Here is a 72,089-nt window from a genome sequence, read left to right as displayed (position 1 = left end):
GGAAATATATGGGCAAGTTTTTATTACCTTGAATTTTGCAATAGTTTTATAAATATGACACCAAAAGCACAGACAAAAAATAAAAAAAATACTTCATTAAGATGAAGAACTCTTGTACATCAAATAATCAAGAGAGTGAGAAAAGATATTTGCATATCATAATCTGGTAGGACTTAACATCCAAACTATATGAAGGTCTTCTATAACTCAGCAACCATCTAAAAACCCATTTTAAAAATAGGCAAATTACAAGAGTATACTTTTTTGGTAAGAAGATATATATATCATCATCATTAGTTATTAGGAAAATTCAAATCAAAGACAACTCATTGGAGACACAACTTCATGTTTACTATAATAGCTATAATAAAAAATGTAAAGGAAAACAGCAAGTTTTGTTGAGGATATGGAGAAATTAGAATCCTTGCACATTGCTGGCGGGAATGCAAAATGGTGCAGCCACTATGGAAAACAGTTTGGAGGTTTCTCAAAAAGTTAAACATAGGATTATTGTATGACCCAACAATTTTACTCCTAGGTATATACCCAAAAGAACTGAAAACAGGGATTCAAACAGATACTTGTATACCAATGTTTATAGCAGCATCATTCACAATACCCAAAAGGTGGAAACAATCCATGTGTCCAGCAACAGTAGAATGAGTAAGCAGAATGCAGAACAGTCTATGCTCATTATTCATGGCATTTATGTTCTTTCTTTTTTTTTTTTTGAGATGGAGTCTCGCTCTGTCACCCAGGCTGGAGTGCAGTGGCGCGATCTTGGCTCACTGCAAGCCTCGCCTCCCGGGTTCACACCATTCTCCTGCCTCAGCCTCCTGAGTAGCTGGGATTACAGGCACCTGCCACCACGCCCGGCTCATTTTTTGTATTTTTAGTAGAGATGGGGTTTCACCATGTTAGCCAGGATGGTCTTGATCTTCTGACCTCGTGATCCACCTGCCTCGGCCTCCCAAAGTGCTGAGATTACAGGCGTGAGCCACCGTGCCTGGCCTATTCGTGGTATTTATGTTCTATAGCATTGTCATTAGCACCAAATTAGCAAATACTGAACTACTGTTCCTAGGGAAAATTCAGGTTTAGGTATGTGTGAGCCTCTTAGGCCATAATATTTCCATCATCTCATCAATACATAACCTTGTTTTATGTGTATTTCTTATTTAATATATAGTTGATTTATTTTTACTAAACTCGCAGCCAACAGCACTATAATTCATACCTGAACAAAGCTTATATTATACATTATTTTTTCTATAAGGCACATCACAGCCTTCTTGTGCTTAGAAACACTAGAAAGCACTTCGACACTATGCTTCTGGGCCATTCTAAACAGCAAAATCACCCAAAAAAAAAGCAGAAAAATGCAAAAACCATGGCACTAAATAGATAGCAAAGAGGACACTTGTTTAAAATATGAGAGCTGAAACAAAAAGGCAGACTATCACTTTGTTCAACCTCAACTAGGAATATGTGCATAAAGAGACTCAAATTTTTTTCTGTTCTGAAAAACTGCTTCTCTGAAAAAAATAAAATTGCTGTGTGAATGACTGCATAAGTGTTGATTCTGATTTTAGGGTTACAAATCTAGAGGTGATTTAAAGTGCATGGGAGAATGTGCCTAGATTATATGCAAATACTATGCCATTTTATGTAAGGGACTTAGGCATCTGTGGATTTTGATATCCACAGGTGTCCTGAAATCCCCTGTAGATACCAAGGGAAAACTGTATTCAGGTGGTGGCTTGGCTGGTATAGAGGATCCAAGACACATCACTCATATTCCTGGTTCCTTGACAAGAGCAGCTCAATGATACTCCTCCTCCTCCCTATGGAGTCTCAGAGCTTCTCCACATGGTCCTTTTAGCAGGATTTTGAGACATGGTGGCTCAGGGCTCCATGAAACCAAGCAAGAAGCTTCCAGTACTTTTACCAGCTAGGCCCAGCAATGGCACAGCATCAATTCCACCATACTCCATTAGCCAGAGCAGGGACTAGCCAGCCCAGATTCAAATATAGGGGAAGTAAACACCAACACTTGATGGAATAAATGTCACAGAATTTGAAGCCATCCTTAATCTACCACAAATACTTAACCAAAATAGCTAAGAAGTTATCTATTCCAGTTCTGAACATCTCCTGCCCCACATTGTTTATTCCCACACAATTTTGTCCCTGCAACAGTAGCTTTATACTCTAAGATATTTTTACTAATAGAAATGAAGTATATGACATGAAACTCAGGCTTTAAGATCTTTTTTGAAATCTTTGATGAATAGGTGGGATGGACAGAAGTTTGTCACTTCAAGGTCTGCAAGAAGTTCCATCTCTTTAGAGATGAAGATTTTCGGTCAGTTTGGGGTACAGTATTCCTTCATCTTATTTTGGGGAAAATTGTTAAGCTATATGCAGAGACTATAGACTTAAGTTTCAACTGTACTGTTTAATAAATTACGTATATCTTTAGCTGAACTATGAGGAGTTAGGAATATTTTAATATGGATTTTTATTTGATTGTCTCAGAAAATTATCTTTAAAAATTCTAAGTAGGTCTTTTTGTCCAAATACTTGCTCCCAAGAAATTGGAAGAACAAAACCATGCCATGGAGAATATATAGATCTCATAATTTCTTCACTTCATACTAGAGTAAAGACTGTAAAAACCAAATGAATGTGTAGGTTAAGTGTTCTGGTTTTTAAGTATAAATGATGTTTATGGTTGAGCAAGGACTCTATTTCTGAAGCTTTGTGTAACATAAGGGTGAGTAAAAAATTTTGCTATACTATGTATGAACTGAGATAATATTATGACTGAAACATTACTTGTGATTGTAGAAATGAGCATGGACCTTTTTGTTTAGCTTTAGTTTGTTTTTGTTTTGTTAAGAGATATCAAGATATATTACATTCAGGTAACATAGCTTTGGTGCCTAGGGGACAGACATTCTCCCTATCTCCACAAAGAGCCCAGCACCCTCTAATGCCCCAAAGACATGTGACTTAGAAAAATAACACCCTAAGCATAGATACTGACAATTTTCTGAAGGATAATCCCAATGCAAGCTACAGTGAGGCTCCACTAAACTGCTTCAAGAGCGGTGGATATTAGCTGAAGGAATAGGAGAAAAATATCATGGCAGTTGTAATGTGGTAATTATAGTGGGCAACAGGCTTGGGAACACATTTACTGTACACTTTTGAAAAATTCCAGATACATGTGTATACATTCCAGAAGGGGAGGGTTGCTAAGTTCAAGATATGAGGCCAATGAAAGTTCAAGCTATGGTAATTTGAGCATCAAATGTTAGGGTGTCTGGGAAGTATTTCTTAAACAAGACTCAAAAAGTACAAACCATAAAAGAAGATTAATAAATATGAACACACTAAATAAAAAAATTCTGATGATCAAAGTCACCATGAGAAAAGCAAAAAGATAAGCCACAAATTAAAGGAAGGTATCCTCAACACATATGACACATGTATTAGTACCAAGATGACATTAGCAATTAATAAAAATAAATTTAAAACACTGTTCAGTAGAAAAATGGACAAAAGACACAAAAATGCATTTCACAAATAAGAAAATAAGAACAACCAATAAAGATAATTTAAAATGTTCAAACTCATTAGTAACTAAAGAGATTAAAAATAATATCACAATAAGCTCTCACAATAAACTCACCAAGGTAAAATTGTAGATATGCATACTCTATTATACAGCAATTCTACTCATAAGTATTTGCCCCAGAGAACTTCTCACACTTCTAACAACATACACAGTGTATTAGTCCGTTTTCATGCTGCTGATAAAGACATAACCCAGATGGGACAATTTACAAAAGAAAGAGGTTTAATGAACTCACAGTTCCACGTGGCTGCAGGGGTCACTTCCCACAGTCCAGGGCCCAGGTGGGGAGCAGTCCTGCAGCCAGACAGGCTCCCAACAGTGACCACCACAGGCCAAGCCACAGTCTTCCTTCAAACCCCCTAGGCAGGTCAGTCTCTCCTCCAGCTCTGGGAAGGGCATCATCTCCAGAACACCTGCGCCTGCGGACAATCCGCCGCTGTGTGGCTGGGGAGGCCTCACAATCATGGCAGAAGGTAAAAGGCAAATGTCACATGGCAGCAGACAAAGAAGAGAATGAGAGCCAAGTGAAAAGGGTTTCCCCTTATAAAACCATCAGATCTCATGAGACTTATTCACTACCACGAGAACGGTATGGGGGAAACTGCCCCACGATTCAGTTAACTCCAACTGGGTCCCTCCCATAATACAAGGGAATTATGGGAGCTACAATTCGAGATGAGATTTGGGTGGGGACACAGCCAAACTATATCACAGAGCAACATTTTAAATATTTATTGACAGAAAAATGAACAAATTATAATATAGTCATATAAAAAAGTATTATAGAACAATGAAAATGAATGAAGAGGAAGACAAATTTTGAGGGGTTAGCAAAATGGCAGATAGGAGACAGGACTACATTATAGCCCCCACTCAGACAGACAGAGCAGCATGTGGAGACTCACGTTGTAAACTTTTGCTCCAAGAACTACCACAGGAACATACCAGGAAAGCCAAGAGAATCCATAGACCCTTTGAAAGAAGTGAATTGCTCCTGCAGGCCCTGGGAGACAGCCCAAACACTGTGAGTGCCCAAAGTGTGAAAGTGTGAAAGGGGGATCATCTGCCCCCAAACACACATCATCACTGGGGAACATGAAGTTCCAGATCATGGGAGAAGGATTTGACCTTACCTGGAACAGAAACAATTTTAGAGAGCTGAGCCAAACACAGCGGTAGAAGAAGCATGGGGAAGAGCCCTGTGGGCTCTCTTGGTCCCCAGGAAAGCCATTTCTGACTTTGTCTCACAGAGGTCCTTGGGAAGGGCTGCCAGAGGAACTGGGAAAAGACCACAGGGAGAAGTAAACTTCAAGTTGAACTTTATAACAATTTCAACTGAACGCATAGTTTCCTGGACAGAATTTGAGGGACGGGGTGAATGCAGAGTGCAGACACAGCACAGAAGCTGCGGCAGGTTGGGGGTACGAAACCTGAAAGCTCTGCTTACTTTCACATCAGGGAGGCTGGTAGAGTGGGGCAAGTTCTCAGCCCTGCTCACCCACTGCCTGGAAACAAACTTGGTGCTGTTGCAGGGAACATGGTGGGAGTGAGACTGGCCTTTTGGGCTGCGTGGGAGCTGAGCAACGCCTGTAACTGTGGGAGTATTTTAGTTTAATTAAGTCTCATCTATTTATCTTTGTTTTTGTTTCATTTGCTTTTGGGTTCTTGGTCATGAAGTCTTCGCCTAAGCCAACGTCTAGAAGGGTATATATATATACATATATATATGTATACATATATGTACACATATATATACACATATATACATATATACACATATATATACATATATATGTGTATATATATATATATATAATCTTTGCTTTGTTGAAGATCAGTTGGCTGTAAGTATTTGGCTTTATTTCTGGGTTCTCTATTCTTTTCCATTGGTCTATGTGCCTTTTTTTTTTTTTTTTTTTTGAGATGGAGTCTCGCTCTGTCGCCCAGGCTGGAGTGCAGTGGCTCACTGCAAGCTCTGCCTCCTGGGTTCACGCCATTCTCCCGCCTCAGCCTCCCGAGTAGCTGGGACTACAGGTGCCCACCACCATGCCCAGCTAACTTTTTGAATGTTTTAGTAGAAACAGGGTTTCACCGTGTTGGCCAGGATGGTCTCGATCTCCTGACTTCATGATCCGCCCGCCTCAGCCTCCCAAAGTGCTGGGATTACAGGCGTGAGCCACTGTGCCTGGCCCTATGTGCCTATTTTTATACCAGTACCATGCTGTTTTGGAGACTATGGCCTTATAGTATAGTTTGAAAAAAATCATAGATGACACAAACAAAAGGAAATACATCCCATGCTCATGGATGGGTAGAATCAATATTGTGAAAATGACATAGTACAACCACTATAGAAAACAGTGTGGGGATTGCTTAAAGAACTAAAAGTAGATCTACCATTTGATCCAACAATCTCACTACTAGGTAGCTACCCAGAGGAAAAGAAGTAATTATGCAAAAAAGATTCTTGCACACACATGTTTATAGCAGCACAATTTGCAAATACAAAAATATGGAACCCGCCCAAATGGCCATCAATCAACTAGTGGATACAAAAAATGTGGTATGTATATACACCATGGAATATTACTCAGCCATTAAAAGGAACAAAATAATGGCTTTCACAGAAACCTGGATGGAATTGGAGATTATTATTCTAAGTGAAGTAACTCAGGAATGGAAAACCATACATTTTATGTTCTCACTCATAATTGGGAGCTAAGTTATGAGGACGTAAAGGCATAAAAATGATACAACAGACTTTTGGGACTCGGTGGAAAGGATGGGAGGGTGAGGGATAAAAGACTACATGTTGGGTACAGTGTACGCTGCTTGGGTGATGGGTGCACCAAAATGTCAGAAATCACCACTAAAGAACTTATTCATGTAACCAAACACTTGTTCCCCAAAAACCTATTGAAATAAAAAAAATTTAAGTTAGAAAGATCTCAAATTGACAAGCTAACATTGCATCTTAAGAAACCTAGAGAAACAGGCTGGGTGTGGTGGCTCACTCCTGTAATCCCAGCACTTTGGGAGGCCGGGGCGGGCGGATCACCCGAGGTCAGGAGTTCAAGACTAGCCTGGTCAACATGGTGAAGCCCCGTCTCTACTAAAAATAAAAAAATTAGCTGGGCATGGTGGCGTGCACCTGTAGTCCCAGCTACTCGGGAGGCTGAGGCAGGAGAATCGCTTGAACCCGGGAGGCAGAGGTTGCAGTGAGCCAAGATCACGCCACTGCACTCCAGCCTGTGTGACAGAGTGAGACTCCATCTCAAAAAAAAAAAAAAAAAAGAAATCCTAGAGAAACAAGAGCAAACTAACCCCCAAAGCTAGCAGTACAAGATATAGCCAAAATCAGAGATGAACTGAATGAAATTGACATGTAAAAAAAAATTCAAGAGATAAAGGAAACCAGGAGTTTTTTATTCAAAAGGATAAGATTGGTAGACTGCTAACTAGAATAATAAAGAAAAATGAGAAAATATTGAAATAAACACATTCAGATATGAGAAAGAGGACATTACCACCAACCCCAAAGAAATAAAAGAAACCCTTCGAGACTGTTACGAACAGCTCTATGCACATAAATTAGAAAATCTAGGAAAAAAATCGGTGAATTTCTAGACACATACAATGTCCAAAGATTGAACCAGGAAAACACAGAATCCCTGAAGAAACTAATAATGAGTTCTGACACTGAATCAGTAATAAAAAGCCTACTAAGCAAAAAAAAAAAGCCCAGAACCAGATAGATTCACAGCCAACCTCTACCAGATGTATAAAGAAGAACTGATACAATTTCAACAGAAACCATTCAAAACAACTTGAGGAGGAAGGCTCTCCCTAACTCATGCTATGAGGCCAACATCATCCTGACATCCTGACTTGTCTCAGGTTCACAGATTAAGACTTCTATTACATGAAACTCTTATCTTTGAATATTTTAGCCCTAGCTAAAGCAATCAGACAAGAGAAAAATATAAAGGGCATCCAAATTAGAAAGAAAGAAGTCAAATTATCCTTATTATAAGATCGTATCAATCTTATAATTGGAAAAACCTAGACTCCAACAAAAAACCGTTAGAACTCATAAATTCAGTAATATTGCAAATACAATATCAACACACAAAAATCAGTAGCATTTCTGTATACCAACAGATTAATTGCAAAAAGGATATCGCTAAGGTATATAGTAATCAGGATATCTAAAATCAATATGAAGGAAAGAATTCTAAGACCAGTGAGACAAAAGTATCAAATAACATATAAAGGAAAACCTATCAGATTAAGAGCATACTTCTCAGCAGAAACTTTACAAGTCATAAGGGATTAGGGTCCTAAGTCTCCTAGAGGAGAATAACTGCCAGCCAAGAATTTTGTATTCTGCTAAACTAAGTTTCATAAATGAAGAAGAAATAAACTTTTTCTCAGGCAATCAAACATTTAGGAAATTTGCTGCCACTAGAACAGCATTACAAGAAATACTCAAAGGAATTTCAAATATCAAAATGAAAGGTCTATATGCATCAATATAAAAACACTTGAAAGTATAACTCACAAGACTTGTAGAACAGTAACAGAATGGAAAAACAAACAACTAGGTAACAATCAGCTTGGTGATGGGAATAGTATTTCAAATACCAATATTAACTTTGAATGTAAATGGTCTAAGTGTCCCACTGAAAGGATGTATATTGGCAGAATGTCTTACAGAAACACAGTCCAAATATCTGCTACCTTCAAGAGACCCACTTAACTCATAAAGATCCTTATAGACTCATGGCAAAAAGATGGGAAAAATATTTCACACAAATGGAAACCAAAAATGAGCAGAAGTAGCTTTTCTTCTATCAGATAAAATAGATTTTAAATCAATAACAGTAAAAAAAAAGAAAAAGAATGTCATCATATAATAATAAAGGGTTCAATTATATATATATAATTGAAGATATAACAATCCTTAATATATGTGCACCCAACACAAGAGCTTCCAGATTAATAAAAGATCTACTACTAGACCCAAGAAAAGAGATTGACAGCAATACAATAATAGTTTGGGACCTCAACACTCCACTGACAGCACTAGACAGATCATGGAGGCAGAAAGTCAACAAATAAACACTGGACTGAAACTGGACTCTAACAGATATTTACAGAATATTCTACAAAAAAATTCAAAATATACATTCTTCTCATCAGCACATGGAATCTTTCCAAGATAGACCATATGAGAGGCCACAAAATAAGCCTAAATAAATACAAAAAATTCCAAATCATACAAGTACCTTCTCAGACCACAGGACAATAAAACTAGAAATCAACGGCAAGGGAAACTCTCAAACCTATAAAAATACATGGAAATTAATCTGATCCCAAATAATCTTTGGATAAATGATAGAATCAAGAAGAAAATTTAAAAATTTTTCAAACAAATGATAACAGTAACCCAAGTTATTAAAATCTCTGGGATACAGGAAAAGCAGTGCTAAGACAATAGTTTATATTGCCAAATGTCTACATCAGAAAGAAAAATCACAAACCAACAACCTAACATAATACCTTAGGCAACTGGAAAACCAAGAACAAACCAAACCCAAAGGCGGCAGCAGAAAACAAATAAAGATCAGAGCGGATCTAAATGAAATTGAACCCCTGCCAAATACAAATGATCAATAAAAAGAAAAATTTGTTTTCGAAAAGATAAACAAAATTGATAGTTAGCTAAATTAACCAAGAAAAGAGAGAAGATTCAAATAAGCTCAATCATAAATGAAAAGGGAAACATTACTACTGATACCATGGAAATACAAAAGATCATCTGAGACTACTATGAACACCTCTATGTGCACAAACCAGAAAATCTAGAGGAAATGGATAAACTCTTGGAAACATACAACACTCCAAGCTTGAATCAGGAAGAAATAGAAACTCTGAACAGACTAATTATAAGTAGTGAGATTGAATCAGTGATAAAAATATCCAAACAAAAAAATACGCCCAGGACCAGACAGATTCACAGCCAACTTCTACTAAACATTTGAAGAACTGGTAGCAATTCTACTGAAACTATTACTAGAGCTTGAGAAGTAGGGAATCCTCCCTAACTCATTCTGTGAAGCTAATATCACCCTGATACCAAAGCCAGAGAAGGACATAACAATAGCAAAAATAACTACAGACCAATATCCCTCATGAACACAAAAATCTAGCCAACCAAATCTAACAGTACATCAATAATTCACCAAGATCAAGGGGGTTTTATCCCAGGGATCCAAGGATGGTTCAACGTAGAGAAATCAATAAATGTGATTAACCACATAAGTAATTTTTTAAAAAATATGATCATTTCAATAGATGCAGAAAAAGCACCTTATCACATTCAGCATCCTTTCATGATAAATATCCTTAACAAACTAGGCATCAAAGGAACATACCTAAAAATAATAAAAGCCATATATGTCAAGCCCACAGTAAACATCACACTGAATGGGGAAAAGTTGAAAACACTGCCCCTGAGAACTGGAACAAGACAAGGATGCCCACTTTCACTACTTTTATTCAATGTAGTACTGGAAGTCCTAGCCAGAACAGTCAGGCAAAAGAAAGAAATGAAGGGCATCCAAATTGGAAAAAATAATGTCAAAGTATCTGTTTGCTGATATCATCTTCTATCTTAAAAACCCTGAACACCCCTCGAAAAGCCTCCTAGATTTGATAAATGAATTCACTAAAGTCTCAGATTACAAAATTAACATACACAAATCAGTAGCTCTGCTATACACAAATAATGACCAAGGTGAAAATCAGATCAAATCAATTCCATTTACAATAGCTGCAAAAAAACCCCTAGGAATATACTTAACCAAGGAGCTGAAAAATCTCTACAAGGAGAACTACAAGACACTGATGAAAGAAATCATAGGTGACACAAACAAATGGAAAAACATTCCATGCTCATGGATTGGAAAAATCAATACTGTGAAAATGACCATACTGCCCAAAGCAATCTACATATTCAATGCAATTCCTATCAAATCACCAATATCATCATGCACAGAATTAGAAAAAAATCTTAAAATTCATATGGAACCAAAAAAGAGCCTAAATAGCCAAAGCAATCCTAAGCAAAAAGAACCAAGCCAGAGACATCACATTACCTAACTTCAAATTATACTACAAGGCTATAGTAGCCAAAACAGCATGGTACTGGTATAAAAGTAGATACATAGACCAATATAACAGAATAGAGAACCCAGAAATAAAGCCAAATACTTACAAAACAGCTGATCTTTGACAAAGCAGACAAAAGCATGCACTGGGGAAAGCACACTCTTTTCAATAAATGATGCTGAGAATATTGGACAGCCACATGCAGAAGAATGAAACTGGACCCTTAACTCTTACCATATACAAAAATTAACTCAGGATGGATTAAATACTTACATATAAGACCTGAAACTATAAAAATTCTAGAAGAAAACCTAGGGAAAGCTTTTCTGGACATTGGCCTAGAAAAGTAATTTATCAGTAAGGCCTCAAAAGCAAATGCAGCAAAAACAAAAATAAATAAATGGGACTTCATTAAACTAAAGAAGCTTCTGCACAGCTAAAGAAATAACAGAGTAAACAGAAAACCTGCAGAATAGGAAAAAATATTTGCAAGCTATACATCCAACAAAAGGCTAACATCCAGAATATGCAAGGAAATCAAATCAGAAAGAAAAAGACAAATAATCCCATTAAAAAGTAGGGAAACAACATAAATAAACACTTCGCAAAAGAAAATATACAAATGGCCAACAAACATATAAAAAATGCTCAACATTATTAATCATCAAGGGAATGCAAATTAAAACACAAAATGAGATACCACCTTACCCCAATCAGAATGGCCATTTTTAAAACATAATAAACAGTAGATATTGGTGTATATGCAGTAAAAAGGGAATGCTTGTACACTGTTGGTGAGAATGTAAATCAGTACAACCTCTATGGAAAACAGTATGGAGATTTCTCAAAGAACTAAAGTAAGTCTACCATTTGATCTAGGAATCCCACTACTAGGTATCCACCCAAAGGAAAAGAAGTCATTATATTAAAAAGATACCTGCACTCATGTTTATCATAGCACAATTCACAATTATAAAGACATGGAATCAACCTAATTGCCAATCAACAGATGAGTGGATAATGAAAATGTGGCATATCTACACTATGGAATACTACCCAGTCATGATAAAGAATGAAATAATATCTTGTGCAGCAACTGGGATGAAACTGGAGGCCATTATACTAAGTGACACAACTCGGGAATGGAAAACCAAATACCACATGTCCTCACTTATAAGTAGGAGCTAAGCTATGGGTATGCAAAGGCACAACTACAGCTGTCTTTCTCATTAATGATATCTAATTCTCTTTGGTCTTTGTTGAACTATTTTGTGGATATTTATATTTTACTGAAGGTACTTTAAATTCTTTTGGTCATAGGAAGTGTTTAAAGTCAATGGGAATGGATAAACAACTATGTGTTTCCTGAAGTATGCTTATTTCTACCATTACTTAAAATTTTCAGGTTTTTTAGGGCCTTACCAATTGTGGTTTCTCTCATAGTAAGACTCTTGTAAGTACTTTGGGGAGCTTTTATTGGGTGCCCCCAAGAACATGGAGAAATGAGGGGGACAAATTGACCTCTGAAATCAACATGTAGGTCAAGTAGATCTATAAATTCACCTGAAATGAGATGGTTCTAAGACCATAATTACTGTTGTACTGTATTATTATATGTAGATAAAGACCATATCAATAAGAAAAAGGTGCAGCCAATTGAATAAGCAAAGAAAAAAGAGATTAAAGAAGACATATGTTAGCTGTATCCACCCAATCATGCTCAAGAGAGAGCTGAGCCAATGCATTTCTAATACTTTGACCTATTATGGAGAGCATCCCAATGTGTTGGATATATTGGGCTACCCTGACACCTTAGGCATCAGGGTTTGATTGATTTTATTTCCTTTGTTATAATTTTAAGCTTATTAGGTAAATCTTCTGTATTAGGCCATTCTTGCATTGCTATAAAGAAATATCTGAGACTGGGTAATATATAAATAAAAAATATTTAGTTGGCTCACAGTTCTGCAGACTTTACAGGAAACAGTGGCATCTGCTTCTGGGGAAGCCTCAGGAAGCTTTCAATAATGGCAGAAGGTAAAAGGGGAGCAGGTGCATCATATGGCAAAAGCAGGAGCAAGAGAGAGAAGAGGTGGAGGTGCCACACACATTTAAACAACCATATATTGTGAGAATTTAAAGTACCTTCAGTAAAATATAAATATCCACAAAATAGTTCAACAAAGACCAAAGAGAATTAGATATCATTAATGAGAAAGACAGCTGTAGTTGTGCCGGAAACTAAAGATGAGATTATTACTGTAATCAAGTTTTAAATTCAGCAATATGCATCTTGATAGCCAAGATAGAAAGGTAAAGTGGCATCAAGTTGTACCTCCCAAAAGAGAATATAAATATTCTTTGGGAATAATTCCCAAAGTCTGGTTATGTTATTTGAGTTGCTCCTTTGTTCTTTTGTAAACAATATCACTGCTCTTCCTAGTCAAAAAGGACACTACTGACCCAAGATTGGTAGACTGAGGCATTTTATTGCTTGATCTGAGCCAGTCATGTTGTCATGACTGGCCCTCAAGAATATTCATTCATGACCAAGGTTGCAAGTACTATCTGTGGGACTTTTGAAGACAAAATTACCTAACTGGTCCCCAAAAAGATAAAAACATTAGTCATGGCTTTGTTAGACCCGAGGTGAGCAAACCACTGAGTTCGCTGGCCATTAACTCACCTAAGCTCTACAGCAGTGAATCTCAGTTGTATATACTACCCAAGCAGACTCCACAGTTCTTAGGAGCCCACAGACAGTGAGTTTAGGAAAGCCCAGAGTTAAATGTAATGATCACTATTCAGGTGATGCGTACAGTAAAAGCCATGACTTCACACAATATATGCATGTAAGAAACCTGTACTTATGCCACCTAATAAAATATATATAAATTGATATATATATACATATATATAAATTTAAACCAAAATAAATAAATAAAGTAAATGGATAGTTGAATACCAATGTGGAAGTTTCATTCACTTAACAAATGTTCCTGAAGAAACAACATACTAATACCTTTTTTAGGAATTATTTTCCAAATATTCAAACACATTCCAATAATGGAGTACCTTTTTTTTCATAATGAATTAGTCAGAATCCCACCCCGGGAAACAGATGGCACATTCAAAAGGAAAATTTAATATTAAAAAGGGACTCTGTATAATGCTTTAGGGAAAAGTAAGGAAAGCCAATAAGGGAAGGTGAAACATGGAGACCGGGAGCCTTTACCACCTCCCTTACCTGAAGGGACAAGGGAGAGAGGAATAACCAGAACCTGTAGAGAACATTAGAGGAGAGCTACCAAAGAGGAGCTGAGGCCTTCAGTGGAGGAACAAAGGCAATTCCAAACCACATCAGAAAGGGAGTCTAGCATAAATGCCTCAATCTCTCTTTTCTCCCAACTTCCTGTCAGTACCTACCATTGACTAAACCAATCAAAAGTCTGAAGAAAAGAGAGTCCATTGATGTAGCCAATAAAGCTCAGCCTCCCAGGGAACAAAACAGGGTCCCAAAGGGATCTAGACAACAAAAGAATGATATTGAGAATTCACATCTAAAACATTTCATTTCTTCACTGTATATATTAAAGGCAGAAAACAATATTCTGTGACATACATTTTACATAATTAACAACATAAATCTATAACCTTCAGCAGAGTACCTGCAATCATTCATCAACATCAATTATATATCTTAGACATCCACTATGTATTCACCACTAGTTACCATATACAGCCTTACTATCATCTAAAGTATTTCTCAAGTCTGGGAAAAGCATAGTCAGTGTAGCAACTGCAGAAAAACAGAAATCAAGGCGCAGGTCCTACCCTAAGGCTTAAGGTCTCACAAAGAAATATTTATTCTTTTCTTGGAACATATGGAACAAATGAACTGTCTGGAGAAAAAAAATGTTTTCCAGTCTTCGTTTCTTAAAAGGAATACTGAGGTAGGGGAACAAGCCTTGTCTGGTGTTATCACAAGGCCAGGACAGAAAAAAAATACATATTTCTTCCTATACAGTTATGAAACCAGAAGTGAATAGAACATATCTTTTCCAAAAAAATGGAGCTAAGGTAACCATGAAATAACTTATCCAAAATAAGTAAATGTCAGGAACAAGACACTGAGCTACCAAGGGGGTAGAAAACCAGGAAAGTTAAGAGTAAGTTTAAGGTGAAAAAGCAAGAAGTAGTCTGGACTAATTTCAGAGAAAGGGTCATCACTAGTAGCTATTTTTTTTTAATAGCTGGGATAGAATTACATAGATAGGACAGAGTCATGAAAGGGCTTGGGACAAGATAGACAAAAATAAGTGCTACACAAATGTCTGTATCAAAGCTTTTGAGCCTTCTGGTGTCACCTTTTGCCTTAAATACAAATCCTCTGGGATGGTAAACACTCTTCAGTATTTCCAGGCTATCCTAGGGTGAAGATTTGTGTGCAGATTCGCATTACTCTACTCAACTATTATTATTCCTCCTCCTAGCATCTCATATCCCTATGCCTTAGGGCTGGGGCTTCAGTTGGTCTCTGAGCACAGTGTAACACTACTGGGATACACAGACTCTCTTCTTTCTTGCACAGAGTACCTCTGGCACAAAGTTGTTATATATAAAAGGGTGGTTTTGCCCTTTTCTGTCAAATCTCTCATTCCAGATCTTGTCCTGAGAACCTAACCCTTTTCATGAGCAACAACAAAAAAGACCCATCAAGGTATTTATATAAACAAAATTACTTTCTTTATACAATGAGCAACACAAAGAACTAGTACAAGTTTTGCAACTGCAGCCTTTCTTTAATTTGCTAATTAACAATTTGAGCAGGGCTCCCTGTCCCGCCAAAAGCTCTGCAAGCAGAAAGTGGGCAACTCAAAAAATGTACTGTCTCCCCTAGACAGAATATATGAGAATAGCCTTGGGGACTTTTCATCTTCCTGTTACGTGGGGGACAAGAATTCTCTGCCCTTCACATCCTCTCCAAACCTAGGACTGTCTTTACACATGTGACCACAGCCTTCTTTCCTCCTGTTGCTTTGCAGAGACGACTGTGTCAGACACAAAGTTGGAGGTGAGGGCTAATGTGGCCATTGAGATTCCTTAAGTTGCAAGTGACAAAAAACTTCCTCAAAATGCAACTTTATTGGTTCACGTAAAAGGTGAAGTCTAAATTTTATTTTAGGAATGATTAGAGCTATGGGTTCAAATTATGTCATGAGGGCTTGATCTCAGTCTGTATCTCTGATCATTGCTTAGCTTCACATTGTCTCTATTCTCAGGCAGATCTCCCCTGGGATTGCCAAGATGGCTACAAGCAGCTGCAAGTTACTACCTGTCATCAGCATTCCTACCAGAAACAGCACACTTTTATGCCCAGTAGATCAAGAAAAGTCCAAAAATTGAGATTCTAGCTATTTTGGCCTGGCTTGGGTCATATATCTATCACTAAACCAATTAGTCACTGAGGCCATGAGAATGTGATGCTATGACTGATTGTAACTGGTTCACAAATTCTCCCCGGGGGCTGTTCTGCTGTTATCAGAAGAAGAAGGGATAGATACTGAGCAGTCAAAAAATTGTAAGATATATAATAAAAGGAGAAGGAAAAGAGGATTAATAATCTCAGGCTTTTGAAGTCACTACATCTTGTTCAATGCAGAAATGCTTTATTCTGCAACCCAAATAGGTAGACTCCCAGCAATCTCTCTAAAATTACAACGACAAGGTTTTCTATAACTCGTGGTGCTCCCTTTTATTTGAAATTATAAAATCCTTTCTTATGTTGAGCCAATATGCTCCCTCATGACACATCCACACATTGGTCACAGTGCCATCAGGAACAAACAAAGCAAACTTAATTTTTCCACATATCAGACCTTAAAATTTTCAAAGATAATTATCACATGTGTCCAGAAATCTTTATTCCTTAAAATATATCTGGTTCCTTCACTTTTTGGCTCATCTCACATGTTTTCCAGACTCATCAGTAAATTAAAAATTATACAGCACTTTACATTTGATAAAGTTAATTATTTATTTTCAATCCTCAAAATCCTGTTAGATATTGATATTATTACCCCCATTGTACAGATAAGGAAGCTGCGTCTCACAGAGACTAATTGTCTAAGGTCACATAAGTGCTAAACAGCAGGGGCAAAACTTGAATTAAAGTCTTCTGACTTCAAATTTCACTTGCTCTACGAAACACTGAAACCTGGAAATCCTACTCTGGATGAGTCTCAGGTTTTCTATGTCCTGCTTAAAGTACAGTTCCCAGAAGCTAATACAGTATTTTAACATGTGACTTACTTAATTTTCCCAAAAGTGTTCTTAGTATGTTCTACTTCCCAGGTAGTATGCATTTCAAAGGAGTCATCAATGCCTTAGCTGAATGTTTTCCAAATTGTGATTTGTGGAGATGCTTCAGCCAGAGAAGCTCTGTTTTCATCTGTTTTCTACATTGGGTTTCCATACAAGATTTCATTTGACAAATCAAACCATTTATCTGGTTAAAAATAAGTTTTAAAAGTACTGCCTAGACCAAAGGAATGATTAACAATTGATGTTTCTTATGCTAGGAAAGACCAATAGAAAAAATATTTCAGGATCTTTCCATGCCCCTTAAATCCCAGATTTCTTCCCTTTTCTCATTGGTCTGTTGCTGCTTCAGCATGCCTGTTGACTCACTCTTTATGGGGTATGACTGTGACACAGAGCAAGCAACTCGGAGATGAGTCCATTTACAGAGCAAACACGGTCCTTACTGAAATCTCTCATTGAAATCTCCCAATTTCTCAGAGAAGTTGATTGTGCTAAAACCTGAGTGAATAAACCAGTGTTTAACTAATGATGTCTTTATGCTTGTACACTACTTTTTCAGGACATATACTTCTGTTTACTGATTTTTTTTTTTTTGAGATGGAGTTCCGCCTCCTGGGTTTAAGCAATTCTCTGCCTCAGCCTCCTGAGTAGCTGGGATTACAGGCGCCCACCACCATGCCCAGCTAGTTTTTTTTTGTTTTTTTTTTGTATTTTTAGTACAGACGGGGTTTCACCATCTTGACCAGATTGATCTTGAACTCCTGACCTAGGGATCCACCCACCTCAGCCTCCCAAAGTGCTGGGATTACAGGCATGAGCCACCGCGCCCAGCCTGTTTACTGATTATTTCTATATGAAAAAAGTCCCTACCTAGCCAGCTTTGAGAATTGCTGTGTTACTTCCTCACTTTGGGCTTCAAACTGCTTTTTCCTGGTTTCCCTTTTTAAAAAAAAAAAAAAAATACCATTTACTTTTCTATTACACTGAAGAATAGTTTATATGATTTGCTCTTAAAACTCTGGCCAGCCAGGCATGGTGGCTCACGCCTGTAATCCCAGCACTTTGGGAGGCCGAGGCAGGTGGATCATGAGGTCAGGAGTTCGAGACCAGCCTGCCCAACATGGTGAAACCCTGTCTCTACTAAAAATACAAAAATTAGCCGGCATGGTGGCGTGCGCCTGTAATCCCAGCTACTCAGGAGGCTGAGGCAGGAGAATCGCTTGAACCCGGGAGGCAGAGGTTGCAGTGAGCTGAGATGGCGCCATTGCACTCCAGCCTAGGTGACAGGGCAAGACTACGTCTCAAAAAAAAAAACAAAAACAAACAAACAAACAAACAAAAAACCTCTGTCCAAGGTGGAGACCATAAGGTAGTTGTTACCAAGCTAGGAGGGAGGTCCAGTTTCAGGAGAAGAACTAGAACAAACTTCTTGAAAGCTCTATCCATGATCTGCACCCTTCACTGCTTGTACACTAAAAAAAAGAAGAAAAGAGTGGGAGAAATAAAGCAAAGAAAGCCCGAGAAGAAGAGCAAAAGAAAGTGGGGTTCTAAGGGATAATAAACATGAAATCCAGCACTCAGACCAATTTATAATGTAAAACATATTTATATTGACAAAGCACTATAACCAAAGGTTTACACACATGAATGAGCATATGTAACAAATTGGGACATTTTTCTCAAATATGCCAAGATTTATGAAGTCTGGCAACAATCCCTTTGCTTTTTCTTATAACAACAGCTGCTAATTCCCTCTGTGACTTCTAACTGCCCAATTTTGTGAAAGTTGGATCAGTTTAAATTTAGAAGATACTCTATTCCAAGAAATAAAGTTCAAAAATGGAGTCATCTTTAAGTTAAATATGTCCAGGCCAAAATGTTGTCTTTCTGCTTCTGTTTCTTCTGCATTTCCTTCAGAAATGGAGAAGTACCAGTTCACTCTAGGTTTTAGCACCAGCTTTGAAATAAGTTGCTGTCTGAACTACAGCAAGCTACTCCTCCCTTCTCTCAGTCTTCTCCTGTGTAAAATAGGTAAATAAAACTAGATAATTTGCAAAGGTCAACCCAATGCTCCCATTATTTGTTCTATTCTTTTTTTAAAAAAAAATGTAGACTTTTAATAACTGCTTTTATCACCAGGTTAAGCCATGCAGTTACAAAGTAGTTAGAAATTTCTGAAGGATATTATAGTTAAAAAAAAAAAAGCTGATTCTTACACATATATTATCTAGCACTTCATGGGGACACTATTGTTCAAAAGGCCCTGGCCAAATAACTCCCAAATGAAACACTCAACCCAAGGTTGGTTTCAGCCCACTGTTAGTGAAGCTGGGTGCAGAATGCAAAGCCTCTAAAAGAAGAGGATACAAAGTCAGGTGAGTAGGGGCCATTGGCAATGCTCAGAGCCAGCCAGACTCCAAACAGGGAGCCCAAGTGGTTTTTTTCTGGGACACTCTACTTGAATTATTGTTTAATTAGTCAACCATAGATCTTCAAAAGAGAACAATTAGTTAACATGATAAAAAGGTTACTGCATTCTTTGGACTATGTGTCATAATTATAACAGCGAATTCTGACAGTTTTAACGAAAATAGCCTCCACCGTTTTGCAGGTATGAAGATAACGTAATTATCCACAGGGCTTTTAATGTTTGCTGGACAACAATACGTGAATGATAAGCTACAAATGAAACTTTTATGATATAAAAATACTGTTTTTTTTCATTTATTATTTTTATAGGCATTCACTGAGTCAAGGTTAGGCTTGTTAAGTGATTAAAGGCAATTTTATTACAGCAGCATGTACTTATTCTATTCTAAAAGAATAAAATTCATAAACAGAAACAGCTTTTATATTTGTTTGCAATCTGCAAAATTGAGTTATTTTGCTGATATAAAATACTAAGAACTCACTTGAGGACCATGCCACCTTCTGAAAAGGCCACACACCTTCTTCTTAAATGTGTTAAAGTTACAGCGTGTCCCAGACTCATCCAGAGCAAAATAAGTAAGCAACTGACTGCTCTTGACTGTCCCTTCCCCAGCACTAGCACTGATTGTGCTGGGAAAAGCCACAGAGCAAGGCTGCACAGCCATATGGAGGAGGCTTTTTATTTAAAGGCAAAATACCAAAATAGCTCTCTGGTGTAGGTGATTTCTACTTTCACACTCAGCTTGTATATTAATTTCTTTCTCCTTAACGGGCTGATTTGGATTGACTTGTTGAGAATGGTATCCATTAGTAATGAGTCAGGAGAGAAAGGGATTTCTGTGGTTACATGTAAACTTGTGGTAGGTCTGCAGAAGTTACACGTGAAGAGGTTAGTGAGGAAGTCAGCCATGATCCATCTATGTGAAGGTCACACCAGCTTCACTGTACACTTTGAAGACTTTTTCAATGGCATTGACATAGGCAGCTGTTCTCAGGTCCAATCCCAGGTTATACTTCATGGCTGTGTGCATAATTTGCCTGGCAGAACGCTCCATTGTGTATGCCAAGGCAGAGTGCACAATGTCTTTCTCAGATGCACCCGATATACTGTCTTGGAACTCTGCCGTGGGTACAATGGGAATAGTTCCACCATGCTTTCCAAATTTTCTTTCTAAACTCTCTTGAACAGACAGGAGCAAGTGGTAGTTAGAATCCCTTTCATATTTGAAGGTCAAACGGCCATAGCTGACATGATTTAGATTCTTCAGCCACTCAAAGTAAGATACTGTCACTCCTCCAGCATTCAAGTAGAGATCTGGAATAACCAAAATGTTTCTCTCCAGGAAGATCTTATCAGCTTCTGGAGTTGTTGGCCCATTGGCACCTTCAGCAATGATCTTGGCTTTGACTCTGGGTGCGTTGGATTTGGTCAACTGCTTCTCAGTGGCAGCTGGGATCAGTATGTCACAGTCGACCTCCAAGATGCTTCCTTCATAGGGCTTTGCCTTGGGGAAGCCCAGAATGGACCCATGTTGCAATTTGAAGTCTTCCAGTTCCTTTGGGTCAATACCATCTGGATTCCATATACTCCCATCAGACTCACCAACAGCAATACATTTAGCACCAAAACGATGTAAATATCTCATAGAGTGTAGGCCCACATTACCAAATCCCTGAACAACAAATGTTTTATCTCTAAACCCTGGTGTCATTCCTAAAATGCTCATGTAAGAAGCTTCATTGATGAAGTTTTCAATCCCATGGAAGACACCACGGCCAGTAGCAGAGATGCGTCCATGGATTCCCCCTTGGCTGATGGGTTTACCAGTAACACAGGCGTGTGCATTAATATCATAGTGCCCTATGGTGCTGGCATAGGTATCAGCAATCCAGGACATCTCCCGCTCACCTGTGTTCATGTCTGGAGCAGGCACATCAACGCCAGGACCAATAAAGCCCTTCTTTGCTAGCTCCATGGTGAACCTCCTTGTGATCTTTTCCAATTCATTTTCGGTATAGTTCTTGGGATTGATCTTAACACCAGCTTTAGCACCCCCAAACGGCACATCAACCACTGCACACTTGTATGTCATCAGAGAAGCCAAAGCTTTTACTTCATCTACACTCACATCAGTGCTGTAACGGATACCTCCCTTGCAGGGCGTGCGGTGCTGGCTGTGCTGGGCCCGGTAGCCTTCGATGACCTCCCAGGAGCCGTCGTCGCGCCGGATGGGGAAGGAGAGACTCAGCACATGGTTGCAGGGCTTGATGATCCGCAGGATGCCGCGCACCCGGTTCCGCTTCTGCTCCTCGCTTTCCTGGGTCCTCAGGTCCTTCACCAACTTGTCCTCCACGATGCTGGCGCCGCGATCGAAGAAGCCCTCCACCATCTTGAAGAAGTTGGGGTCGTCCTCGCGGTCGGCCACCAACTCGCTGTAGTGGCGCCGGGCGGCCAATGCGAGCCCCGGCTGCGAGGCGGCGGCGGGCTGTCCGCGGCCCCGGCCCAGCAACGCGGCCGAGTGGTTGGCCGCGGAGCCCAGGGCAGCGGGCCCGGCCCGGGACGGCAGCAGCGCTTTGGCCAGGTAGCGGTACATCGCGGCAGGCGGAGGAGGGGTGCGTGACGGTCGCGGAACAGGTGCGCTTTCTCAGACTCCCCGCGACTAGGAAGGAAGGGTCCGGCGCGGGTTGCCCTTTTAAGCCGCAGCTTCCTGCCTGCCCGGCTGTCCCCTCCCCTTGGGCGCCACCTAACGGGGAGGACGGACTTTGGGGGCAGGGCGCCAACCAGGGCGCCGGACCTCCGGGTCCGGAGGTCCGGGGCGCCGGACCCGCCGCGGCCTCGCCGGGCCTGGCTGGCCTGTTTGTTCTATACTTCTAATGTTTAATAATTACCCAGAGCTTTGGATATATGCAATTCTGCAAAATAAATCAAAAGGAGTCAGAAGGCAATTTTATTTCCTAATAGACCCTTAGTTAGAATTTAACTTAAAAGCCATTTTTAACAAATGTAAACAATATCTCCCCTCCTCTCCATCAAAGTCTGACGGAGACAAATGAAAAGATTTTTTAGAAGAATAGGACTATATCAAGACCAAAAAAAAAAAAAAAAGCTAAGAAAGGGTACCATCAACAATCTTTACAGAACTTCTGGAAAGTAAAAAGCAAATGGTACTGGCCTGGGGAATAACCAAAGAAAATGAAACCTCAGCCCCGGATGGCAAAGGTAAGTGCAATTCTTCCAAAGAGAGCCCTGAGTGAAATTTTAAACAGGAGTGAACAAAACAAAAAGCAGAGATTGGGCCCTAGAGTACTCATGGCCTTATTTCATTTAATAAGTTGCATCCACAAGCAGTGGACCAGGAGGATCCTGCCCCCTCTCAGATAAAAAAGAGCAATTGGCAATGGCAGCTTTTGCCCCTTGGACAATGGTTCTCAAACTTGAGTATGCAACAGAATCACCTGAAGCACTTATTAAAACACAAATTTCTGAGATTCACTTGGAAAATTCCTTATTCGGCAGTCATGGAATGATTCACCTAACAACATGAAAGCATCCTAGAAGCTTTGAGTTAAACTATTAAATTATTTGCAAGAAAAACAACAATGCTGCCAAAACATACAACATAATGCATGTTAAAAATCACAGGATGTCTTATTATGAAGAACAAGGCAAAGATGCCTACATTTGCCATTTTTATTCAACATAGTATTAGAAGTTCTAATCAGAGGAATTAGGCAAGAAAGAAAAAAAAACAGAAAAAAAGTAAAATTACCTCTGTTCACGTATGGCATGACCTTATGTGTAGCAAACGCCAAATATTATACAGAGGGAGAGAGAGGGAGACAAACACATACACAGAGGTAATATACAAATTCAACAAAGTTGCTGAATACAAAATAAACACAAAAATATCAGCTACATTCCTATATGCTATGAAGTAAATATCTAAAAAGGGAACTAATAAAACAATTCAATTTACAATACTATCAAGAAGAGTAAAGTACTTAGGAATAAATTTAACCAGTGAGGCAAAAGACTTGTACATTGCAAAATACAAAACATTGCTGAAAGAAATTGAAGGAGGCATAAGTAATGAGAAGACATTCTATGTTCATGAATTAGAAAACTTACAATTATTAAAATGGATAATACTTCACAAAAGTGATCTATAGATTTAAAGCAATCCCGATCAGGATCCCAATGATGTTTTTGGTATAAATAAAAAAGTCTATTCTAAAATATATATGGAATTTCAAGGGGCTCAGAGTACTCAAAATAATTTTGAAAAAGAACAATGTTGGATGATTCAAATTTCCTGATTTCAAAACTTACAACAAACCTGAAGTAATCAAAATAGCGTGGTACCAGCATAAGGACAGACATAAACAAATGAAATAGAATAGCCCAAAAATAAACATTAAACATATAATCAGTTAAATTTTTAAAATCTTTTATTTATGTTCAGGGGTACACATGTAGGTTTGTTATATAGGTAAACTCATGACACAGAAATTTGTTGTACAGATTTTTTAGTCACCCAGGTACTAAGCCTAGTCCAATTGTTATGTTTTCTGATCTTCTTCCTCCCACCCTCCTCCCTCTGGTAGGTCCCAGTGTTTGTTGCTCCCCTCTTTGTGTCCATGAGTTCTCATCATTTAGCACCCATTTATAAGTGAGAACATGCAATATTTGGTTTTCTGTTCCTGGGTAAATATGCTAAGAATAGTGGCCTGCAGCTCCATCCATGTTCCTGCAAATAACAGAGTCTCATTCTTTTTTATGGCTGCATAGTATTCCGTGGTGTATATGTATCACATTTTCTTTGGACAATCTGTCATTGATGAGCATTTAGGTTGACTCCATGTCTTTGCTATTCTGAATAGTACTGCAATGAACATTCGTGTGCATGTGTTTTGTTTTTTTTTTAATTTCAATAGGTTTTGGGGGAACGAGTGGTGTTTGGTTACATGAATAAGTTACTTAGTCATGATTTCTGAGATTTTGGTGCACCCATCACCTGAGCAGTGCACCCTGTTCCCAACATGTAGTCTTTTATTCCTTGCCACCACCCACCCATTCCCCCAAGTCCCCAAAGTCCAGTGTATCATTCTTATGCCTTTGCATCCTCATAGCTTAGATCCCAATTATGAGTGAGAACGTACAATGTTTGGCTTTCCATTCCCGAGTTACGTCACTTAGAATAATAGTTTCCAATTCCACCCAGGTTGCTGTGAATGCCACTATTTCATTCCTTTGTATGGCTAAGTAATATTCTATGGGATATATATATATCACATTTTCTTTATCCACTCATTGATTGATGGGCATTTGGGCTGGTTCTATATTTTTGCAATTCTTTGAACTGTACAATACGATAATTGTGACACAACCTATCAAAACCTCTGGGATACAGCAAAAGCTGTGCTAAGAGGAAAGTTCATAGCACTAAATACCTACATCAAAAAGTCTGAAAGAGCACAAATAGACAATCCAAGGTCACACCTCACGGAACTGGAGAAAGAACAATCCAAACCCAAACTTAGCAGAAGAAAGGATATAAGAAAAATCGGAGAAGAACTAAATGAAATTGAAACAAACAAAAATTACAAAAGATAAATGAAACAAAAGGCTTGTTCTTTGTAAAGATAAATAAAATTGACAGATCATTAGTGAGATAACCAAGAAAAGAAGAGAGAAGATCCAAATAAGCTCAATTAGAAATAAAACAGGAGATTACAACTGATACCACAGAAATAAAAAAGATCATTTAAGGCTACTATGAACACCTTTATGAGCATAAACTAGAAAACCTAGAAAAGATGGATGAATTCCTGGAAATATACAACCCTCCTAGATTAAACTAGCAAGATACAGAATCTCTGAACAGAATCTCTGAACAAGCAGCAAAATTGAAATGGTAATCAAAAAATTGCCAACAAAAAAAAGGGACCCGAGGACAGGCCTACTCAGCCTGATTCCACCTACTAGTGCTGAACATGCCATCAGGTGGTCTGGGAATTGCCCTGCCCCATAAACCACCATTAACACCAGAGCACTCTTCCCAGGGTCCTGGGAATGAGCCCACCCAACCTGATGCTACTACCACAGCAGGCATCCACTCACACATGCCACATGCAGGCCTGGGTACTAGCCCACCCAGCCCATTGTAGTCACTGCCAACACTAGTGAGGACCAATTGCAAGGCAGAGGATTATCCTGCCACTGCTACTGCCATCACCATGCCACGCCCACTGCCAAGAGGCCTGAGGATATGGCCACTCACCCAGCCCACTTCTGCCACTGCCAACATGTGAGCAAGCTACCTGGAGCCCCAGGAATCAGCCCACCTGGACCAACTAATGCCAATGCCAGCTTATGCCACCCAGAGGCCCAGTGACAGGCATGCTCAGCCTGATGTTTTCACCAATAAAGCCTGAGCACTGGCCAACCTGATATACCTGTGACCACGAAAATGTCACAGCCTGTACTAGCAGCTGCACCCTATGCCACTGAGAAAATCACAGGCACCACTGACACTGCTTACAGCCAAAAAAATCATATGGAGACTGCAATACTGCACATACACAGAATCAAAGCACTACCCAACCAATATCATAAATACATCTTCAGGAAAAAGTTCTTCCCTACAAAAGCAAATTCAAAAATTGGAAGAAGCAACTGTTACACCAGATGCACAGACATCAGTGAATTAGCACAAGAAACATGGAAAAGCAAGGGAAAATGACACTTCCAAAGGAATATAATAATTCACCAGCAACAGATCCAATCAGAAAGAAATTAACAAAATGCTGAATAAATAATGGAAAATACAGATTTTTAAGAAGCTCAGTAAGACACACGAGAACTCCGAGGAACTATACAAAAAAATCAGAAAAACAACTTAGGATATAAATGAGAAATTTACCAGACAGATATCACTTTAAAAAGCAGCAAATAAATTCTAGAAGAATTTATGGAATGAAATACAAAATACATTTGAAAGCATAAATAATAGGCTAAATCAAGCAAAAGAAAGAATTTCAGAACTTGAAGACTGCGCTTTTGAAATAAACCAGTCAGACAAAAATGAAGAAAAAAGAATAAAAAGAATGAGAAAAGCCCATGTGAAATATGGGACACCATACAGCAACCAAATATTTTGGATTTTTAGTGTCCCAGAAAACAGAAAGAAAATAAAAGGGATAGAAAACCTATTTAATAAAATAATAGCTGAAAACATCCGAAGTCTAAAAAGAGATTTAGACATGCAGATACAGGAAGCTCAGAGATCCTCAAATAGATGTAATTCAACAGGTCTTGTCTTTTTTCCCAAAATGAATGACTAGGGACATTGGATGCCAGTTCTCCTCAGAAAGATCAAAGTTACTGGTGAGTGCATGTTCCAAATAGAAAACTGTGGGAAGAGAGCCAGGACCTGTCAAAAACTCCTAGAGGAAGAAGCTGGAGTGCAGAAACAGAAAGCAGCAAGAATCAGACAAAGTTTGACCCCCAAGGAACTCAGATCCCTGCAGAAAGTGTAGGTAGGAGTGTTTCTCTGCTTCCCCCACCCCTGTAACAGTCTGCTGACTGCCAAACCATTGGAGAGCCCCTCTGCCCTTATGGCCCTGGGCAATACTGTTGGTTGTGATTTGAGAGCTTCCTAGGGGCAGAGAACTGAAAGGTCATCTCATGCAGGCATGATTGCATGCCGCTCAGACACAAACTGAGACAGTGGGTGTCATACCAGTTGTAGCTGTGGTGCGCCACTGCCCTGCCCAAGGAATCTCTGCCTTGAGTCCCCACACCACCAGTTTCCCTGCAAACATACCCCACAACCCACTCTGATTTTGGCAAACACGGGAGACTGGTGGGTCACCAGGGAGTTATATAGGACTCCTAGAGATCTCACCCTCAGCGTGGGCCACCTCTAACGGAGGGGGGAGTGCAACCTGCCACAGAATTCTTTCTTGGGATAAAGAATACACAGGCACGGCACCAATTTCTGAAGGGAGTAGCACCAGTAGCCAGGAATGGATGCAAAGAGTCGGTCATCTCTTAACCTACTCCATCCACTCTTGCGGACACAGCAGTTTCTCCCCTGCTGGGGGCCAGCACACATTCAATTGGAGAAAGCACTCTTTTTTAAAATATTTTGATCTTTTTTAAAAAACGTTCTGGGATACATGTGCAGAATGTGCAGGTTTGTTACATAGGTATACATGTGCCATGGTGGTTTGCTGCATGTATCAACCCATCATCTAAGTTTCAAGACCCACATGCATTAGGTACTTGTACTTATGCTCTCCCTCACTTGGCCCTCCACCCCTCAACAGGCCCCAGTGTGTGATGTTTCCCTCCCTGTGTCCATGTGTTAACATTGTTCAACTCTCACTTATGAGTGAGAACATGCGGTGTTTGGTTTTCTGTTCCTGTGTTAGTTTGCTGAGAATGATGGTTTCCAGCTTCATCCATATCCCTGCAAAGGACATGAACTCATTCTTTTTTATGGCTCCATAGTATTCCATGGTGTATATATGCCACATTTTCTTTATCCAGTCTATCGTTGATGGGCATTTGGGTTGGTTCCAATTCTTTGCTATTGTAAATAGTGGTCCAATAAACATACATGTGCATGTGTCTTTATAGCAGAATGATTTATAATCCTTTGCGTATATACCCAGTAATGGGATTGCTGGGTCAAATGATATTTCTGGTTCTAGATCCTTGAGGAATCGCCACACTGTCTTCCACAATGGTTGAACTAATTTACACTCCCACCAACAGTGTAGAAGCATTCCTATTTCTCCACAGACTTGCCAGTATCTGTTGTTTCCTGACTTTTTAATGATCGCCATTCTAACTGGCGTTAGATAGCATCTCATTGTGGTTTTGATTTGTATTTCTCTAATGACCAGTGATTAGCTTTTTTTCATATGTTTCTTGGCCAAATACATGTCTTCTTTTGAGAAATGTCTGCTCATATCCTTCACCCACTTTTTGATGGGGTTGGTTTTTTTCCTTGTAAATTTGTTTAACTTCCTTGTAGATTCTGGATATTAGACATTTGTCAGATGGATAAAATTTCAGATGCAAAAAAATTTCTTCCATTCTGTAGGTTGCCTATTCACTCTGATGATAGTTTCTTTTGCTGTGCAGAAGCTCTTTAATTAGATCCCATTTGTCAATTTTGGCTTTTGTTGCCATTACTTTTGGTGTTTTGGTCATGAAGTCTTTGCCCATGCCTATGTCCTGAATGGTACTGCCTAGGTTTTCTTCTAGGGTTTTCATGGTTTTAGGTTTTAGGTTTAAGTCTTTAACCTATCTCGAGTTAATTTTTTTATAAGGTGTAAGGAAGGGGTCCAGTTTCAGTTTTCTGCATAATGCTAGCCAGTTTTCCCAACACCATTTATTAAATAGGGAATCCTTTCCCCATTGCTTGTTTTTCTCAGGTTTGTCAAAGATCAGATGGTTGTAGATGTATGGCGTTATTTCTGAGGCCTCTGTTCTGTTTCATTGGTCTATATATCTGTTTTGGTACCAGTACCATGCTGTTTTGGTTACTGTAGCCTTGTAGTATAGTGTAGCATAGTTTGAAGTCAGGTAGCGTGGTGCCCCCCACCTTTGTTCTTTTCGCTTAGGATTGTCTTTGCTATACAAGCTCTTTTTTGGTTCCATATGAAATTTAAAGTTTTTTTTTCTAATTTTGCGAATAAAGTCAATGGTAGCTTGATCGGAATAGCACTGAATCTATAAATTACTTTGAGCAGTATGGCCATTTTCACGATATTGATTCTTCCTATCCATGAGCATGGAATGTTTTTCCATTTGTTTGTGTCCTCTCTTATTTCCTTGAGAAGTGGTTTATAGTTCTCCTTGAAGAGGTCTTTCACGTCCTTTGTAGGTTGTATTCCTAGGTATTTTATTCTCTTTGTAGCAATTGTGAATGGGAGTTCACTCATGATTTGGCTCTCTGCTTGTCTATTATTGGTGTATAGGAATGCTTGTGATTTTTGCACATTGATTTTGTATCCTGAGACTTTGCTGAAGTTGCTTATCAGCTTAAGGAGTTTTTGGGCTGAGACAATGGGGTTTTCTAAGTATACAGTCATGTCATCGGCAGAGAGACAATTTGACTTCCTGAGGATTGTTCTGAATGGAAAGTTTACTGTACTGAATAGTGCACATTATGTATGCAAGTAACAAGTGACAATTCAAAGGCCCCTTATGAGATTGTTTCACCACAGCACATTCACAAATCTCCATACAAAAATGTGTTTAGTTATTCTCCATGGTCTAGATTTGCATGTGGATGTATTTTAGCTCCTGACCCAAACTCTGCATGGTAAAATTAATCCTTGGAGCTACTGAATTATAAAGCTGGAAGTTTCCAACAGAGGTCCCAGTGTTGGCCACAGCTCCAGATTTATGAACTCATGAAACGTTAACTGCATTTCTCTGTGATTTGTGTCTCATTCTGTTTTTCACATATGATGTATAAGTGAAGTACGCTATCCCCAGATGACATCAGTGCCCTGATAAACCTATAAAATGCTCTTGTGTTTAACTGTCTTCATACCCTAGCAACATAAGAATTGAATGATATGAAGATGAATGGAACATCTACAGATTTCTTAAAGCTACTGGTTTTACTGTCCTAAGCTGAAAGAGTACTAAGTGGGTCAAAGCCCAACATGAGCTAACTGGGCTCTATCAGCAGAAGTTCTGGTAGGATGACTGGGCTTCCTGGGTGATCTCCAAAAACTTTTTTTTTCTCACATTTCCTTCAGGGACAATGGTACATATTACTTTGGGGGAAAAACTGCTATCTGTATTTGCTGTAGTAAGGATTGCCAGTTAGACAACATTCCTAACAATCGTCCCTCAGACCAAGACCATGGAAGCAGATGGGCAGCACTAAATTTCATGAAGCCTTGTGCTATGGTCTGAGTGTTTGTGTCTGCCTAAAATTCATACGTTGAAACCTAATCACCAATGTGATGGTATTAGGAGGTGGGGCTGGTACTAATCTACTACTTGGATATGTCTGGGCACATATGGAAGGATTATGAATGAATGATGAATAGGATTAGTGCCTTTATAAAAGAGGTTCCAGAGAGCTGCTTTGCTTCTTCTACCATGTGAGGACACAGCTAGAAGGCTGTGAACCAGAAAGTGGGCTCTCACCAGACACTGAATCTGCTGGCACCTTGATCTTGTACTTCCTAGCTTTCAGAAATATGATAAATACATTTTTGTTGTTTATAAGCTACCCAGCTTATGGTATTTCGTTATAGCAACCCAAATGGGCTAAGAAACCTTAGTTCTAAAGACATTACATAACTGCTGTGAAAGGCTGACCCTAATAGAACAGACAGGTGATTCCTCTTGTTTGGGCAATTGGCCAATCAAATTCAAAAATGGCGAAAGGACATAAAAATGAACCAAGCATCAGAGCCATTGGAGCTTGAAACAAAGCCAGTCTCAGGTTAGATAATCCCCATGGCCAAAAAAGGGCCACAGACATAAAGAACATCGCAAGAATATGAATGGGAAAAGGGAAAAAGACAAAGAAGCATATGGAAAAAGAGGGGCTTAACAGAAAGGGAGTGGAGGATATCGGATGCCCTAGATAAGGTAAAGTAGGTGGTGCCAGTTGAAGGACCAGCCAGCAGAGCAGCATCAGGAATTCAAAAGGACAAAGCAATCTCATCTAATCTCCTTGCAATAAAATTTGTCATACAAACCAGGAGACTTTTGGTAGTAAAAAGAGGGTGCTCCTAATAATTATACCAGACCTACAGGTGCACATTGGACTTTTCTCTGGCTGACTGGTCAACCTTTCCATAAGATCCTCTATGATCAGGCTCCTAGCTACCTGCCTTCTCACACTCATCCTACTCTGAAGCAAAAGCCTGTTCTCAGGTACCTCTGCTATTCTAAGAGCAAAAGCCAACTTCTTTCCCACAGAGAAGCTCCTATTCATGTTTCATATGACCGCACACAAGAGCCCTAGCTGGTTATCTCAAGTTCCCAGGCCCACCATACTAAAGAGACTAAAGTAAAATCAACAGACCTCAACACTACCTTCTCATAAGTTATTCTAATTCAAGGACAAAAGACAAATCTATCTCATTCCGGGCCCTAAGGTTTTATCCTGTGGATCAAGCCAGAGAGTACCTTGGTCACATGCATGCTTCTAGAAAGAGCACAGTGCAGAGGATTGTTAGAAGGACCCTGTTGACCAGAAGCCTCATTGATAACATAAACAGTCAATTAACATATATTTTGTATGTTATATGTATTATATATTATGTTCTTATAATAAAGTAAGATAGAGATAAGAAAAGAAAATCATAAGGAAAAGAAAATACATATACTATTCATTGAGTGGAAGCAGATCACCATAAAGGTCTTCATCCTTGTCTTCACATGGAGGAGTCTGAGGAGGAGGAGAAAGAGGAGGGTTGGCCTTGCTGTCTTAGGGGCTGCAGAGGCTGAAAAGGTGGAGGAGGTGGAAGGGAGGCAAGAGAGGCAGGTACACAGAGTGATTTTACTGAAAAAAATTTGCATATAAGTGGACCTGTGCTGTTCAAACTTGTGTTGTTCAAGGGTCAACTGTACTTAGTAGATGTGCAATACATACCTGTCAGCTGCTTTATGGGTATGTTGGCTACAGCAGGACTTTATCTCACTTCAAATACTTTGCAAAAGACACCACGGGGTGTGTCAGACTATACATCTTCCTTTAGACAACTCCCATTAATGGTGAGAGATGCATTTAATGAATGAAAATGAACTCATAAATAGAACATTTAAAAGAATATATTAGAAACATCACAGAGCTAAAAACCTCCAGAGCAAGGAAGGGAAGCAGTGCACAAATTCAGCCCTCAAACAGCAAAAGCTTCACAGTCCAGTGCTAGTAAAAATTGGTCAGAGACGCTAGGATAATAGGAATTATCAGGCCTGTGTCAAGGTTATCAAAACATACCATCTTTTCCAAGAAAGCACTGGAAATCCAAGTCTCCACCAGCCTATGCCCATGGAAATCATTCTGCCTGCAGAAATTGTTCCACCAGAGAACAAGCTAGCACAAGTCCAAGTTGCTCCTTCGAGCAAAGTGTAAAGTCAAAAATGACTTCTCCAGGCCTATGACTCATTAGTGTTCCGTGATTTAAACATTTTCTTTTTTCAATCACCTCCTTACCCAATCCCCAAAGAGAGGAAAAATTTAAACTTTAGACCTTCAAAGCAAGTCAAATGATAGGTTAGTCTAACTGAACAAACGAGGTGATTCAGTCTTCCAAAGTGGCAGAGGGGGGAAATTTATTGCTTGTCTCACGCATCCTTCAATATTACCTGCAAAGCAAGCAGATTTAAAGTAACCTTAGCTTGGTGCTGAGGATTTTTTGGCCCAACTCCAAAGCTACTTCCATTATATACATTTTGCACATACACATACACATATATACAGAGACAAATGTCTTTGCCATACCAAGATCATTCAGTATCAAGACAATTAAATCCTCTCTAAAATAAAGCCCCATTTTTGACTAATTAAATAATGTCTAAACACACTGAACAGTGCCAATGCTTTAGAAATGCTTGTTCACTGTTCTAGCACTCCTTAACAAAAAGATAGTTGTCAACAAGGAGAAGTAATTTGCATCATCAGGTTAAAACCCTTCCTCTCTCCTCCAGCCCTGCTATCACTTACACACCCACACCAACCACCACCACAAACTTAGATCTAGACAGTTTTGGAAAGGCGATTTTAAAGTCTATCTAAGAGTTTATTTTTTTTGCAGCCTTTGGCATTTTAGCTTTAAAGTGCTTCTCTCTCATTTTCCAGCAGTCTCTGAGCCAGTCAGTTCCCATTCCATAATTCCACAGGGCGGCATCATTATGCATGGCTTATAGTACTTTAGGGAAAAGGATGGAATGTAAACATTTCCATCCAAGCACACATTATCAAACTGAGCAGGCAGTGTAGGTGGGTGATGTACAACCTTAGACATGACATCGGTATTTAAGGCAGGAATTTCTCCCACAAAATATGGAATGGAAGGAGGAAGACAAGGAACTGTATAAATATCACACAAATCCAAGGCTGGTTGAAGTCTCACTGCTGGTGCCACCCTGCTAGTGTTAAATTTTCACAAGATAAAAGTATATTCGTCCCCCTTATACACAGTTTTGCTTTCTGTGGTCTCTCTTGGGCAACCTCAATTTGAAAATAGGTGAGCACAGAACAGTAAGATATTCTGAGAGAGAGAGAAAGAGACCACAGTCACATAACCTTGATTACAGTATATTTTTATAATTGTTCTATTTTATTGATTCATTATTGTTGTTAATCTCTTCTTGTGCCTAATTTATAAATTAAACCTTATCACAGGTACATGTGTACAAGTATATATAGAATATATATAGTATATGTAGGATTCAGTACATCCATACTTTCAGGCATTGACTGGGAATCTTGGATCATATCGCCCACAGTTAAGGGGGAACTACTGTAACTCCCTTCAAACAAATTTTTGAAGTCCAGGAAGGAGGCCTCTCTGCCTACCTAATGCCAATACAAGTAGGATTAGTCCATTCTCTTTCTATGACTTGATGATCTTAATATTCTATGGCTATAGTCTAGACAGGTTGATTCAACATATATTGCCTACAATGAAGAATATCAATAATGCATTCTACTGTTCAGGTTTTCAATGAATTCAAGTAAAATGAGAATACCTGGACAAACATAAAAACTGAATCTCAGCCACCAATTCTCTCCTACCCCACTACTCAAGCAATTTTAGTCCTTCACTATTTTATTAATGTCACAATTAGTCATAAAATGCCCCATAAATACCATCTTCATTCTTACCTCTGTGCCTTATTAACTGTTTCATGAGTCTCCTTTTCAAAAGTCCATCTTACTCTAGTGTTTAGCTCATCTCACCTTCTCCATGAAGTCTTTCACTACTCTTCAATAAACAATAATCCCTCATTTCCTGAACTTCTAGAGCAGTGGTTTTCAAACTTCAGCATGATCAGAATCTCCTAGAGAGCTTGTTAAAACAAAAATTACTGGGACCCTCTGCCAGAGTTTCTGATTCAGTAAATCTGGGGTGGGGCCATAAAATTTGCATTTCTAACAAGTTCTCAGGCAATGCTGATGCTGCTGGCCTAGGAACCACACTTTAAAAACCAAAAATCTACAGTATTTATTTTTAGCATATCTAGCTCTTGATTATAGATTATCATTTGTTATTCTTCAGTTGCTTTATGAATACATGTTTGTATCAGATAAGACTTTATGCTACGAAAAAACAGAAAATCCAGTGCAAACTGACTTAAACAAAAAGGGGATTTATTTTCTCACTTAACTGAAACATGCAGATACTAGTTGATGTAGCAGCTCAATGATATCTTCCGGGACTCAATATCCTTATATCCTTCTACTCCACTATCCTCAGTGTCAACTTTGTCCTAAGACTGGTACATCTCTTGACAACCATATAACTGCCAGCCACAATCAAGACTACATTATTACAACATCCAAAGAGACACACAGAACTTCTCACCAGCATTCCAAATAAGAGTACTGAAATTCCCCCTGACTGGGTGGCCTGAAGCAAGTAACCTGTTAAGGAGAGGGGGGAATACCAGAAAGAAAGTCTGAATATGGTTAGAAAGAGGGTTAGAAAATGGATCCTGGAAAAACACCCTATATAAGCCTACTACCACACAACTCAACAAAAGTATAACATCAACTAGGGTAGTGACAGTATCATCTACCTCCCTTACGTTACAGAGGGAGCACTCAATAAACACTGGATGATTCATTGCTTTTTTTAAGAAAAAATTCTACCAATTGATTTAGATGCAGCCTTATAATATAGACTAGCTATCTATATATGTATCAGCTAACTGATTAAATTTCATTTCCATTTGAATTTCATGCAGAAAATGTTGATAAGAGCTTTCTGTGTTTTTCTTGTATACATTTAAATAAGCCAGCATCATTTTAGACTTTTATTTTTTGTGACCAACATGAAACATTATTATTCCCAATTTACGATGAGAATAATTAATTTTCTTTAAAATGAGTTTTTATCTAAAACATTCATGAGAAACTAGTTCCACTGCCTCAAAAAAAATGTCTGGCGTATGAGTATTGAAACAGCTCTCACTGCCACGGACCACTGTGATTGTTAGAAAGCCTCATTTTATATATTGAGCTAAAAAATCAGTTTCCTTACAACTTTTACTCATAGATCCTAATTTTACTATTAGGGGCCACACAAAACAAGTCTTCCTTAAGATATTGACCGTATATTTGGCATATATTTGAATGTAGATGTCTCATACACTAGAAACTAACAAGACCATCTTTGATATGCTACTTCAAAGAAAAACCAAGTTGAAAAAAATACATGGCAAGATTTTATATTAGTTTCCTAGGCTGCTGTAATAAAAATACCACAAACCAAGTGGCTTGGAACAATAGAAATTTGTTCTATCACAGTCCTAGATGTCCAAAATGAAGGTGCTGGCAGGGCCATGCTCCTTCTAAAGGCTCTAGGGAAGAATCTTTCCCTTGTCTCTTTCTAGCTTCTGGCGGTTGCCAGCAATCCTTGGCATTCCTTGGCTTAGAGCTGCGTCACTTCACTCTCTGCCACCATCATTACATGGCCTCTTCCCTTGTGTTTCTCTGCTGTGCCTCTGTGACAGAATCTGCCTTTTCTTTCTCTTATAAAGATGCCAATCACTGGACTTAAGCCAACCTTAATATAATATGACCTCACCTTAACTTTATTAATATGTGCAAAGACTCTATTGCTAAAAAGGTCATATTCACAGGTACTAGGGGTTAGGATATGAACATATATTTGGGGGCAAGCACAATTCAACCCATTACAACTGTATAGGGCATCAATATTCTCAAAAATTATATAAGTCTGTATGCTTAAAATATTTCATGACTTCAAAAAAGTTTAAAGAGGAATTATGTCAGTAGAAGGTAAGATAAGTTCACATAAATATTCCAAAAACAGTAAAGGAGAAAACCCACATTTCGCTGCTCATAAGTAGTAATTCAAATGTTAATAACACTCCAGTTGAGTGTTTACTACATATCAAAACTATCTTGAGCTCTTTACATGCATTAGCTCATGCATTCCTCACAACAGTCACATGGTAGGCATGGCAGATAGACAGAACAATAATGCAACCCTTCCTTTCCCCAAAAAGATGTTCACATTTGTATCTCAGAACGTGTAAATATGTTACTTTGCATGGCAAAAGGGCCATGTACAAACGTGATTAAAGTTACAGACCTTAAAATAGGGAAATTATTCTGAATTATCTGAATGGGCCCAATCTAATCATATGAGCCCTTAGAGAACCTTTCCAGGCTAGAGTGAGAGAGAGAGAGACAGACACAGAGTGACGTGATGGAAGAAGCAGCAAGAGAGATTCAAAGAGTGAGAGGGATTCAATCCATTGTTGCTGAATTTGAAGATGAAGGACGGGGCCATGAGCCAAGAAATGAAGTTGGCCTCTGCAAGCTGGGAAGATCCCAGTGGACAGCCAATGAGGAAATGGAGACCTTAGGCCTACAATCACAGAAAACTGATTTCTGCCAACAATCTGAATGAACAAGGAAACAGATTCTCCTGTAGAGAGTCCAAAAAGGCATGCAGCCCTGCCAATAACCTGCTTTTAGTCCAGTAAGGACCTTGTCAGACTTTTAACCTATATAAGATAATAAATTTATATTCTTTTAAACCACTAAGCTTATGGTAATTTGTTACAGCAGATAAAAAACTAACACAGTAGGTCAATATTATCACTACCATTTACAGACCAAAAAGCAAGCAATTCATTTCAGAAATATTAAGTAATATGTCTAAGGTCACACAAATACTAAGCAGCAGAACAGAAATTTAAAAAGAAATGTTCCTCAAAGTAAAGCTCATGCTTTTTTTTTTATCACAACGTTATACTGTTCATCTCAAGAAATGATAAGATCCCAAGGAAGTTAGTTTTAAAAATAAAAGAAACAAAAATTATGTTGACCCAGTGCCTCATCACATATGGTACTGACACTCATGTCAATAAATTTAAGCAGACAACTTTTATGGCCTAAAAAATGCTTGACTACAACAGCAGAGTTGACTTTCAGAAGATTTATATGTGAGCAAATATATATTTGTAAACCTTTTCCTCTCCCCTTCTTTTCCCTTATCCCTCCCCCTCCAATATCCCACCAACCTAAAATATTGTTATACAGCAAACAGCCAAGGAGAGCCAAGACGTTCCTCAAAAATAAGTTTGGGAGACTTGTTCCTCTCTTTAAAACTTCAAAACTTCATACGGCCACAGTAATTAAGATGGGATAAGAAAACAGACCAATGGAATGAAACAGAGACTCCAGAAACAGATTTATGCATATATGAAAACTGGATAGGTGACAGAGCTTGCCATTGATAATCATAGGAGAACGAGTAGACTATTTTAGAAATGGTTCTGGAATAATTGACTGTTTATATGGAGGAAAAAAATGAAATTGGATCACCATGTCACTCCATACAAAATCAATAGCAGATCAATTAAATGACTCCATTTTATTTGTGAATATTCTCAACTTAATGACAGTATAGTTATTTGCATAAGTGCAATAAGAAACTGTTTTCTTTTGTAACAGGACACAACTGGAGAAACTAGTTATTTCACCAAGGCTTTGACTGGAATGGCATGCTTCTTTAAAGAATCAAAGTTGACTTGTAGAGCCAATAAAAGCCCCTTGGGAAATGTGGCCTCATACCTTGTCTATGCCATCTCTGTACAAGATTCCCGACTTGTGGTAAGTAAAGAATGTCAACTTTCTAACAGGTCCAGGAGCCCCAAGCTATATAGGAACCTCAAGAGGAGAGGAGAGGAATTTAGCCAACTCGTAGGTATTTGAGGGTACGAACCCATAGCTGGGCTCAGCTTTATAAAAGTCTTATCTAAGATTCCTTATGGAATAGAGTTCCATCGAAGCCAATTTTTAAAGCCTATGTGAAAAATCATTATTCTTGCTGTACTTTATGCAAATAATCAGGCCAAGTACAATAAGACTAAAGTTTATGTTGTAAACAACTCAATTATATCATGATTTGTTATTAATAAACATGGGGACTGGAGAGAGAAAAATTACGGTTCAAAAGAAAAAATATAGTATACCTGTTGTTAGCTGTTCTCAAAGTTTTTTTCTGCAGTTTGGACTAAATCCTTGAGGGCTACAAGTCCCCAAACTAATATTTTCAAATCTTTACTTTTAAAACTAAGAATTGCACCCCTTACCCTAGTACTCAATATTTACCTTATAGTATGCTGTTCTCTTAAATGTGGTACTAAAACTATAGATGACAATACTAACACCTTTGCCATGCAAACCTTGGAACCCCAACCAGGCCTGCATGAGTATGCTCAGACAGTTGCAAAGTGGTTCCACTCCTCTCACCTTGGGGTCAACACCTACCCCCACTATCCCCCTGATCAGCAGGAAGAAGTTAGAGCGGTCTTCACACTTTTTCCATCTTCATTAGCCAACACTTTAAGATTAAGGTGTTATAAAATCCAAAGGGAAGGACTGAAGCAACCATTGCAAAATTATAACTGAAGACAGTGAAACAGATCTAGTCTAACCAATGCCATCTTCTAACCTCCAAACTGTCCTTGTTCATTCCTGGGCAAAGGCTGAACTAACTTTGGGAGGAACTTAGTTTATAGTACAAAACAAAGACAATAACAGCCCTTTCCCAAAACAAACCTCCTTCTTGCCTGGTGACTAAACTGCCTTTGTAGGACTAACAAATTAGCCACAGGATTAAAAATTATGGTTTAGGAGTCATGCAGCTGGAGGCCACAAGATTCTGACCCTCCCTAAACTGCTCCCAAGATCAGTGTTTGAGAGATTTCGCAGACCCTGCATTCGATCGATCAGCTGGCACCACCCAGATCGATAAACTGACTCATCTGATCTTGTGGCTTCCACACAGGAACTGACTTAGTCCAAAAGGACAGCTTCAATTCCCTATTATTTCATCTTTGACCCAACCAATCAGCACTCTTGACTGACTGGCCTTCCCCCACCCACCAAATTATCCTTAAAAACTCTGATCCCCAGATGCTTGGGGAGACTGATTTGAGTAATAATAAAACTCAGGTCTCCCCCCAGCCAAAAAAAAATACTCCATTTGAAAGTCCAAACCTACAAATAAATAAGGGAAAGTATCCTTTTTGACTTCAGGTTAGGGAAAACATTTTAAGCATATCAGAAAAGCACTAAAGAAAAATATTGATAAGTTTAATCCATCAAATTTGAGAACGTCTGTTTATCAGAAGACACCATGAAGAAAATTAAAAGGCAACCTACAAACTTATAGAAGATAACTGAAAATCATATAACAAAGAATCAATATTGGGGGTATATAATGAACTCATACAAATCAATAAGGAAAAGACAAATTGTTCAACAGAAAAAAATGTTCCAATAATATGAATGGGTATTTTTTTAAAGAGGAATTATAAATGACCTATAAAACATGAAAAGCTGCTCAATCTCATTTGCAATCAGAGAAACACAAAATTAAAAACATAACAATAAGAATTTTACTACTGCCAAATTGGTAATAAATTAAAAGTCTATTAATGTGAAGTATTGGTGAAGATGTGGAGCAAAAACTTTTATAGTCTGCTGACAAATTGGTAGGACCACTTTGGAAACGTTGAGTATGTTTATTCTCTATGATCTTGTGGTTCCAAACATATATATGCACCCTAGAAAAATTCTTGAACATGTACAAGAGACATACACAAATGTTTCATTCTTTCTGTCTCTCCAAATCCCTGGCATCAATAGTAGTGTCAATAGTAGCACTTGTAATTGCAAAACCTGGGAACAAACCAAATATTCCCCAACAAGACAACAGTTAAATTATAATATATTCATACAATGAAATACACTGCTGAAAATGAATTAAATACAGCTACATGCATTAACATAAAAATATCTCAGAAATATGTTAAGGGAATAAAGGAAGTCATGGTATCATTTCATCCATAGAAATGTAAAAACATAAAACTAAACAAGATTTTGGATAAAGATATATACACATAATTTTTAAAACTGAAAATAGCAAGAGAATGAGGAACACAAAATTTAGCATAGTGCTTTCCTCTTGTTGGAGGTGATAATGAGTGAGGGGGTGCTGCAGGGCTTGCAAATGCACGAATAATACTCTGTTTCTTAAGCTAGAGATGGGTACTCACCTATTATTCTTTTGCCCATATGATATAGTTCACTATAAACATTTTATACATCAGTGTAGAAAATATATATTGTGAGGAGTTGTTTTCAAGCTGTGTTTCTCTGAGCTGCCTAAATAACCACTGTAAGAGAGAGTAATTGGGGTGGCCAGAGCAGTAGGAGTGTTAAGGAGGTAAGACTCTGGGCTCTCCCACTTCAATTTCACTCAGAGCAGCTGCATCCATCTGAATATAGAGGAGGTTGGAAAAGAACTTCAAGCAGGATTATTCTGCAGAAAGAAGGGTACACACTGAATTACAAGGTCCCCTTGTACAGTTAGGTATTTGTTTATATAGCATTAGCTATTTGGCAGAGGGCCAAATATATCAAAAACTCAAGTATCAGCAGCCATTGCCCAGTGATGACAAATTCAAACTTAAGGTAAAATAGTTGTGAAATGATATTATAGGTCAAGGTGAGAAAACTGGTACGTATTTACTTGCAACCTTTCAGGAACCCATCAACAATGAAATGGATAAAGAGGGGTGGCTTTTCTCTAAGCTTCTATCCTTGGTTCCTTCTTCCAACCAGCTGTAAGTTTCATAATGATTTCCAACATCATAAAGTGGTCTGTCTCATTCTTTTTCCCCCTACCTCAGCTGTTCACTCTCTCTCTCATTCATTCTCTCCAATAAAATGTTCCATGTGACTATAAATTTTTTCTTTTATAAAATGTGTCAGCAAATGTGAAAAATTTTCAACTTCTCATTATTTCAGTCTCTCCAAATCCTTAACATCAATCATATGATATTACTGCAAAAATATTCTAATCTAGCTATATGATTCAGCAATTCCAGTATATAAATGCATACCATCAAAAATGTTTTTATGGCTTTTATTTTTTCTTTTCAATATAGCATTTTCAACCTGGTGCAACATCCCCGTTTTGTCTTTTTGTCTGGCAGAGGTCACTTTTGACAGTGCCTTTGTGTTTCAGCAGAAATGGATAATCTGCTTCATAAGGGTAGTTTTATGCTCTGACTTACCCTTTAATTACTTTTTAATAATGTATTTGGTATATTTTTGCATGGCAGTTCATCACTTTCTTTGCAAAGTTTCTTTGTAAGTGAGAATGAAAACATTTATTCTGAATAGTATTGAATGAAGCTATTACAGAGAAGGTATATCCTCACTTCACAATAGGCATAGGTTATGAAAAGGTGGGTACAGATGAAATTTCCGTAAATCCAGCCTTATCTTTCCATAAACAAATATGTTCATTTCTAATATGCTTTCTATTCATATTTGAGTGATTATCACTGATTGATTATTCGCCCTTTAACTCATTATTTTATTTAGTTCTCTCCTCCAAGTTGTTAATATTCTATAAATATACATCAAATGCACCAAGAGAATGTAATATTTAAAGAACCAAAAGGAGAAGTTTTGGGATATGGGAAGGCATTTTGTAATGCAACTAATCACCTTCCTAATTTGTTGAGGCTTTTAACTTTGAACTTCATTTACAGATAAATACTCTTATAAATGAATACCTATATAAAGGATTCTGTATAAAAAAGGATTTCTAAGTCCTAATGGATGATCTTGTACTCAGTAAAGGAGTTACTCTATGCACTGCATCACAAACTAGTGTACCAACACCGACGGGAGATATAGCAGTGTTCTATAGAATTTGGCACACATCCTGGCACATCTTCCTAGGATTTTAATATTACTCAAAGACCAGGAAAATACTAGAAGTTAACTAAATAATTAAATGCAGTATTTTCCATTAAAACAGACATTCTGCAACAGAAAGTTATATTCATATGTTAAAGTAACATACAAGAATTCCAAAAATTGTCTTGCTTTAGAAGGTACTTAGAATGTTGCTCCCTCACCCTCACAGTTACAAAGTTAACTCTTCTCTGCCATTAGGGGTAATTTGCCAGAAAAGTTTGAGAGGCCAGATCTACAGCATTTCTGATAGGAAGGTATCCAGTCTCTATTTGAAAATTGCATAGCATATGTGGGCTTTCACCTCAAAAACATAAAGGATTCCACCGTTCAAAAAGCCTTTAAGGGCAGGCTGGCCACCTTACCTGCCTCCATCTTATTCCTTCAGGTACTAACATGCCTCTGTTCCCCGTCTTCTTCCCCCATTCAAGGTTAGTTTCTTTTTCCACAGTTAAAGGCTACATATTATTGAACCATAAGAAAAGCAGCCTTAGCAACCTCAATGACGAAGCTCTTCTCATGCCCGCTGTTTTTCCCTCTGCCTGACTCCCTCTCTGGAATGGGGGTAGGTAAGAAGAGATCAGAGCTGAGGCGACCTGGTCAGACTCCTGCCTCTGGGGCTGGAGAAGGTAGGGTCCATGCGCTCCCTGGGATTCCAGTGCAGTACACTTCAGTTCCCACTGTGCCCTGCGAGCCAAATCATGGAGGACGCTGAAGGATTCGACCATAGCAAAGAACTGTATAGTGACGGTAGAAGGGGAGAATCATTTAGAAATCAGCAAAGATGGCCCGGCGCGGTGGCTGACGCCTGTAATCCCAGCACTTTGGGAGGCTGAGTCAGGTGGATCACGAGGTCAGGAGATGGAGACCATCCTGGCTAACATGGTGAAATCCCGTCTCTACCGAAAATACAAAAAAATTAGCTGGGCGTGGTGGCACGCGTCTGTAGCCCCAGCTACTCGGGAGGCTCAGGCAGGAGAATGGCGTGAACCCGGGAGGCGGAGCTTGCAGTGAGCCGAGATCGCGCCACTGCTCCCCAGCCTGGGCGACAGAGCGAGACTCCATCCAAAAAAAAAAAAAAAAAAGAAAGAAAGAAAGGAAAAAAAATTAAGAAACAAATCAGCAAAGATCTAGTGAATAACTTTTGGGGGACGTTCAGGTAAACAACTTAGGTGAAAAAGACGATACACCAGTCCATTTATGTGACAAATGTGAATTATCAATTAAAATCTATGGACGGATGATTACATGTAAGCATGTTTTTTGCTAGGTCTGTGCTATTTTACATGGAAAAGGAAGAGATAAGATGTGTCCAGGCTGTAGCAATCCTGTGAAGCAAATTGAGAAACATACACAAGGTTTTATCTTCATGTGTAGCACACTTCAAGGGTTCAAGAGGGACCTAGAGGCTCATATCAACTACTGTCATATGAGAGTGTAAAACCCTGTTGCTTGTGCCTGACTAGAAAATGTTCATCCTCCATGATACCCCATCACGAATTGAAATCCCTAACCATTTTATGATGCGGCCAGACAAGCACCATATGAGCCAATATTCCCCCAAAGCAGCACATTATGATACCTACTTTCTTTGCAGCATTTGCCACATGAGCTACATCATTAGCCCCAAGGATATTCATGCTCCTGCAGCAGAATTGTTCACGGCTTTACCTCCATCTCCTTCAGTAAGTCAAGGAACCTTTGTATTTCAACAAGAAAACATGGCAATTTCATAACTGTTCCTATTCAAAAGCACTCCAATTCAGGTGCTTGAGAACCACACCTACTTCCTCCACATTTGCTCACCATCATCCTGAATATCAAGGTCAACGAGTAGTATTGAGTTCTTATAATACTCTACCTCCATAGCTACATTCTGTACCATAGCACCTCTTCTGCTACCAACAAGCCATGCAATGCCACATCTTCCTTAGGCTGCAGGTACTCCTCACTTGGTTCATAGCTAAGCTTCAAGTCCAGCAATGACCTCTACTCTACCACTCTCTTCACGGACATAGTATTGTCCAGATGCCACCTCATATAAGATATCTTCTTCCAGGACCTGCCTCACAACAACATGTAAAAACACACCCTTCTCACCATTATAATCATAACTCTTTACCCAAGTTCACTGAATATCAAGGAACTCCGAGTCCTCCATTTATACAACCAGGGGAAATGATTCATGACATGTGGCCTGTACCTGGACGGCCACCCCTTCCTCTATGAATGCAGAATCTACCTTCTCAAACCCTACTTCTTGGGACACATCATCCGGGTCAGACAAGATACAGACCATATTACCAATGATAATACTATTTTGAGCAGGCTATATGATAAGAGGAAAAAGTAAATATTGTCAACCTTCTAATCATGCTTTTGACTGAGGAAGGCAAAGCATCTCTTACAGAGGTGCCCGTAAAACACGTCTTATCTGTTAAAATAGTTTTAAACTGTGATCTTGGGAATGATTGCGAGTATTTTACTATAGTGTAGATAAATGGTTTAGTTGAACATAGCTGTATTTTATCAACTTTGTTACTCTAGTGTGGTAAATTGACCCCAAACTGACCATTTGCAATATTATTTTCTTAAAAATATGTGTGTTCTGCTTCCAAAATATTGTTTCTGTTAAACTCAATGTTTAGTTTTTATTGTGATATATTTTGTTAACCTGGGTAAAAGGAGTAAATTTCATTATTGGTGGTTAAGACAGCAATATGAGCTTTATACACAAATCTCAGTGTAATTTAGAATGTCCTTGTTTCTAGGGCCAAGTTGTTCTTTCTCAATGTAGCTAGGCTCTGTGGTCCAAATCATCTGTAGGCTGAGCACTGCCGTGGATTTTAGAACCCATACAAATGAGGGCGGGCACAGTGGCTCACACTTGTAATTCCAGCACTTTGGGAGGCCGAGGCAGATGGATCACCTGTGGTCAGGAGATCGAGACCACCCTGGCCAAAATGGCGAAACCCCGTCTCTACTAAAAATACAAAAATGAGCTGGGCATGGTGGTGCATGCCTGTAATCCCAGCCACTCAGGAGGCTGAGGCAGGAGAATCACTTGAACCAGGGAGGCAGAGGTTGCAGTGAGTCAAGATCATGCCACTGCACTCCAGCCTGGGCCACAGAGCGAGACTCCATCTCAAACAAACAAACAAACAAACAAAAATACCCAAAACAAAACAAAAAAGAACCCATACAAATGAGAAGCATTTAAGCAGCTCTAGCCCAAACCTTTCAAACCCAGCATCAAATTCTTCTTGCTACTCCAACTCTGACCTTATGCCCTAGTTATAATGGGACACCTCTACTTTCTTGAGAGTCAGTGTTCACCTCATACTCTGGTTACAGTTACTAAGGCAATGCCTTTTCTTCTTCCTATGCATGAATCTCTATCCAGGAAATTTATTAGGCAGTATTACCCCTCTAGGACTGTGACCTTGACTTGTCTTTGCCAGTATAAGGGTAAATAAAATTCTAAAAATTAACTTAAAATTCTTCCTGGTATAAAAAAGTGAAGAGAACTTGCTCTGTTTTCTTTTAGTATTTCCTTCAGAAAACTTGAGATTATAAATGTTAGCTCTGTCTCTTTGAAATGTATATAAATTTTTTTCAAAGCTAATAAACCTCTTGACAGTTTTGCAGCCAAGTGTGCCAATTCTTAGGTGTCATTCTTAGGTGCCAAGGAGCACTTCGAACACCAAAGTGAACACCAAAAAGAATGATGCCCTATCTCCCTGCCTGTGGGATCAGCTCCAAAATGTAACTTCTTACTTGTCAAAAACATATGAGAAATGTTATTTTTCCTTTCAATAAATACAGTGAACATGTATGTAATGAATTAACATATACATAAAACATAGAAGATTGAGAGTGTTTTTGTCTTCGCAGTTGTTTTAATGCATTGCCTGTGAGGCATATGGTTTAGTGCTTATTCAATGACAAAACTATTTCATTCTTTCCTATGTTTTATATACAGGTTGTATTGGGTTGGCAGGAGATTTTGTGTTTAATTATTTCCCCAACAATTTAGCAATGAGGATAGGATCTTTCTGGCAATTTCTGAATTGGGTAGATCATCTGAAAGACTTGTGGTCACACAACAGTTAGGTAAGAGACCCTGAATTATAGAAAAGTCTCCTTTCTAGCTCTTCACTTTTTGGAATACTACCTGAGCCATCCACTCCAAATTCAAGATTTTATTATTGAGTGAGGGTGGGTGATACCAGAGCTAAAAATCCCATCAGGATCACTATTATCTTTGATGGTAGAAAAATATGGGAAGCCAGAAATGTTGCCTGCAGGTGTTTCTTTTAAATCTCTTAAATTCGAATACCTTTTTGTCACATTTGGAATGAGCATACATGTAAGAATCTAGTTTTACAGTTTCTTTAATTTGGACAAATTATAGTTGGCCTTCCATATCTGTGGGTTCTGTATACAGAAATTCAACCAACCACAGATCAAAAATGTAGTGAAGCCTATGATGGTTGTGTCTGTGCTGAACATTTACAGACTTTTTTTCTTGTTATTCCCTAAACAATACAGTATAACAGCTGTTCATACACCATTTACATTGTATTAGGTATTAGTAATCTAGAGATGATTTAAAGTATACAGGAGGATGTGTATGGGTTATATGAAAATATGATACCATTTTATAGAAGGCATTTAGGTACTCAAGGATTTTGGTACTTTGGGGGATCCTGGAGCCAATCCCCCGTGTATATAAAGGAATGACTGTAACGTATCTGGGTGGGTCTTATCTTAAAAATCTCTCACTTCAGCCATAAGAATTACTGGTATTTATGAGATAACTGCCATTCTAAGGGGAAAATTTTAAAAATGATTTAATAACAAGAAGGAAAGATTGAGGAAAATGGAAGAGGAAATACAAGAATTAAAGCGACTTTCTCTTTCACATAAACCTCTTCCTTTCTCTGCTGTCCCAACTGTCTCTGAACCCCGTGCACTTCTCTCTTTCCCTGCATCAAATTGACTCCTGGCAAGAAGGAGGCACTGATCTTTTAGATAGTTGCTTGGGTTCCCCTGAGCGGTGGTAGCAGCCACCACTCTTATTGAAAAGGCTCAAGCCCTTACATTGGGTCACTAGATTTATTTGAGTATTCTACATATGATGATAGTTATACATACATAAAACAGCCTTTGTTGGTATGCCATCAGAGTGACTATGAACAAGCATTGTTATCCAATTCTAATACCATGCCTGGGAGATGCAATTTCCTAGACCTTTGTACTCTTTTGCCAGATCTTAGTCAAACATATCACGACCGTAAAATGATCATAGAGGCAAATGCTAGGCCCCAATCTGATGATCTTATACTCCTTTTCAAAATGCAGATTTCATAGTGTTTACTGATGGACCATGTACTTGGGATAAATTGGCCAACTGAAGGTTTCTTATGCTGTGGTGTCTGATCATGAGCTCTTGGAAGCTTATGTTTTGTCTGGAATTAAGTTGGCACAAGTAGGTAAGTTAATAGCCGTCACTAGTGCTAAAATTCTTGGTCTGGACTTAGAGTGAATATATATGCCAGTGATAAATATATGTTTGGTGTATATTATGCAACAGGGCAAATTTGGAAAAATAGATTATTGACTTCAACGGGAACTACAATGTCTCATGGATAATCAAGAGATGATTTGTTAGAAGCCTTACAACTACCTGTTCAGATATCAGTAATCCACTATAGAATTCACACAGAATAGAATTATGAAATTTATGAAGGCAATGATTTTGCCAACAGCTGCAAAAGTCGTTGTTAAAACATGTCAGACTTCAAACTTAGAAGCCCCACTTTTAATACAAAGAACCTGTATTTATTTTCAGAAAAATAAGATTCATGAAGGGAAACAGACAAATATTGAAAAGGAGTTAAAAGAAATTCAACTGGACTATAGGAATTATCCATAAAATAATTCCTATACCACAGTATTTGCTTGATTCATTTTTGTTGCATTATCAAACAAAATGATTTACGTAACAGAGGGATGTTAAAGACACTAGACTCTAGCCAGGTGTGGTGGCTCACACCTGAAATCCCAGCTACTCTGGATGATAGCTTGAGTCCAGGAGTTCATAGCCTACAGTGAGCTATTATCATGCCACTGCACTCCTATCTGGGCAACAGAGAAATACTCTATCTCTTAAATAAATACATGAAGAGACACTAGACTCTTACTACATCAATCAGAAAGACGAAATTATTCAAAACATATTAAAAAGACTTGTTATTTGTGAGCAGAATACTTTACAGGCCACTTCCAAGTACCACAGAAAAATTTCCTCAATCAACTTTACCAGAAAACTGATGGCACTTAGATTTCATGGAATTAGTGTCTATAGAGGGAATTCAATTTCATAGAATTAATGCCTAAAGAAGAGATTTTGTCTGGTTATGGTGTATATGACATCTGAATGGCCTAAGTCTTTCCCTCTTCAAACGCTTATGCTCAAGTAGTGGTAAAGGTCCTCTTAATGCACATAACCCCACTTTTGGGCTCTCAGAGCTTATTCAGTCAGACAGAGGAAATAATTTTATGTGCACTGTTGTCCAGGAATTATGCAGATATTTGCAGATTACTATAAGCTATCATCATACTCCAAGTAGAATAGATGATTCAAACAGTAACAAACTCACTGGCTATGATTCAACAATCGACTATGTTAAAATGGCCTGGATATTTACCAATGGCTTTGTTAAAATTGGCTTTGTTAAAAATTAGAGTGACTCTTGCAATTAATAATGTTATCTCTCTCTTTGAACTTATGTTCGGCAAGCCTGTGAATTTAGGTCTGAAACCACTTACTCTGCTTGCTTTAACAATTCTTTCATAATCATGTTCAATAGCTAAAAGGGCTTCTCTCTTTTCTAGACATCCTGAGACATAAAGTGAAAAGGACCTAGAAGGAACTACTGGAAGAAATATCACCCCTATTAAACTGGGCAATTTTGTTTAAATATGAGTGTTCTGGAGGAAACATGCATTGTCACCAGGCTGGATGGGACCCTTTCAAGTGCCACGATCACTCATATGGGTATCAGAGTGAAAGAAAAACCAGATGGTTTCATGCTTTCCATGTGAAGCCAGCTCCTCAGGAGGACTAGACTGCAGTTTCCACAAAGGATTTGAAGTTTAATTTCCTAGAGTGACTAATATTGGTAATGAACTCAACTGAAAGGAGGTATTCTAAGGAATGTATTATTCTGACTACCTTGCTGTCCTAGTTGCAATAGTGTTTTGTTCAATTACTATAAGAATCACATTTTATTAGAAAATAAACATGTTATTTGTTACACCACTTTTTCTTTCTGTACTCCCAATAATGGTTCCTACAGTCACATTTCCTCTCTCCTCTGAATTGTATTCCCAGTACAGAAATGCTGGGCCTGCATTTATGAATCCAACAGTCTGATTATTGGCCAAATAAACACAAGACCATGTTCATTACTATGTTTTAATATCAAAGTAAAAGTAACTACTATGCATCCAGAAACCAAAGCCCTAAATTTCACACAAAAAAATTTGTTAACTGGTTTGATTGGAAGTATAGTATAGAAAAGAAATGCATCTAATTAAGTGTCTGGCATTTATGGATAGAGACCTCAGAAGACAGCTCTAATGTCAATCGATTAACTTGAGAATAGAAGTTTTCTCCAGTCCTACTATGGATAGATAAACAAAGGTGGATATGCCTGTTATCTATGGTTATTTAGTTAACTGTTATAATAATATAACTACTGGTTTGGACCGAGGTAAGAAATGGCCCAAAAGTTGGCTTTGTCCTCCAGACTTAAAACTATTAGAGCCATGTACACTAAACACTGGAAATTCAATCTGTGCCCTTCAACGGGTACTTCATAATAAGACTTTGATACTATATAATGGCCACGAGTGTCTTTGCATTTTGCATCTGGGAGAAATTATTTGGGAAGATGGGATAATTACCAAAAGGCCTAGTTTATCCTATAAATGCAATATTACTCCTGTGACTGCTGAGAACTCAGAGGAAATTCATTGGGCCTTACAAGAAAAACTCAGTTAAAAAACATATATTATCAGGCTCCAGAGTTAAGCTATTAACTCGGCTAGGATAGGGATTTCTTTCTTTTTTGTTTGTTTGTTTGTTTTCTGAAGATGGATTCTCACTCAATAGCCCAGGCTGGAGTGCAGTGGTGCGATCTCAGCTCACTGCAACCTCCGCCTCCTGGGTTCAAGTGATTCTCCTGCCTCGGCCTCCTGAGTAGCTGGGATTATAGGCATGTTCCACCACGCCAGGTTAATTTTTGTATTTTTAGTAGAGACAGGGTTTCACCATGTTGGTCAGGCTGGTCTCAAACTCCTGACCTCATGATCCGCTGGCCTCAGCTTCCCAAAGTGCTGGGATTACAGGCGTGAGCCACTGTGCCTGGCCAGATTTCATTTTCTAAAACTACAAAATAATACTCAAGTAGTTAATCATTTGAAAGCAGAAACAAAGACATGACAACAGTTTATAAAATTAATGTATCATGAGGATAATTTTTGTGTATGGCTAATCAAATATCTGCTTTAACCATTCACAACTGGTATATTTAAAGATTCCCCCAAGAAAAATATTGTACTAATTTTTGATTCATCCCATTATAATTCTGATAATTGCTTTATTTTGTATTTTACCATGGACTTGCTGGATATAAATATCTAAAGACTGCTGCAAACTGCCCAGAGAAAGGTTAAAATGTCAGAGTAAACAATTGGAAAACTGTAGTTTTAGTAGAAAATAGTAACAAGGAAAATTGTAAGGGTAAATACAAATCTAAAAATGAATTTTAATTTAAAATTTTCCTCAGTGCAAAAAGGAAAGAACTATTCCCCCTCCCTTTTCTTTCAGCATTTCCTTCAGAAAATGGAATTATAAATAAACTTCTTGCCAGTTTTGCATCCTAGGAATGTCATTCTTTTTTTTTCTTTTATTATTATACTTTAAGTTTTAGGGTACATGTGCACATTGTGCAGGTTAGTTACATATGTATACATGTGCCACGCTGGTGCGCTGCACCCACTAACTCGTCATCTAGCATTAGGTATATTTCCCAATGCTATCCCTCCCCCCTCCCCCCACCCCACAACAGTCCCCAGAGTGTGATGTTCCCCTTCCTGTGTCCATGTGATCTCATTGTTCAATTCCCACCTATGAGTGAGAATATGCGGTGTTTGGGTTTTTGTTCTTGCGATAGTTTACTGAGAATGATGATTTCCAATTTCATCCATGTCCCTACAAAGGACATGAACTCATCATTTTTTATGGCTGCATAGTATTCCATGGTGTATATGTGCCACATTTTCTTAATCCAGTCTATCGTTGTTGGACATTTGGGTTGGTTCCAAGTCTTTGCTATTGTGAATAGTGCCGCAATAAACATACGTGTGCATGTGTCTTTATAGCAGCATGATTTATAGTCCTTTGGGTATATACCCAGTAATGGGATGGCTGGGTCAAATGGTATTTCTAGTTCTAGATCCCTGAGGAATCTCCACACTGACTTCCACAATGGTTGAACTAGTTTACAGTCCCACCAACAGTGTAAAAGTGTTCCTATTTCTCCACATCCTCTCCAGCATCTGCTGTTTCCTGACTTTTTAATGATTGCCATTCTAACTGGTGTGAGATGGTATCTCATTGTGGTTTTGATTTGCATTTCTCTGATGGCCAGTGATGATGAGCATTTTTTCATGTGTTTTTTGGCTGTATAAATGTCTTCTTTTGAGAAGTGTCTGTTCATCTCCTTTGCCCACTTTTTGATGGGGTTGTCATTCTTAATGGCCAAGGAGCCACTTCTTTTAAAAGTGAACACTAAAACAGGTGGTGCTCTCTTTCCCTGTGGAAATTTAGCTCCAAGATATAACCTCCTGCTTATCAAAAATATATGAGAGATTGTATTTTTCCTTTGGATAAATACAATTAACATGTATACAATAGATTAACATATACATAAAACAAAAGGGCAAGAGTTCTTTTTTGTCTTTGTAATCTCTTTAGGGTATTGCCTGTGATGTGCATCATGGTCTGGTTTAATGCTTATTCATTATATTTCATTCTGTTCTACATTCTGTGAAGATATTTTACTGGATTGGCAAGAGATTTGGTTTAGTCATTTTCCCCCACCACCAGCCATGTACCTCAGGACAAAAGTTTTTCCCTAGACCTCTAGCCCAGGGGCTAAAATCCTGAAACACAGTGATCTGCTGAATTCACTTGTTGCAGGCTGCTCAATAGCTGCCTAGATTTTCTAGCTAATTTAATCAAACTCTACTTTAGTGACACTAATGAGGTTAAGTGAAACCCTTAGTTTCATCTGGAAAACATACTGATACCCTCAGCATGCTAAAAGCACATCGATATGCTCTAGGATGTATTCACACTTCAGTTCCCACCAGTTGAACTGTATGCTTAAGAAGAGATAAGCCCCATTTACCCATAAATAATTCAAATCAGCATTGCTTTCTTTTTAAAATTAATTTTATTGGAGTATAATTCTCAGAGTAATATGCACCCACTTAAGTGTAAAGTTAAATAAGTCTTGACAAATGTGGATACTAGCGTATCTACCACAATCAAGACATAGAATATTTCTGTACAACAAAAAGTTCCCTGTAGCAGCTTTGTAGTCATTCCCTAACTCATCACTGGCCTCAGACAACCACTGGTACTATAGATCAGTTTTGCTTGTTCCAGTAGTTCATCTTAATGGAATTATACAATATGTATTGTTTGGCGTCTGGTTTCTTTTGTTCAATGTGTTTTGAAATCAACCCATGTTGTTGCATGTAGTAGTTTGCTGCATCAGTAGTTTACTCCTTTTATTATGAAGTAATATTCCATTGCATTAATGTACTACATTTTTTGTTCTTTTAAATGTTGATAGCTATTTTTATTGACTTCCAGTTTGGGACAATAATAAATAAAGCTATTAAGAGCATTCATGTGTAAGTTATTTTGTGACCATATGTTTCCTTTTATTTGCAATGTATAAGGAGATAGAAGTCCAAAATTCTGGGTAATATAAAAGTATATTGACCTTTGTAAAAAAACAAAAACTACCAAGATGGCTGACTGTACCATGTTACACACTCACCAACAATATATGAGTTCCAGTAGTTCTGCATCTTCCTCAAAACCTGAGATTATCAGTCTTTTTTAGTTTTAGTCATTCCAGTGGGTATAGACTGGTATCTCATTGTGTTTTTTATTTGCATCCTTCTGTTGACTAATGATGTTAAACATCTTTTAAAGTGCTTAATGGCTATTCATATCTCCTTTCGTGAGGTGTCTGTTTAAATCTTTTTCCCATTAATATTGTATTGCTTGTCTTCTTACTAAGATATAATAGTCATTTATATATTATGGATAAAAGCCCTTTATCAGATGTATGTATTGCAAATATTTTCTCTCTGCCTGTGAACTGCCTTCTAATTTTCCTTTTGAAGAGCAGAATTTGTCGTTTTTTATGTTTAGTGCGAGGCTGTAAAGATTTTCTCCTGGCCGGGCACGGAGGCTCACTCCTGTAATCCCAGCACTTTGGGAAGCTGGGACGGGCAGATCACGACGTCAGGAGACCGAGACCATCCTGGCTAACACGGTGAAACCCCGTGTCTACTAAAAAAATACAAAAAAATTAGCCGGGCATGGTGGTGGGCTCCTTTAGTCCCAGCTACTCGGGGAGCTGAGGCAGGAGAATGGCATGAACCCGGGAGGCAGAGCTTGCAGTGAGCTGAGATCGCGCCACTGCACTCCAGCCTGGGTGACAGAGTGAGACTCCATCTCAAAAAAAAAAAAAATTTATCCTATGGATTATTTTAGAAATTTTTATAATTTTAGTTGTGTTTAATTCTACAATCAATTTAAAGTAAACATTGTGTATGATGTGAGGTAATGGTCAGTGTCCATTTTTTCCCATATGGTTATCTATTTTTTCTAGTACCAGTTGCTGAAAGGCTATCCTTTCTCCAGGAATTACTTTGGCAGTTTTGTCAAAAATAAATTGAACATATGAACATATATGTGCATGTTTTTTTAAACTCTATTATTGGGCAAGTCCTAGTGCTGTGCTGGGCTCAGAGCCAGTGGATTTGGGGGCACGTGACATAGTGAGACACCAGCCAGGGCACCCAAGGGAGTGCTTGCACCACGCCTCCCCCAAAACCAGGAAGCACAGCTCACAGCTCTGGTAAAGACTCCCTCTTTCTGCTTGAGGAGAGGAGAGGGAAGAGCAAAGAGGACTTCATCTTGCAACTTGGATATCAGCTCAGCTACAGTAGGACAGGGCACCAGGCAGAGTCCTGAGGCCCCCATTTCAGGCCCTAGCACCTGGGCAACATTTCTAGACACACCCTGGGCCTGAAGGGAACCCATTGCCCTGAAGGGAAGAACCCAGTCCTGGCAACATTCATTACTTGCTGACTAAAGAGCCCTTGGGCGCTGAATAATCAGCAGCAATACCCAGGCCGTGGGCCGTGGGTGAGACTCTGAGACACGCTGGCTTCAGGTGTGACCCAGCATATTCCCAGCTATGGTGGGTATGGGCAGAGACTCCTGCTTGAGTAAAGGAGAGGGAAGAGTAAAGGGGACTTTGTGTTGCAGCTTAGGTACCAGCTCAGCTGCAGTGGGATACAGAACCAAGTGGAATCTTGGGGTCCCTGATTCCAGGCCTTGACTCTTAGATGGCATTTCTGGACCTTCCCTAGGCCAGAGGGGAGATCACTGCCCTGATGAGAGAGTCCAAGGCCTAGAAGCATTCACCATAAGCTGACTGAAGAGCCCTTGCTCCTTGAATGAGCATTGCCAGGAGCTAGGCAGTACTCACCACAAGCCTGGGGCAATGGTAGCCATGGGAAAGAGTTGTCTGCTTGTGAAAAGGGAAGATAAGAGTGGGAAGAAACTTGTCTTGTAGCTTGGGTGCCAGTGCAGCAGCAGTAGAATAGAGAACCAGGTAGATTCCTAAGGCTTCTGACTCCAGGCCCTGGCTCCTGGACAGCATTTCTGGATCCACCCAGACCTGGGGGAACTTGCCACCTTAAAGGGAAAGAGACAGGCTTGACTGGCTTGGCCACTTGCCTACTGTAGAGCCCTAGATCCTTCAGCAAATATAGGGAGTAGCCAGGCAGTACAGACTGTGGGTCTTGCACAAGACCCAGTACTGTGCTGGCTTCAGGTCCATAGTCCCAGTGGTGGTGGCCACAGGGGTGCTTGTGTCACCCCATCCACAGCTCCAGGCAGTGCAGCACAGAGAGAGAAAATCTGGGAGAAATAAGGGAAGAGAACAAGAGTCTCTGGCTGGTAACCCAGAGAATTCTTCCAAATCTTATCCAAGACCACAAAGGTGGGTACACCTGTGAGTCTACAAGAGCCACAGCATTGCTGAGCTTGAGATAGCTCCCAATACAGTTCCAGCTGCAGAGACCAGAAATGTATATTACAACCACCAAAGTCCATTTCAGTACCTGGAAAGTCTTCCTAAGAAGGATAGGTACAAACAAGCCTAGACTTGTCATGAAGATTAAAATCAATAGGTAAATCTTCAGTGCCCAAACACTAACAAACATCCACATGCATCAAGACCATCCAGGAAAACATGACCTTACAAAATGAACAAAATAAGTCACCAGAGACCAATCATGGAGAGACAGAGATACATAACATTTCAGACAGATAATTTGAAATAGCCGTTTTGAGGAAACTCAAAGAAATTCAAGATAATACAGAGTAGTAATTGAGGAACCTATCAGTTAAATTTAACAAACAGACTGAAAAAATTTAAAAGAATCAAACAAATTCTCGAGTTGAGAAATGCAACTGACATACTGAAGAATGCATCAGAGTCACAAAAACAGAACTCATCAAGAAGAAGAAAGAATTAGTGGGCTTGAAGACAAGCTATTTGAAAATACATTCAGAGGAGACAAAAAAAAAAGAATGAAGCACACCTGCAAGATCCAGAAAATAGATTGAAAACAGCAACTCTAAGAGTTATTGGACATAAAGAGGAGGTAGAGAGAAAGATAGGGGTAGAAAGTTTATTCAAAGGGATAATAACAGTGAAGTTCCCAAACCTAGAGTAAGACATCAATATTCAAGTACAAGAATGTTATGGAACACCAAGCAGATTCAGCCCAAAGAAGACTACCTAAAGATATTTAATAATTAGGGCCAGACGCAGGGGCTCACGCCTTAATCTCAGCATTTGGGAGGCTGAAGTGGGCAGATCACCTGAGGTCGGGACCAGCCTGACCAACATGGAGAAACCCCGTCTCTACTAAAAAGAAGAAAAAAAAAATTAGCCCGGCATTGTGGCGCATGCCTGTAATCCCAGCTAATCTGGAGGCTGAGGCAGGAGAGTCACTTGAACTCAAGAGGCATTAAACAGAGCTATAGTAACAAAAACAGCATGGTAGTGGCACAAAAATAGACACATAGACCAATGGAACAGAATAGAGAACCTAGAAACAAATCCATACACCTACACTGAACTCATTTTCAACAAAGGTGCCAAGAACATACATTGGGGAGAAGACAGTCCCTTCAATAAATGGTGCTGGGAAAACTGGGTATCCATATGCAGAAGGATGAAACTAGACCTTTGTTTCTTGCCATATACAAAAATAAATCAAAATGGATTAAAAACATAAATCTAAGACCTTAATTTACAAAACTAATAAAAGAAAACATGGCAGAAAGGTTCAGAACATTAGACTGGGCAAAGATTTGTTGAGTAGAGTAGTACCCCAAAAGCACAGGCAACCAAAGCAAAAATAGATAAATGGGATCACAAATATTTGCAAGCTATCCAGGTGACAAGGGATGAATAATCAGAATATATAAGAAGCTCAAACAACTCTACAGAAAAAAAATCTAAAAATCTAATTTTCAAATGGGCAAAAGATTTGAATAGACATTTCTCAAAAGAAGACATACAAATGGCAAACAGGCATATGAAAAGGTGCTCGACATCATTGATCATCAGAGAAATGCAAATCAAAACTATGATGAGATATCATCTCATCCCAGTTAAAATGGCTTTTATCCAAAAGACAGGCAATAACAAATTCTGGTGAGAATCTGGAGAAAAGGGAACCCTCCTACATTCTTGGTGAGAATGTAAATTAGTACAACCACTGTGGAGAACAGTTTCTTCAAAAACTAAAAATAGATCTACCATATAATCCAGTAATCCCACTGCTAAGTATGTACCCAAAAGAAATGAAGTCAGTACATCTAAGTGATATCTGCACTTCCATGTCTATCACAGCACTATTCACAATTGCCAAGATTTGGAAGCAACCTAAGTGCCCATCAACAGATGAATGGATAAAGAAAATGTGATATGTATATAGATACACACACACACACGTGTATATATACTACAAATATAGAGTATATATGTACTACTCATCCATAAAAAGAATGAGATCTTGTCATTTGCAATTGAAGCAGCCTCACTGTCTGAGGTGTTATCCAGAGTTCTTTGTGTCATGACCAAGAAAAACAAGGAGCATATACACCAACAGTGAGGTTGGAGTGAAAGTTTAATAAGCAAAAGAGGAAAGCTCTCCACAGCAGAGAGGGGGTCCAAGAGGGTTGCTGTTTTACAGTTGAACACAAAAGCTTTTATTAGAAAGTTCCCCTGTCTGTGTAGCTGCCTGTGTGACTGCCCTTACCTATGCGGTCACAGGCATTTCTCAGGCAAGCCTCCCGCTACCCGTGCAAATTTGTGCGGAACCCACCATGTACATGTCCGTAGAAGGGGAGGAAACTTTTTCCTGGGTGCCCGCTGATTACACAAAGAACAAAGGCGTTTCTATGTTGGGACTTGCTCTCTTATCTGTGCAGCTGCAGCTTTATTTTTCAAGCTGTTTCTCTGTTTAAAAGAATTCTACCAAGGACCTGCCTTAACTGTCTGTTTTTTGTTGTTGTTGTTGTTGTTTGTTTGTTTGTTTTCCTTTCTCCTCCCTCACAATAGCATGGATGGAACTGGAGACTATTTTGTTAAGTGACATGAGCCATGCAGAGAAAGACAGACTTCACATGTTCTCACCTGTTTGTGGAAGCTAAAAATGAAAACAATTGAACTCATGGAGATAGAGAGTAGAACAATGGTTACCAGAGGCTGGGAAGGGTAATAGGAGGCTGGGGTGGAGGTAAGAGTAGTTAATGAGTACCAAAAAAATAGAAAGAATGAATGACATACTATTTGATAGCACAACAGGGTGACTATAGTCAATAATAACTTAATTGTACATTTTAAAATTACTAAGAGTGTAATTGGATTGCTTGTAACACAAAGAAAGGATAAATGCTTGAGGTGATGGATACCCCATTTACCCTGATGTGAATATTACACACTCTATGCCTGCATCAAAATATCTTGTGTACCTTATAAATATACACACCTACTGCTCACCCACAAAAATTAAATATAAAAATTGTTAAATAAATAAAAAGGTAGTTGAAGGTTACTGAGTTTCATTAAGTGAAATGACTAACATGTGGTGGTTTCCTGATTAAAGCCCCTTAATTTGGAAACACTGCCTGCTCACTTGCTTACTTGTTTGCCTGTTCTTTTATATACGTGTATCATCATAGATAAATTAGAAAGAAATTTATCCCTTTGTATTCCAAAAAAAGGTAAGGAATTTGTCATTAGCTTTCTCCATGGATACACTGTTTCCTCTCTGGGGAACAGAGGGCCCACACTTGTCCTAGTTAGAATTATCATCTAGAACTCCCCACAGAAGCTTGGCTCCGGACTGCAAACAAAACTGTTCTTTCATACTCGATCATATGAGTCATTCTAGCGGTGGGGTTCAGTACCATTGGGGCAGTTGAAGAGTCACAACTTCAGACAGAAGACAAGAAGTATGGCTAATATCAGGATATTTGGGGGCATTGTATTTGATAGAGAATAAATAGTATATAAAACTTTCAAATGAATGTTTTAAGTTAAAATTAGATATTTAAATATATGTATTTACAATTCCCTGATGTAATTGATTTTTTGATTAGTTAACTCTAGTCCTGATCATATAAGAGAGACTTTACTGTATTCTTTACTACTAATTTGTCATTGCAATTGCCTCAATCCATCTCACAGACATAGAAACGCACATGCATGTACACTCACACACAGTAAACTACTGGCCTAGACTCTGACATACCGTCTGTTTGCATGTTTAGGGCTAACCTGCACTGCGTGATGTACTGTGAACTTCCTCCTAAACTCTGCAGCTGGATCTGTGCCTGCCTCAACCCAGTTAGGCCAATATAGTTGCAGATATCAGTCTTTTCAAGTGTGCCTCTTTTTGTTTTAAGATATGATACTAGTTATGACCTCTGGAGTGTCTCAGGCTCTTGAAGAGAGTAAAGCTCCTATCCACATTTTTTCTACTCTTTTTTTGTGCAAATTCACTTCAGAAAAGCTGTATTTAACTTGATTTTCTCTCCAAGAATGTAAGTAGTAGATTCATTTTAGCCAAATGTCATTATAGCAAAATTAACTCAGTTTATCATGGGGTTTGAACTTCCAATGCAGTGATTTTCTGACTTTAGTGTACATAAAAATCTCCAGAGGAGTAGCTAAAAACACATATAGTGTACATAAAAATCTCCAGAGGAGTAGCTAAAAACACGTATTCCTGAGCCCCATCCCCCCAGTACAAGAGATTCTGAGTTAGTAGGTCTAGGGTGGAGTCCATGAATCTACCTTTTATATAAGCACTAAGGTGATTCTAATGTCAGGGGTGCTGTGGACCACACTTTGAAAAGTCATCTTATTAGATTGTTAATAAAGCCCACATGAATCTGCTCAACTAATAGAAACACAAATTTTCCTTTCAGTGCTTTCAAGAATATGCATCTGGAAGCCTGCATTTTCTCCTCTGATAGCATGAAATGCACAGAAGGAAATCAAGAGCTAAACTTCCGGCACTGTCCCTTTAAAGAGCATCATTATTCTGAAAATGGAATATTTGCTTGCTTCCTTCACAAAGAAAACATTCTGTTTGCTGTGGGAGTAAAGGGTGTTATGATTGTGAAACTTTGCTCACCAGACAAATTCCAGTCCTGTCATATGACTTTAGACAATGCTCTCTCTTAGCTCTTTGTATAGCACTTCAGAATCCTGAGGAGGTAGTTTCCATGTAGGCTAATGTCAGTGTTATTTAGAGGACATACAAACAGAATCAAGACTTAGAGCTACTTAAGGGGACACAACAGTGGCCTCCCCAGCAACAGGACTTGCACTTGCTGGAGCCACTGAGTCACCCTAGAGCACAGACCACCCACTTCTTTTAAAGGTGTGGGAAGTGAATTACTTCTCAGGCTCAAACTTCAGAGTCTGGCTCAAACACCCCTTGGGATGCCCTTTCCATACCTGGATGCCAGGCTCCTATAAGACTTCAGGCAATGGCAGAAATATGAGGATTCTGTTTCAGCTCTGACACTTGACTAAGACCTTGAGCAAATCATTTCACTATTATAGGCCTATAGAATTAGGATATCAATATTTACCTCAAAAGATGATTACAAAAGTTGAGTTTAGTTTATAAAAATATGTAGCACAGTACCTGGTAGTAAACCACTGCAACATTCATTCTTTCATTTCTCCCTCATAATTTGGTCTGGAGCCATTGCCACACCAATCACTCAATAGCAGTGAGAGTGTCTCCAGCCACCAGCTAGCTCAGGGCGGCACCCTTTTGCAATTGACACGGTGTGCCATTTAATATGGTTGATTTCATGGGCTGGCAGTTATCTTAACAGTTGAGGTTGGTCATCAGTTACCAGTATGATAGAGTAGCAAGCAGGTTATGAGTTTTAATGCTAATTGAGGATGTCTCTTTTTCTTAAAATCTCATTTTAATCTATTTATTTTCACAGTATTTTCATGAAATTTAAAAAGTAAATACAGCAATATTTGGATTTACCTAACAAATCAAGAAAGGCAAGGGCTCACAGAGGTACAAAGGAGGCTATGCAATTTTCTGAAAACCTGATGAATGCTATGAATGCTGTCTCCTGGGGAGAAAAATACACATACACATCATATTTTGCATTCAATTTATGAAGGTTCACAGACTCCCCACAGATCATCAACAAAACCCAGACTAAGAAGCTCTGATATGAGTATTGTCATTTACCATTCTTTCTCAAGTAAACAAGGATTCTGGGTCAACCCTGAGCCCCTCCTAACCCTAATAATAACATATGAACTCCTTCTCTGTGAAGGCTATTAAAACCCCACAGAAAACTCATGTGGACTTCTTTAACAAACACGTGGGTTCTCAAAAGGACTACATGCAGCGTATGTCTAGGCAATGATGGGGTTGCCCTGGTGAGGTGATTAGAAACTCAATTAGTTTGGAAAATATGTTTTCCAGCTTCTATAAATTTGGCAGAGACAGAAGGCAGGATGAAGGGAATAGTACAAGGAAGACTAAGTTTTCTCCAAAGGCCCCATTCAAAATTTAGGAGTCATGTTATCCACATTGCTCACATGATATTGCAACTATGTTGGGAAATGCTTCTGCTCCACTCTCAAGCACTGCCTCCCACCTTCCCCATTCTGCTTTTTCTAATGGGGATTTCAGAATATCAACTTGCCAATTCTCTGATTCTCAGATATAAAAGTCAAACAGTGAGAGATCTGTTTTTCAGGTGACAATCAGCTGGGAGAGGCAAGGATAAAACAGACTGCATACAGTAAATAGCAGGAATTAGACATCAGGCAAAAAGCAAGTGGCAGCTATGTTCAATTAGCTTTTATTATTATATATATTTTAAAACTTTCAGTGTATGCATGGCATGGTTATCCATAACCCAATTTCCTCCTACAAACAGAGACTATGTTTTAAGGGTCAGAATGTAGCATCATTCAGATATAAAGGTAACAATCCTGGCCTTGCTTCAACAAAATGTAAATGCAGAGTTGTTTCTCCATAACAATCATCTCCACTTTCCCTCAACCATTGTGATTAAAGATACGCGTTTGAGAGGAAGCTGGTCAAATCAGTAGTGCAAGCTGTGGCTAAAGAATAAGATGTGTTGTGGTTTACATGCACATCCTTGACTTCATTAGCACAAATCTTTGTCCTCATCAGACCCATCTAAAGAATCACAAAATGCAAACAGAGGATTTGTCACTTTTTCTAGACAAATGATATTCAAGGAAAAAATTAAGGAGATCAGTGAGAGGCTGGAAAGAAAATGATCTTGAAATTAATAGGCAAATAAAGACTTTTCAAGAAAATGAAGAAATTGAAAGAAATCTTCGGAAATGAAAAAATAGGACTCATCCCATTCTAATACTCAGCTAACACAGAAAAGCAGTTCTCAGTGCTTGAGAGAACCAGTGAGGACCAGTGAAGATACACAAGTGACAAGTTATGTTGCCTATTCACAAGACTTGAGGGGAAAATTCAAAATTATCCATCAAAGGGAAGGTTATTTAAAGATCTCAGGGGTTGCTACTGCATTTTCTGCTCTTCTCTGGCTATATTCTTTTTTAAAATACCTCATCTAGCCCCACAGATATAAATACCATGTATACACCAATTATTCTCAAATTTATTTCTCCACCCCTGACTTTCCCCAGATCTGTATGCTCCACTGACTATTTAATTGCAATTCTCAAAGTAACCAATTAAAAAATAACTAAAATAATATACAAAAGGAAATGATGAGGGCATCAAAGGGTATAATAGGAAAAATACAGAAAAGAAGGCAGAATTGGAGAAATTGCAGAACAGAAGTTATATAAGCAATATAGAAAACAAATAGCAAAATGACAGAAATGAGTCCTTCCATATCAATAATCACTTTAAATGTAAATGAGTTAAACTCACCAATTAAAAGACACAGATTGGCAATGTGGATTAAGAAAAATGATTCAATGACATGTTTTCATTCATATACAGGAGCTAGAAAAGTTGATCTCATGGAGGTAAAAGGTAGAATGTTACCAGAGGCAAGGAAGCAGAGGAGGGATGAGGGGGGTTGGTTAATAGGTACAAACACACAGTTGAATAGAAGGAGTAATTTCTGGTGATCAGTGGCACAATAGGGTGACTATAGTTGACAATAATTTATTGTATATTTCTAAATACCTAGAAGAAGAGATTTGAATATTCCCAACATAGAGAAATGATGAATGTTTCAGGTGATGAATATTGTAAATACTCTGATTGATCATTACACATTATGTGCCTTTATCAAAATATCATATGTACCTCATAAACATGTTCAATTACTGTATATCAATTTATAAAATAAAAAATACTCTCTCTCAAAAAAGAGAAATGATTCATCTGTATGCTGTCTACAATAGACTCAGTTTAGACCCAAAGACACAAATAAGTTGAAAGTAAAAGAATGACAGCTACTCGGGAGGCTGAGACAGGAGAATGGTGTGAACCTGGGAGGCAGAGCTTGCAGTGAGCCGAAATCGCGCCACTGCACTCCAGCCTGGGCGACAGAGTGAGACTCCATCTCAAAAAAAAAAAAAAAAAAAAAGAATGAAATAAAATATATTCCATGCAAACAGTAAATAAACAGAAGAGAGCTTAAGTGGCTATATTAATAAACAAAATGGATATTTAGCCAAAAACTGTTACAAGGGACAAAAAAGAGATTATATACTAATAAATGAATCAAGAAGATATAACAATTATAGATATAAGTGTACCAACAAAAGGGCCCCAAAATACATGAAGCAATTATTGACAGAATTGAAAAGATAAACAGATAATAATACTTGGTTCTACCATAATACTTGGAGGCTTCAATGTCTCATTTTCAATAATGGATAGAACATCTAGACAGAAGATCAATTTAAAAATACAGGACTTAAACAACACTATAGACCAAATATCCAACAGACAGATAGACATTCTACCAAACAATAGTAGAATACATATTCTTCTCAAGTGCATGTAAAATATTCTTCAAAATTTATTGCATGTTAGGATACAAAACAAATCCCAGTAAATTTTAAAATATTGTAATCATACAAAGCATCTTGTCTGACAGCAAAGGGATGACACCAGAAATCAATAACAGAAAGAATATTGGAGAATTCATAAATATGTGAAAATTAAACAACATATTCTTAAACAACTGTGCAAATTAATCATATAAATTTGGTCACTCTTGTCATACCCAACTAAAACAGAGTTGAGAGCTCAAGGGGAAAAAAGCACTCAGGGCACACAACATTGCTCCAAAAAATGTAATTCTTTGCAAGCCTGCTGTAACTTGAAATCAGTTTTATTTAATGGCTATTTAAAGAAACTTTTGCAACTCTAAGACTGGTTTTACCCACTGCTGTCACTCACCAATCAGAGTTTTCCAGCATCCCAAAACCTTACTAAGTGTCAACGAACTTTCCTGACAAGTAATACATAACATTTCTCTTTTTTTTTTTATAAAACCTCTAACCTTCTCTTTATTCTTTAGACATACCAGAGACCACGTACGTGGTCAGCACATATGCCCCAAATTGGGATTCTTTTTTCCCAAATAAAATGTTTTAATTTCAGAGATTTATCTCATATTTTATTTGATTTTGACATACTTGACAGAAGTGGGGTCCAAAGCTGTCTAACCTTGGAGAAAAATCACCAGCCCTTGGAACTACAGCATAAGGAACGCACACTGGGGCCCTATGATCCCCCCACTTCTGCAGATTGCCTCTTTTCCCCTTGGCAAGTCTCTCTTGCACTGAATTCCTGATTTGGGTTGAGTTCTGTTTTATTTAGGACTTGGATGGGGAGGGTTTTTTTCTCCTTTATGCCTGATCTACTTGGGAGAGCTACTATTCAAGAGTACTCTTCCCCTTGGAGACCCTGGCTTTGGAATCTGGGCTAAGGGATTTTTTTCCCCTTCAGGTTGAGACCTTGGTGAAGGGATCTTTCCTTTTCCCTTCAGTTGGAGAAGGCAACTTACCATTATTCTTGGTAAGCGTATACTTTATTTTCTGTCTGTGCTTGAGTTTATTTGGTCATTGAGTATTCAGCTCTTGCATTTAATTGGCTTTTGTGTATTTGGTATTAAATCAGAGCACTCACAAAATGGGCTCTCAAAATTCAAAGGCATGCCAAGATATTTTCTGGGACTCATGTTCAAATATTATAGGAATCATTCAGTCTGCTGTTCTTAAAACTAAACCAAAAGATCATGGCTATAAAAGCATATACTCCAAATAAGATACGCATATCTCACTGAGATCTGATAAAAGAGAGAAAATCATTCAGAACTCAAAGATTGTCTCATACAAAATACTGTCTCAAAGCTGGCTGAACTCTTTCCTCTCTGCAGTTTTCCCCTCCCCTTCTTAAAATTTCTCTTTATGCTTCTCTAAGATAAACTCTCTTTTTCCAAAACTCCTGAGCTATTCTAACATACTATTTAAGTAAAACACTTGAAAACCAGCAGGTATAAAAAAATCATTTTGATCTTCATGCTGTTTCCTTTGCAAAAAAAAAAAAAGAAATTCCCATGTGAAGACAAATGTATCCTATACTAAGGGGAATGGCAACATTCTTATCTTCAAGGACAAAGAATTGAGACCAAAAAATAATACTGTATAGACTCTGTTAGAATAACTCTTATCTTTTGGGCCTCCTCCCATAATTCAGTCACATTTTCACAGTTAACTGTCCTTTGTCCAATCCAGTATATTGGTAACTGACTCAAACTGCTTTACCCAAATTTTGGTTCACAGCCTTTATAAGACTGCCATTTTTAAAAATCTTAAAGTTTAGCCTTGTCACATTTCATCAGATAAATGATTTGGATCCAACAGATTTCCATAAACTGATGAGTTGATGTATTTTACTATCTCATGACTAGAATTCTAAAATAAATGCTATGAGATTTTTATTTATATGTATATGTATTTAGGTGTGTTTATACATATATACATGCATTATGCTGTATGTTGTGTCTACATAATAAAATCTGGTGTAGTTAGCCAAAATCCCTAAAAGAATGTTATTCCAATTGGTTTAAATAAATGAGTACTCATAAAATATATAGTAATTAAACCAATTTTTTTAAGTTCACATGACTTAAGTAAATCTTTAACAAATAGTTTGGATTTAAAATTATTGGTAAAACAGTCTTCAAAATTGTTAGTGTACACTTTTTCCTGGGTTTACAATTCAGACAGTCTTATAAACTTCACGAATATTTTAAAGTGTCAGGGTTTGACATAAAGGTCATAAAGCTATAAAATCAGCCTAAAACAGAATGATCTTTGCATACTTTTTTGATAAATATTCTTAAATTTAATATTGTTGATTTAATAAAAACAGTTGCATCTCCTGAGATAACAATAAGATATCCACGTATTTAACTCTGAAGTTTATAGCCTACTAAACCAGGCAAACACCTGATTAAATACATGGATAACCAAGTTTATAGCCTATTAAGTCAGGTAATAGGCTATAAACTTGGTTAGTAAAAAAAACTTGAAAGAAATAACTAGCTCCATCTAATATCTAAGTTTTCATAGGCAATCTATATATAATTGTTAAATTAGATAACTGTAAATGGAATAAATGTTTATAAATGAACTTTTCATGTAATTTAAAATCTTAAAGTTATGTTGTTTTAAATTGAAAAATAATACTCATTAAATGTCTGGATCATTTACAATTAAGGGAAATTTTATGTTATAATGAAACATGTTTCTAAAAATTATAAAATTGTTCTCATCTATAAAATACAAATGCATGACAGATAACTCAAAATTTCTTACTTCCTAGGTTTCCACTAAAATTTAAAGTTACCAAGAGTTGAAAATTCTAATTAATATATAAAATTCTGTATGTAAAGTGTGCCAAAAAGAGATGTTTTTAAAAGAAAAAAAGTGTGACAGGAATAAAAATGTTCATTATTGAGAAAAAGAAAATTTTGTGTAAGAAAAAATCTTGTGGTAAATATTTTTGTGTGAAAATTAAATGACTGGTTATTTAAGGAAGAGGAAATATGAGACAGAGCGGATAGTCCAACCATGTTTTCAAAGTTCTGAGTAACATCGTAATAAGATTTGTGTAAAGAAAATGTATAAGGCCGGGCGCGGTGGCTCACGCCTGTAATCCCAGCACTTTGGGAGGCCAAGGCGGGCGGATCACGAGGTCAGGAGATCGAGACCATCCTGGCTAACATGGTAAAACCCCGTCTCTACTAAAAATACAAAAAATTAGCCAGGCGTGGTGGCGGGCGCCTGTAGTCCCAGCTGCTCGAGAGGCTGAGGCAGGAGAATGGCGTGAACCCGGGAGACGGAGCTTGCAGTGAGCCAAGATTGCACCACTGCACTCCAGCCTGGGTGACAGAGCGAGACTGTGCCTCAAAAAATAAAATAAAATAAAATAAAAATTTATAAAAAGAATTTTGTATGTGATCAAGTTGGCTATAATTAAAATAATTTATGAAGTCTTTCTTCTTTTTTTTTTTTTTTTTTTAGAGACGGAGTCTCGCTCTGTCGCCCAGGCTGGAGTGCAGTGGCGTGATCTCCGCTCACTGCAAGCTCCGCCTCCCGGGTTCACGCTATTCTCCTGCCTCAGCTTCGCGAGTAGCTGGGGGACTGCAGGCGCCCGCCACCACGCCCGGCTAATTTTTTTGTATTTTTAGTAGAGACAGGGTTCCACCGTGTTAGCCAGGATGGTCTCGACCTCCTGACCTTGTGATCCGCCCGCCTCAGCCTCCCAAAGTGCTGGGATTACAGGCATGAGCCACCGTGCTCGGCCTGAAAATACGCATAAAATGCCTGACTTCAAGTATTCCCAGCCCTACAGTAAATAAATAAATATTGTCACTTCCTGGAAGGCTTGGGGACCTTAAGACTGTAAACAAAATCTAAAATCTGCATTGGTTTGGCTTCTTAGCCTCAAGACGCTTGTAAATCTGAGAATCCTATGTGATTAATAAAGGAAAAAGTTATGTTTCCAAAGAGAAACTATAATATACTTATTATTAGATTAAAACCCTGTACACTGTTTTTGAGTTTTTGTTATATACCTATAGATTAGTCTACATCCTAAATTTTTCTGGGTTACTCCAATGCGACATTGTTCCAAAACATTACTGAAACGTAAACTGTTCTGTTTCTAAAGCCCTATAAGCTGAAACTAGATAAATTTTAAAGTGCTTGTCTTGTGCCTGATGTATAGGCCACACAGAAGGCTCACCAAGCTGCCTGATGCCATATCAAGAGACATTCAAACTGCAAACAAGGATAAGAGGTTGATATTTTCCATGCTGTAAACAACTTTTCTTAAGACATCAGAACAAGACTCCATATCATAATGAGACTCTTACCTCCCTTAATGATGCCTATTTGACTTGGCAGAATAATTCTGTAGTTAAGATTTCACAATCCGTAACCCATATAGGTAACTTGACAAAACCCAATCTAAGAAATCCTTTGAGTCCACCTAGTGGGTAACTTTGGCAATATCGCTAAGACAACTTTTTGTTCAAATTGTACTGGTGACTCCTTTTGCAAAGCTGGCATTCTCTGCTTTAATTCAACCCAATCATAAAATACTACCGGTCTCAACGGGTCTCACCCAGTTTCCCCAATGGTCTATTGATTTGTTTAGTTTGTTGCCCTCAGGCTTGATGCTTAGTTCAAAATCACTGTACAAACTAAATTTTTTATATTGTTAATTGTTTATATTATGATTTTTAAACTTCATCCTCATTGCCTGACTAATCTGTGTAAAGCCAATTCTCCTAACAGGATAATGTTAGCTCAACACTTCAGGATGATTGCCGATGCCTAAAACTGATAAGATGGAATTCAATGCTGGACTCCAAACAAACCTACCCTGAGACTTTTTCTTCTGGCTTCTTTGTTACTTAAATACGTCCAAGATCCCTGACAGACACCTCCCATACCTTCCCCCTGACTTGGGACAGAGACAACCAGGATAGGCCCATCACAGAGCCAAGGGACGATTAAAACTAACTGCAAAATTGTTGATCATCCATGCTTTCACAGAAAGATCTTGATCGAAAGGGGGAAATGTGAAAGTCAATTATACAAATTGGGTCATTCTTATCATACCCAACTAAAACAGAGTTGAGAGGTCTGGGGAAGAAAGCATTCAGGGCACATAACGTGGTTTGAAAAATATAATTCTCAGCAAGTTGGCTGTTGAAACTGCCTGCTGTAACTTGAAACCAGTTTTATCTAATGGCTGCTGAAAAACCTTCTGCAACTCTAAGACTTGGTTTGCTCATTGCCATCACTCCCCAATCATAACTTGTCAGCTCCCCCAAACCTTACCAATTGCAATGAACTTTCTTGAAGAGCAATATGTAACATTGATCCTTTTTATAAAACCTCTAACCTTCTCTTTGTTCTTCAGATATAACAAAGACCATCCAGTTTGTGAGCGTGCCCCAAATTACGATTATTTCTTCCCAAATAAAATGTTTTAATTTCTCTATATTTTATTTGACTGTGACACAACCAATGGGTCAAGAAAGGAACCACAAGGGAAATCAGAGAATACTTTTATAAAAATGAAAATGAAAACACAGCATACCAAAAACTTGTAGAAGGAAGTAAAAGCAGTGCTATATATAGCTCTAAATGTTACAATAGAATACATTACAATAGAAGCTGTATCTCAAAATCAGTTACCTAATGTTACATATTAAAGACTAGAAAAATAAAAGTAAACTAAACCGAAAGCTAGCAGAATAAAGGAAATAAAATTTAGAGAAGAAATACATGAAATAGAGAACAGAAAACAAAACAGAATCACTGAAACCAAAAAGTTGGTTCATTGAAAAAATATCAACAAAACTGACAAGTCTGTACCTAGACTATGGAAAAAAGAGAAGATGCAAATAACTAAAATTAGAAATGGAAGTGTGGTATTACTCCAAAACTTGCAGAAATCAAAAGGATTATAAATGATTATGAACAATTTTATCTCTATAAATTGTCAAACTAATAAAACGACCAAAGAAGAAACAGAAAATCTGGATAGATCTATAACAAGTAAGGAAATAGAACTATTAATCAAAAACCTCTCAATGAAGAAAAGCTCAGAATCAGATGGCTTCACTGGTAAATTCTGCCAAACACTTAAAGAATTAACAGTATCAGTATGCTCTTTACTCAAATATTATTGATCTTCTTTCAGTTGTAAGAATGCTCAAAGTTCTTCTCTGTTATTCATTCCAATTCCTAGAATTCTCTTCTCAGATTTTTCAATATCTTATTTATATCTTATTTAAATATCTTGTATCTCATTCTTATCCTCAAACTTCAGCTTAACTGTTTTTCCTTTATAGAGGCCTCCCCAAATCATGCTACCTAGTAATTCCCCTCTATGTATTTTTTATCACAGGATGGTATTTATTTCAGAACCCTTATCCTGAAATTACCCTTATTTGTTTACCTTTTTGATCCTCTGTCTTCACCTTCCACACCCACTAGATTGAAATCCCATGAATGAAGAGTTCTTGTTCATCTAGTTTTCAGTAATATAACCACAGCCCAGCAAGGTACCTGACACAGAGTAGGCACTAAATAAATTTTGGTGAATTAATAAGTAATGGAAAAAAACACTTTATAGAGCCTTCGATCTAATTCAGTGACTGAAAATTTGGCACAAAAAATAACTGGTTTCATGTTGCTATTTTGGCAAACTAAAATATATTTATCTGATATCTTCCATCTTTCCCTACTGCCATCTTTTAAAAATATTTACCTTTAAATATTTTCCTAAAAACTTAAGATGAAGAATAATTTTTTAAACTATAGCTACATACAGTCATGTGATGCATAATGATGTTTTGGTCAACAGCAGGCCACATATATAACTCCATTATAATAAGATTATAACAGAGCTGAAAACTTCCTATTGCCTAGTGACTTGTAGCCATTATAATGTCATAGTACAATGCATTACTCACATGTTTTTGGTGATATTGATGTAAATAAACCTATTGTGCTGCCAGTTATATAAAAGTATAGCACACACAATTATGTACAGCATGTAGTACCTGATAATTATAATAAAAAGCTAGGTTCTTTATGTATTTACTATAGTATACTTTTCATTATTACATTACAAGGTACTCCTTATACATATAAAACATAAAATTTAACTGTAAAAAAGCCTCAAGCAGGTCTTTCAGGAGGTATTCCTGAAGACGGTATCGTTACAGATGACAGCTCCATGCATTATATTGCCCCTGAAGACCTTCCAATGGGACAAGATGTAGAGGTGAAAGACAATGATATTTATGAGCCTGACCCTGTGCAGGCCTAGGCTAATATGGGTATTTGTCTCTTAGTTAACAAAAAAGTTTGAAAAGTTAAAAAAAAAAAAGATTATATAATAAGGATACAAAGAAATGAAATATTTGTGTACAGCTGTAAATGTGTTTGTGTTTTAAGCCGTTA

At 38.2% G+C, this 72,089-nt stretch overlaps 1 protein-coding gene, 1 long non-coding RNA gene and 1 pseudogene across 2 annotated transcripts; 2 read left to right on the top strand and 1 right to left on the bottom strand.

Moving 5' to 3' along the window:
* On the bottom strand, positions 19,755-22,239 carry GLUD2 (glutamate dehydrogenase 2). Its single transcript, NM_012084.4, has one exon. It carries the CDS (start codon positions 22,162-22,164, stop codon positions 20,488-20,490), a length of 1,677 nt encoding a protein of 558 aa, NP_036216.2. The 5' UTR covers positions 22,165-22,239; the 3' UTR covers positions 19,755-20,487.
* On the top strand, positions 22,375-49,927 carry LOC105373328 (uncharacterized). Its single transcript, XR_938572.4, has 4 exons — positions 22,375-22,790; positions 38,275-38,433; positions 47,965-48,095; positions 49,501-49,927. It is a non-coding gene; the product is annotated as an uncharacterized LOC105373328 (long non-coding RNA).
* CBLL1P1 (CBLL1 pseudogene 1) lies at positions 43,742-44,570 on the top strand (annotated as a pseudogene).
* Positions 49,928-72,089: the final 22,162 nt, after the last annotated feature.

Source organism: Homo sapiens, chromosome X, assembly GCF_000001405.40.
Source record: "Homo sapiens chromosome X, GRCh38.p14 Primary Assembly".
Lineage (NCBI taxonomy): Eukaryota > Metazoa > Chordata > Mammalia > Primates > Hominidae > Homo > Homo sapiens.
Note: the sequence above shows the minus strand (reverse complement) of the source record. Positions and strands in the feature narration are given on the sequence as shown.

Bases quoted from the DNA above. Each gene is read 5' to 3' on its own strand.
- GLUD2 (NM_012084.4), bottom strand. From the start codon at position 22,164: ATGTACCGCTACCTGGCCAAAGCGCTGCTGCCGTCCCGGGCCGGGCCC.